Source organism: Henckelia pumila, chromosome 1, assembly GCF_033568475.1.
Source record: "Henckelia pumila isolate YLH828 chromosome 1, ASM3356847v2, whole genome shotgun sequence".
NCBI lineage: Eukaryota > Viridiplantae > Streptophyta > Magnoliopsida > Lamiales > Gesneriaceae > Henckelia > Henckelia pumila.
In genome coordinates, this window is record NC_133120.1 from 73885365 (window position 1) to 73957253 (window position 71889).

The 71889-nt window shown below is 32.3% G+C and overlaps 7 protein-coding genes and 1 long non-coding RNA gene across 8 annotated transcripts; 4 read left to right on the forward strand and 4 right to left on the reverse strand.

Annotated features, from left to right (window-relative positions):
* The first annotated feature begins 1186 nt into the window (after positions 1–1186).
* On the forward strand, positions 1187–2203 carry LOC140874793 (ATP synthase delta chain, chloroplastic). Its single transcript, XM_073278193.1, has one exon. The coding sequence runs from the start codon at positions 1288–1290 to the stop codon at positions 2032–2034; it is 747 nt and encodes a 248-aa protein (XP_073134294.1). The 5' UTR covers positions 1187–1287; the 3' UTR covers positions 2035–2203.
* Positions 2204–3496: 1293 nt separating this feature from the next.
* LOC140875553 (uncharacterized) lies at positions 3497–6261 on the reverse strand. The gene is made up of 5 exons (XM_073279269.1): positions 5835–6261; positions 5017–5091; positions 4535–4674; positions 4059–4196; positions 3497–3893 (listed from the first exon to the last, which is right to left on the reverse strand). The coding sequence occupies exons 1-5, from the start codon at positions 6100–6102 to the stop codon at positions 3678–3680; spliced, it is 837 nt and encodes a 278-aa protein (XP_073135370.1). The 5' UTR covers positions 6103–6261; the 3' UTR covers positions 3497–3677.
* Positions 6262–8020: 1759 nt separating this feature from the next.
* LOC140875644 (transcription factor TGA4-like) lies at positions 8021–10099 on the reverse strand. The gene is made up of 7 exons (XM_073279377.1): positions 9713–10099; positions 9542–9616; positions 9390–9449; positions 9225–9302; positions 9066–9123; positions 8711–8982; positions 8021–8609 (listed from the first exon to the last, which is right to left on the reverse strand). The coding sequence occupies exons 1-7, from the start codon at positions 9839–9841 to the stop codon at positions 8202–8204; spliced, it is 1080 nt and encodes a 359-aa protein (XP_073135478.1). The 5' UTR covers positions 9842–10099; the 3' UTR covers positions 8021–8201.
* An 8524-nt stretch (positions 10100–18623) lies between these two features.
* Positions 18624–19760, forward strand: LOC140865190 (ABSCISIC ACID-INSENSITIVE 5-like protein 2). The gene is made up of 3 exons (XM_073269746.1): positions 18624–19334; positions 19449–19520; positions 19659–19760. Exons 1-3 carry the CDS (start codon positions 18624–18626, stop codon positions 19758–19760), a joined length of 885 nt encoding a protein of 294 aa, XP_073125847.1.
* Positions 19761–22163: 2403 nt separating this feature from the next.
* LOC140883124 (uncharacterized) lies at positions 22164–29253 on the reverse strand. Its single transcript, XM_073289472.1, has 14 exons — positions 29057–29253; positions 28877–28964; positions 27506–27605; positions 27337–27410; positions 27157–27228; positions 26950–27027; positions 26272–26396; positions 25678–25750; positions 25014–25075; positions 24557–24934; positions 24171–24273; positions 23193–23418; positions 22940–23015; positions 22164–22458 (listed from the first exon to the last, which is right to left on the reverse strand). The coding sequence occupies exons 1-12, from the start codon at positions 29143–29145 to the stop codon at positions 23218–23220; spliced, it is 1443 nt and encodes a 480-aa protein (XP_073145573.1). The 5' UTR covers positions 29146–29253; the 3' UTR covers positions 22164–22458; positions 22940–23015; positions 23193–23217.
* Positions 29254–30306: 1053 nt separating this feature from the next.
* LOC140875238 (uncharacterized protein At4g37920) lies at positions 30307–34614 on the reverse strand. Its single transcript, XM_073278873.1, has 6 exons — positions 34365–34614; positions 32834–33249; positions 32267–32435; positions 31353–31597; positions 30842–31029; positions 30307–30699 (listed from the first exon to the last, which is right to left on the reverse strand). The coding sequence occupies exons 1-6, from the start codon at positions 34504–34506 to the stop codon at positions 30540–30542; spliced, it is 1320 nt and encodes a 439-aa protein (XP_073134974.1). The 5' UTR covers positions 34507–34614; the 3' UTR covers positions 30307–30539.
* A 19710-nt stretch (positions 34615–54324) lies between these two features.
* Positions 54325–55819, forward strand: LOC140876393 (uncharacterized). Its single transcript, XR_012148779.1, has 3 exons — positions 54325–54458; positions 54847–54909; positions 55626–55819. It is a non-coding gene; the product is annotated as an uncharacterized lncRNA (long non-coding RNA).
* Positions 55820–61312: 5493 nt separating this feature from the next.
* On the forward strand, positions 61313–64643 carry LOC140865197 (uncharacterized). Its single transcript, XM_073269757.1, has 6 exons — positions 61313–61873; positions 62507–62560; positions 62676–62819; positions 62913–63056; positions 63108–63562; positions 64103–64643. The coding sequence occupies exons 1-6, from the start codon at positions 61313–61315 to the stop codon at positions 64641–64643; spliced, it is 1899 nt and encodes a 632-aa protein (XP_073125858.1).
* Positions 64644–71889: the final 7246 nt, after the last annotated feature.

Genomic DNA, 71889 nt, shown 5'->3' on the forward strand with positions numbered 1-71889 from the left:
ATAATAGTTATCCAAACGTATATTTATTTTTTTATTTTTTTTAAAAAAAATATTTTTATAAAAATATTTTTCTAAAGGAAGCCTTACTTATCAACATGTGAAATTCACGAATAATCATGATAATCACAACTTCAAAATATGGTACTTAATTAGCAGAATTTAGTATATATTGTTTATCACCCCCACCAAATATTGCTCGATAAAAGTTTCAAAATTATGGGTAGGGGTGGGTTTTCGGTATACCGTATCTAAAATATTGGTATGAAAAAAATTCATATTGATACCGATATCAAAATTTCGAAATTTTGGTATGGAAAAAATTCAGATACCGTATAGATACCGAAAAAAAAATTCAATATACCAAAAAAATGTCTATATATCGAAAAAATTTCGGTACGATATCCCGAAAAATTGATATCTTGGTTCGGTATCTCAGCCCTAATTATGGGCATTGGGCACACACCAGTCGAGTCGAACTCGAGTATCGATTTAAAATTTGTGGGTTCAAGCTCTTTCGAACTCAACCGAGTTTCAATTTGATACTCGAGATCGACTGGTGAAAATACGAGTTACTCGAACTCGTGCCAAAAAAGATTGAGAACGTTTGAAGCATAATTTGATGGTTTAAATTTTATATTATATGAACAAAAATAAACTTAAATTATGTATTATTGAAAAGTTTAATATGCAGTAACTCGAGTAGCTCACGATCTACTCAAGTAGAAACAATTAAAACTCAAAATCGACTCAAATGAAAGTCGAATTTCTGAGTTCGATCAAATCAAGCTTGAATCAAGATTTTATCGAGACATTCAAGAGCTACTAACGAGTAACTTGACTTGCTTGCAAATCTAATCATAAAACACAGAAATTTTGGAGAATGGAATGGACCTACTATTTTTCTAGAAAACAATTTTCTTGACTTTAACTTTCAAATTAAAATAGTGTTTGAGAGAGCTTTTAAGAAACATTTTTCAAAAAAAAATTTAACAAACACCACCTAAGTGTTCCCGTGCGAGATAGGCGAATCGAGTCGGGTCGCTAACGATGGAATGCTAGATCGATTACGGTCGAACTCAAATGGTTCAAAGACTTTGTTTAACATGGGCATATGGTGACCTCATAATTGTCCATCATTTCTTATCTTTTCCAGATAAGATTTTCCATCCTTCACCACATTTCCATCATCCACACTTAAATCAAACAAACAAACAATCCCATATCTCTTTCCAAATCCCCCCATTTTTTGTAATTCCCTCCTTCCTTTTTCTCACCACCACACCTACAATGGCCGCCGCCCTCCAGCAAACTCCAATCGCTTTCCAGTCTCGTTCGCTGCCGTCTTCACAGCTGCAATCCACGCGGAAAATCAAGCTCTCCCTCTCAACCCTACTCCTCCCCAAGCTCACCCTGAAATCGCGCCAATCCCGCCGCCGCACGGGTGGAGGAGGTTCCTCGGGCGCTAGAATGGCCGACTCCGTCGCCGGAAGCTACGCCAACGCCCTGGCCGAAGTGGCGAAATCCAACAACACGCTCGAGCAAACCAGCTCCGACCTCGAGGCGATCGACAAGGTCTTCTCCGACGAAGCGGTGGTGAATTTCTTCATAAACCCCACGATTACGGAGGAGGACAAGGGCAAAATCGTGGACGAGATAGCGAAGAAGTCGAAGATGCAGCCGCACGTGGCGAATTTCATAAACATCCTGGTGGACATGAAGAGGGTGGACATAATCAGAGACATAATCAAGGAATTCGATGTGGTTTACAACAAACTGACGGAGACGGAGCTGGCGGTGGTGAGCTCGGTGGTGGATCTGGAGTCGCAGCATCTGGCGCAAATCGCCAAGAGCGTGCAGAAACTGACTGGGGCGAGGAACGTGAGGATCAAAACCAAGATCGACCCGACTCTGGTTGCCGGGTTCACGATCCGGTACGGGGATTCGGGTTCCAAATTGATCGACATGAGCGTCAAGAAGCAGCTCGAGGAGATTGCAGTGCAGCTAGATCTTGGAGACATTCAACTAGCTGTGTAATTTCATCTTTCTTCTTCTTTTTTTTCTCCATTTTTTTTTTGGGAAGGATAAATATATATATAACCTGTAAGGATTTGATTATTTTGGAGAACATATATTTATATATTATATGTAATATATGAGTGTTTGTTCTACAATTGTGAATTAGCAATGAACTGGGTTGCTAGGATAGGATTGGGGGTGGATTGATGATTTATCCAACGTTTCATTACATTTTGATAATTTAATTTCAATATTAGGGTCGAGTTTGGTGTCGATAAAAGGATCATCGATTGTTAACCACACGTTTAATCCGTATATATCATAGCTTTATATAATTATCGATCATATAAATTACTTATTTCTATATATATATATTATCGTTCGTGTAAGATAATAACCTCGTGAGCTTGGTCTTATTTTGACGTTGATAATGAAAGGAGAAATGAACAAAGTTGTATCTTTTTCCCCATGAAAAGGAGGCCACACTTTTGACCGCTGCTACCTTGTTATGACTTCAGTCTTTGTCACTAAATTGGCTCCACGTTGTAGGATCAACTCTCGTAATTATAATTGAACTCCAAAAGAAGAGAAAAAAAGCAGAATAATCGCAATGTACGATACGTCATCCACAATCATCTCGCTAATCGCTATATTATTATAATAAAATCTGTTTAATTAAGTATTTTCCAATTTATTGATAAAACCTGACATGAATTTATTATTACATCTTACTTTAAGCTTAGTTTGGGAGTTGAGATTCGAATAAAAAGAAAAGAAAGTGAAGGAAATTTAAAAAAAGAGGGTTATTCTGGAAATTTTATGAAGGGAAGAGAGGAAAATTTGTCAAAGATTTGGGAGGAAATGAAAGGAAAACCAAAAATTTTTCTTTCCTTTCTTCTCATTTCTTTTCTTTTATTTTCTTTTCTTTTCTTTTCTCTTGCAACTTCCAAATTAAACATTAAATTCTTAAAAAAATCCAAATTATTGGACAATTAATCATTTTATATGACATTCTCTCTTTTGTTTAACCATTTGATGGTTTTCTTATTACCACAATGATACTAACTTTGTGCCTTTGATTTACCAAAATATCACTCTTTTTTTTTTTTTTTTGTAAAATAGATGTATCTATTCCAATTTATTATCTATTTGTTTAGCAACATTTTTTTTTCCATTTTTTATTTTACCATTTTTTTCTCTCTCTTTTTTCGTGAAAAAACGCGACTGCACAAGCACGAAACGCATGCACCGAAGCACTAGTTTATACTAAACTATAATCAATCATGATAACCAACTTCTAATCCAATTCACCAAATCACAAGAATAAAGCTACCCCACCCCTCCAAAATAACAGCATCAAAACTCCCTTCGCGAACTTGAAATGTTGCGGCACGCAGACGAGAAATATGAACCGTGAACTTGGACTTGCTTTAGGGTAAATGTGTTGCACGTATCTGCAGTTCCGATTTACTGTGATCCGACAGGTAAATTGAGAATCTATATACAACATAACTTATACTTCACTGTAGCTTTAGATTAGTAGGAAGATTATATACATGTAATTTCCCTTCAATGACTTTACACAATAAATCGATGTATTCCTTGAACAAACATATGATTAAATAATTACAGATATCGAAATGAATTATGAGTATATTGACCTACAAATTGTCACATTCATCCAGACCATGTTCAAGTTCAAGACCCTCTGCTGCTAGAAGCTGGCCGATGATCTTCTTCTTCTCCTCTGCTGCCTTTCTCTGCATTAGATCCCTTTTTCGAAGAACGAGGGTATGCCGTCTTAGAGTGCTGTTGAAGTTCTCTAAGGATGCCTTTTTCTCTTTCACCAGTATCTTCCTTTCTTCTTCAGGGTCAATCTGAAATTTCATCAACAAATATATGCTGTTTTACAAGTTTGTCATCACAAAGTTACAAAAATGGACAATCCCTTGCCACATTCACCATCCAATCAAACCCTCTTTCATCAAGTACCCAGAGGCCGAAGTTTTTGGGTTCCTAGTTATTAAAAAAAATGACTTTACCTTCGATCGAGCAAGACGGCGTGCTCGTAGATTCAATTCCAGCTGCTGTTGCTCAGCCCAAGCAGCAATGGCCATATCTCCTCTCTGGTCGAATGCTTTTCTCTTCTTCATAAGCCACTCCATCCATGCTTGAGATGCCTGATAAATAACGAATCTCGGTGAAGTTAGATGCATCACAAGACATGCAGAATTAGAAATTCCAATTACAACTAAAACACAGCATCGTATGAAAACTAAATGACATTTTCATAAGAACAAAAACGTTTCAACTATGACCACTTAAATAAAAGATAATCTAGACCCCAAAATGCATCAGTTTCTTTAAATTTGTAACGCATTTGGAATCAAGCTTATTGAAAAACCAGACAGACGCTTACTTTTCATCATTCCTAAACACATTCACACGGTATATGAAAAAAGTTGATGCATTTGGTATGTAAGCATACATCGATAAGTATTAGAGAGAAAATTTTCACCTTCATTGGGTTCACACGGTTATCAGTATCATATTGCCTCCTTTTCTCATCATCGACAAGAAGCTCATAAGCAGCCTGAATCTTTATAAATCGTGCTTCAGCCGTTTCCCCTTCTTCCAAAGTTCCTCTACCATCATACACTAGAAAGATAAAAGTGGCACATTAGCAAGGCCATAAACTAGAAAGATAAAAGTGGCATATTAGCAAGGCCAGTGCAAAAAAATTTCAAGAGAAATTGAAAATTATAGCTCCATGTTCTGTACAGAAATGTTGGAAGAGCAAACTTAAGTACCTAACAGGGAAGGGAACTTTAAATTCACCTCAAATTATTAAAAATCATTCAATATAAAAAAATTTCACTTTGGACAATCCATATATGGGATTTAAGAACATGCATACAAATATACACGTCTTCGTATTACAAGAGAAAGAAATAAATTGCAGACGCACCACATATAGAGGATTGAAGATAATGGACTAACCATCAGGATGATAGAATTTGGCTAGACGCCTATATGCTATCTTTATTTGCTCCTCATCTGCATCCCTTTCCAATTCTGGATTCAGAAAGTTGAGCATAAGTCACCACACCCAAGAACAGTAAAAACAGAAAGATAATCGGTCACCGGATAAAAACGAAAAAAATATACATAATCCATAGATAATTAATAAACTAAAGAAAACACTTTAAGCACCGAAAAGAACGAAAAAATCAGCTGGATACATCAGTTTTCAATCCCGAGATTACAAATCCATTTCATAAGTTGCAGTAGTTCATACATGAAATTTAATATATTTAACATACGTGAAATATTTGATGTTTACTGGTAGTAAATGAAACCCAAGCTTAACTTCTACCTCACTGCTATCATGTACTGTTGATCCTTGCTTGCTATAAGGTCACTCTCAAATTACGAAAAAAAAATAAAAATTTGCAGCTTAAACTTGCATTATATCGCAAACTTTCTAGCATTTTATGAGGTTATACATCACTCTTACTGATACAAATTCCGGTGTTTACTTTGTCTCATGCTCCAGCCAAGAATGTGAAACACAGTAACAATCTGTGTCGCATCATGCATGAAATGTATGTTTGAAATGAGCCGACTCATCAGACGAGTATGGTATCAGTAGCTGCTGTTCGATTTGTTTTAAGCATGCTACATGATTTAACACAAACATGATTCTAGCAGACACAAAAGTGACGCATAATAATTTGATAAACACAAGAACACACTCGATAAAGTAACAAAAGACTGGAACTCAAAGCAACAAAAACAAAGCTAAAAAGTTGAACTACCAAGAGTTTCGTATGGGGATTTATCGTCGGTCCAATTAGAAGCTCTGGTAGCCGCCATCCTCCTATGCTGATTTAATCTCACCCTCGGCCCATTCTTTCTCTGCTGCCCCAATCTATCAAACCAAACAGCGAACACAGGTGAATACGAGCGAACCCTGAAACTGTTGCTAGGGCTTTCAATCGACGGAACCCTAGGAATCGATCTGCAGCAACAAGTCATCGAAGAGAACACAACCTGGGGTCTACATATCGATCTCAAATTGCTCATGTTCCTCGATTCCCGGTAACAAAAGCTATGATTTTTTATGGAATTGAGCAGATTCTAGCCGTGAAGGAAGCGAATTGGAAGGGGGAAGTGTGCCAATTTGGATTGTAGTTTTGTTTTATGCGAAATCTTTCAGCTTCTGTTTGGCCTGCGTGGAATCCGATTATCACACACATGCTTTCAATTCAATATTTTCCTTTTTTCTTTTTCTTTTTTTTACAAAAATTATAATTTGAATTTTCCAATGGATGTGATTCAAATATTAGTTGACACTTGGCCAAAGAAACAGGATGAAACCAGAATATTAGACCTGCCCACGGGCCGGGTCAAACCCGGACCCGACCTAAAACCGGCCCGTGGTCAACTGGCCGGTTAACCGGGTCAAATCCTATTGGCCGATCCGATCACGGTTTTTTTATGAAACCCGTCAACCCGGCGGTTTTGACCCGGGTCCAAACCGGCGGGTTAGCCCGGGTCAACCCGACGGGTCGGCCTATTTTTAAATAATATATTTATTATTTTGTTAAAATTTTAAATAATATATTTAAAACCTACACATGTTGGATTTGAACCAAATGGTATTGAGACATCACTCTTGTCACTAGGCCAATAAATCATTTGAATTGAAAATAATTAAATGTAATAAATTTTTTATACAAGATGTTTAAATTGAAATGTAATAGATTTTTTATTGAGATATATATAGTTTTTAATATAAGATGTTGAAAGTTGAAATATAATATAATTTTTATTGAATAAATGTAATAAATTTTTATTGAAATATATATAATTTTTAATATAAGAAATGTAATATATTTTTTATTTAACAAATATAATATATTTTTTTATTGAAATAAATATAGTTTTTAATATAAAATATTGAAAGCTGAAATGTCATATATTTTTTATTGAATAAATATAATATTAGAAGATGTTAAAAGTTTAAATGTATATATTTTTATTTAATAAATTTATATATTTTTTATTGCGATAATGAAATATTTGATAGAGTTTTTAAAAGTTTAATTGTAAAAGTTTTTTTAAAAAAAAAATTATTTTTTTAAAAAAAACAAGGGTGGACCCGGAACCGGCGGCTAATCGAACCCGGACCGAAACCGCCGATTCACCAACTCAGATCGAAACCGGCCAAGGGCGGGCCGGTTAAGGGTTGGTAAAATACCAACCCGGACCCGGCGATTCCGACCCAAAACCGGCCCGTGGCCAAGACTGCAGAATTTGTTAATAGGACCCTCAACTCGCATAAATAATAGAAAAATTATTCATTTCTCCATATATATATATATATATATATTAATATAGAAAAATGTTATATCTACATGTCTGATTACACACTCGGTTATAGGTTGGTAAGTTACAAAATTATCTTTTGAAGAGATTTCTTCGTTAACGTATATGAGATAATTTTATAATTTTAAAGATGACGTGTAACCATATGTGTAATCAAAGGTATATATGTAGCATATAACTCTAATATATATTGAGCTAGATAGCAACGAGTTTGTTGTACTCGAATTTAGATTATTGTCTAAAACATATATACTTCCCAGTTCCCTCGTGGATTATCAGAATTTAACTTTATTTCCAAGTTTATGGAGTAAATATATAATGTTGGATTCAATTTTGAAAAAGAAGAAAGAAAGAAACATAATAAAAAACACTTACTTAAAAATATAAAAATCACACCATATCCCTACATCATCAATCATATATATATCTCTTAGTAAAAAAGCACTAACCAAAAAATTATTTGCAAGTACAGTCGATATACTTAGACGAGATTACAAATCCTTCAAGAACCCCGAGTTCTCGGGTGCAAAATCTTGAGGATACAAGCCATATAAACATCTAAAGACCATATTCCTTAATCTTACAAACTTTTGAAATTTTCTCCAATCTTGCGTACATTTACATATCTACAATATGTCAAACTCCCAGTCACTTGCTTGCACAGGCTTGTTTAGAAATGAGAACCATAACTAAAATTGCTAAATAAACCTACACACACACACAAAAGGCCATGAGAACTAAGTGAAATACAACTACAAATAATGTACATGAGCTCTGAACTACCAAGTAACTAGCTATTCTATGTCATAATGGGGAAAATAGGAAGGCTGTTGGGGCTTGAGGCGACCGCACCATAGAGAGTTGAGAGCCCGAAGACGTTGAAAATACTCTCCGAATATAAGCAAGGCTTTCGCTGCTTGGTGTGTCGTCAATATACGAGACATTCGGTCTAGAGTTTGCTCTCGGAGGTGGTCCGCCTGTAGCACGAAACTTTCGAGGGATTCCAACTTTTCGAGTGATGAAAGCATCTCAGCACCATAATTTCCAGCTCCGGCAGCAATGTATGTGAAGCCCTGTGCCAGAGTTTGCTGAAGCTTCTCCACTCCTAGTGATAGGGCGTCCTCGGCTTGCACGCACGAATGTCTCAACGTGCGAACCTTAACGACTTGCTGCTCGTCCAGCCCGAGTTGAGGCATCACAACCTGATCAATATAGAGTACCAAAGACTCAAAAATAAGTTACCAAAGACTAGATGAAATAAATATGTTGAATGGAATAGCTAATATGGTAGTCTGCATGTTACATTTATAAGAGTAGATGGTCTGAACCCTCCGATCCAAAGGAAGAACCGCTCCACCGAGGTCTTCCACGCTCCGTGCACCAAGTAGAACGCATCGGTCCTGGCCACGTCTCGTTTCATACGAAAGAGGTTTCGATAATGGCTTAGTACATTCTGTACCATCATTCCCAGCTCTGGTTCACTAACTGGTAATTGTAGTACATTTCTAAGTTCGGAAATTTTTCGATCTTGCTCATCAATCCAGTTCCCGTATTCCACCTCAAACGCTGCGATTCCTTCACATTCATAAGTATCATACCATTAAGACGAAGCACGAAAAAAGTATAACGCAATTTTATTTATAAAAAAAACCAAATACCTGAGTTCATAGGTCCATATATTTCGAAGCTTGCCGTTGATCTACAAGTTAACAGTCCCTACAATGAAAATGTAGACCAGATTTATGTTGTGTAATATAAGCTTTTTGAGATATATATAGGGACAAAAACATTACATTGCACCTGATTATAATATATACCTGCAGCCTAGCTTGCTCCAGTTCAAGTTGAAGCCGCGCCAGCTTCAAACGACTCGTTTCAAGTTTCTGCACATATGCCTGTCAACATAAGAGGATGTTACAACGAGCACATTAAACTAGATAATTTCAGAAAGAACTAATAGGATGGATGCAATGTCTCTAAACCTTCTTACGGAGACGACTTTTCCTTGCTGCCTCGCGATTTTGAGCCAAACGTCGTTGTATCTGTTATTTGTTCATAACATGTATATATATATATATTCAGCCATTACACAAGAAAAATTGTTGTATATGTCAAGAGTTTTTGGTCTCATTACCTTCTCTGAATTATCCTTTGATGCTTGATTACCTTCAGAGTTATCCTCAAGAGATTTATCAGATGTATTTTCAGACTAAAAAGACATATGAAAAATGTTATAACTACATATGAACTAAGCAAGTAATCATCTTGAAAATGTAAATAACTTGCATCATCAATCCTTCTTCACCTTGTTATTCAGTATTGTTTCCGCCTCTGCTGCGACCATGATATGGCCTTCAAACGCGTCGTCCCATGGACTAATATGGTATATCCCCATGGTGCTCGGGGGAGCGAATCGTGCAGTGGGAGTGGTCATGCTTGTTAGGCCGGAAAACTAGAAATTAAGATGAATCTTGCCACAGAAACACGATGATCTTACGCGGGATGCAACGCAATGACAGCAGATCATCAGCAACCCGAAAATAGATATCTTTTTCTCCCCGAATCAAAGTATGGCTCGTTAGCTCGACTGGCTGATCTCGGGTTCAAGGAAAGTGATAGGCATCAACAAGAAAAGCATGCAGCATATGAGTTGATGAACAGATTCTTTAATTTGATCTAGTAATGGAGAGCAGTTTTTGATTTGTTCACAGAATATATATAAAGTGGTTGATTTGTATGTTACTAAGATGCTCATATATAATGTGGTAATGTTATTGTATATCTCTTCAATCAGCTGCCATTAGCTTGGGTCTCAATCAGGCAAAGGTAAGGCAGCTGATAATTATATGATGAGACATCAAAAACTTTTTTACTTTGAATAAAACAATGGTAAAGAATTGAACATTTTTCTCATAAATAAAGAACAATATTTTTATTTTCTGATATACTTTTATTTAACTATTTATTATAAAAATTATGCTATATTGATTAAACACAAAATCTAAAGAACATTTGCGATATACCGTATACTGAGATGTTGACACCGATGTTATACAGTTCATATAAAAAAACAATACCTTAGTTTATAAAGTAAAAATAACGGCTAGAATGTGACTACGGGTTTTCCACGTCATAAAATAATTATAAAAAAAAAAAAAAAGACGGCTAGAGTGGTTTCGATATTTGGGAAAACAATTTTTTTAAAAAAAAATTCAGTTTGAATCTTTGACCTTAAATTTCTTATTTATTTATTTATAATTTCATTACTTAAAATAATTTCGATATTTTCCGACCTCTATCGACATATATGGTAATTTATTTTTTTCATATATTTAATTAATTATTCAAATTAAATATTAATATGTAAAATAAAATAGAAAAAAAGAGATAATTATAGAGAAAGCAGATCAGATGATAACAATCTATTTATGACACAATAACCCCCCCAAAAAAATTCTAATTTGATTGATGATTGTAGAAATTCTCAGATAAGAACCAAATTATATATATAATTCTAAATAAGAATTTGGTTTTTCATATCCTTTTACATAGTCAAAATGAATATACCCTGTGTAGTATTAGTAATATTATTTATTATTTTTCTTTAGCAGATAGAGTCAAACGGTCACTATTCTTTCGTGCATATCAAACTAATAAAATAGCTTACAAACTACGCTAATCAGACATACATATTATATGCTAAAAAGTTTGGTAATAAACCATAATCATTAAACAAATGGATGTCACTCACAAACTTACTATGGTTTTTTTATTCAATTAAGTGAAAAGTTATTAATTATCATAAAATGAATGGATACCTACCTATAAAAAATGGAAACCTCAAGTGGTGGAGACGACGATAAGAAATTAAAAGAAGCAATATATATATCAAGTGTGAATATATTGTACATATAATATGCTTGCAAAATACTTTACCTGTATTTGAATCTAGTCTTTCAGAATTAATACGGACTTTAAATACATTTTTAGTTTTTTTGGTTAATCAAAAATATTTTGATACATGTCCAATCAATTTATAATGTACGTTATAATTTTGTACACAAACACAACATTATTATATGCTTGTGTGTGAATCGATGGATTGAGATTATTGTTTCTGATTATTTGACTCGATTAAATCGAAAAAATTCAAGATTTCAAATCGCTCAATTTAAAGTTATCAATGATTGTGTTTGACAGTTTGAATTGCCGAGTGATATTTGAAATTCATTTATCAAATCCTTCTCAAATCAAATCTCTCCTTCCAAATAAATTTCATTAATCCAAACACAACTTATTGGTAATTCTAGGAGTAAAATCTCGAATAAAACCTTATAATTTTATTGAAAAACTCATAAGTATGATAAAATTAGGGGTGAAAAAAAATACCGAAATACCGGAAAACCGTACCAAAAAAAATCGGTATACCGAAAATTTCGGTACGGTATCATATTGTACCGAAATTTTTGGTATCGATATCGGCATGGTAATTTTTTTTCGGTATACCGGTATATACCAAAATACCAAAAAATAATTTTTTTAAAAATATATATATATGAAAATTTTCGGTATACCGACTTTTTTGCCGGTATACCGAATTTTTTTCGGTATACCGACAATTTTTCGGTATACCGATTTTTTTTGAATTCGGTATCGGTACACGGTATAGATTTTCGTCATACCGAAAGTTCGGTATACCGAAAATTCGGTATATTCGATATACGGTACGATATCGGTATAAAAAATTCCATATCGATTTTTTCAGTACGGTATACGGTATTCGATTTTCGGTACGATATACCGTACCGACCCACCCCTGTGATAAATTGTTCCACGCAGTGTTATTAAAACCGGACCGGACCGGCCGGTTCGACCGGGAACCGGTCGCCGGTCCGGTCCGGTTCTCTCCTAAGAACCGAAAAATCGGTCCAACAGGTCAGAACCGGTCAAAACCGGTCAAGAACCGGTTGGACCGGTCAATAACCGGAAAATCGATTGAACCGGTTGAACCGGTTTTTCGAATTTTTTTTATTTTTTTTTTTGAAAATTTAAATTTTTATTTTTAAAACTTTAAATTTAATTTTTTTTTATGTATATACATTATTATTTAAAATTTTTACTTCATTAAAAAAATTTATTTTAATAGTTATTGTTTTTTTTAAAATTAAATATTTTATTATTTAAATAATTTATAACTATAATTGATATTTTTAATATATTTACATCTTTATTTAACTTTCAAATTATGACAAATATATATTTTTTTGTCTATTTAAATATATTTTTGAGTTTTTAAAATTCAAAATATATTATTTATTATATTATATTATATAAACGGTTTTCCGATTGGACCGTCCGGTTAAAACGGTCCGACCGGTTGGACCGTTTTTTTTAAGTAGACCGGTTCGATCACCGGTCCGATTATGAAAACACTGTTTCCACGGATAGTTTTTAAATCTTTTTGTGTGTACACCAATAAGTGCTTCCACCTTTCCCCAAAACTTTTGGGCACAACTTATTAATTAATTCCACCACCACCAAACCTTTTGTGGTTGGGCATTTTGATAAAAAAAAAAAAAAAAAAAAAAAAAAAAAAAAGTAACTTGGCTATGTATTTATATTCTTAGCTGTGAAGAAATTAAGTTGACACAAAATGGAGAACTTTATGGTCATTAATCAAATGTAACTAAATATTACAAGATGCCACTCTTCTTGTTAGGTGAAAGTAACATGAATTATTGACCAAAAGAACATTAATATTTTAAATTATATGAATATTATGGACTTCAATTAGTACACAAAAACTTATATGAAACTGTTTAATGAGATAATTTTGTGTTTATGTCAAAAAATATTATTTTTTACTGCATGTATGGACCGAATCGATCCATACATGTACTAATACTACTGGCTCAGACTCAATAGGGCACGAGCTTGATCTTTTACCTAAATTCGACATACTTGGTTCGGGTTTAATTGATACTAACTTTGAAAGGTCAGGATCTCCTTGCCCTAAACTGATTAATGGTCAAGTCCTTGGACGTATCATTTTGAGAAGTGAGTTGTCGACCGCTCTTTGTTTAGGGTTTATTTTTTCTTTTGGGAAACATTAGTCTTTTGAACTAAAGAGAGAAAAAGAGAGATCGGTGTTATTGCAATTGCACTATGAAAAGGACATCACAAGTAAATGAAACTCAACCGTTGATGATTCTCTTTTGAAAGGCTTACATATATTAATGAATTAAAGGAAGCAAAACGTATGACATTTTTGCTCCCCACAACCTATCAAAAAGTGACCAACCACACAAATAAACAATGCAATAACCTAATTATAAACACAAATCGATCGCGATGATGAAAAGTACTTGCAAGAGAAATAGAATCATATGAAAATTGGAGCACGATTTTTATTAATCGTAGCAAAACTTCATCGAGAAACTTAATTAGATGCTGTCGGAGTAAAAGATGGTAAAAAAAATGATCGAAAATATTAATTGGTAATCATGATACTTCACACGTTTGTATTTGTATATAATATAATATATATATATATATATATATATATATATATATATATATATATATATATATATATATATGTTACCAACGAAATTCAGAATCTTAGAGGCTAAGTTTTTCCCCAAGTTTTGAAATAACTATATATCGACAGTTTCCACCACAATGGTGGTGCCACTAGAAGTATGATAAAAAGATTTGTGCATCAGATTAGCATATTCTATGAAAAATATATAAAGAGATAAAATAAAAAAAGATTGATGGAACAAAAGGGGAAACTTTAGGTTGTCCTTTGGCTACAATATTCTATATTATATTGGGTCCCCGATCTTTTATTTATTTATTTATTTATTTTTTTAAAAATTAAGTTTTCCACACACACAAATTTTCTATGCATCCTTTCAAAGTAGTGTTTTGATTACTCGGTTAGATTTTTTTTTCATGATGCATGTGATAACTACTTGACATCACAATTTTTCGGTTTATATTAGGTAAAATTACCTTCATGTTAATATAGTACTCTGCTAACCCTATTAGTCAGGTAAATCACAATGGATAAGTCATTTGCAACAAGATATTCGAGAAAAGTGTTGGCATGCAAGGGCATTCGAACACTGACCATCGGACGTGAAGAACTTACATATTTTTCACTAACAAAAAAAAAACTCAAATGAGATAGTCACACGTTCAATTTTGTGATAAAAATATCTTATTCGACTCAAACAATATAAATCTTAAAAGAAAAAGGCAAAAGTTCGCATGAATTGAATTGACTCGTCTTATTGATATAAATTTGTTAGACTATATATCTTTTAAACAGCTACCCTTACGTAGATACTTAAAACATAGGCATTATGCAGATACTTAAAGCATAGTCAAATCCCTTTCAACGGTAAATGAAAAACGATATTTAATAATATGGATTTTATTCTTGAATTTGGAGTTGATATGGAACATTGATAGGCTCGGGGAAGTGACCACTAGTTTTTTCAATCGAAGAAAAATTTGACCCTCATAGATCTCGGGTGACGATTGAACAAACTGATTCGCCAATATCACATCGTTCATGAAATAATTTAAAAAGGAAAATTCATTTTTAGGTGTTGGAAGTTAATATTTTTCAAATTTCAGTTTTAATAATTACTAATATTTAAAAAATTAAAAGATAAATAAGAAAAACTAAAATTTGATAATACAAAGGCATATACATAAATAAGAAAAACTAAAATTTGCTTTCTTCCTAACATGTCCAACATGTGAAGAAGACATACGATGAAGCGCGTCTTTTTGGCCCAGAGGGGCAAGGACCAGCTCATCCTCGGGGTGGCAAAAATTCTCGAAATCCCGACCCTTCCCGAATCCCATCTCATTCCCGTCCCGAAAAAATCCCAACCCGAAATTTTTCCGACCCGAACTTTCGGGATTTTTTCCATCCCGATTAATATCGGAAGCGGGATCGGGAATAAATCCTTATCCCGACGGGATTCCCGACCCGTCCCGAAATAATATAATTATATATTTTATTAATAACTTTATTAATATAATAAGCTAAATATTATTAGGTTTCAACTCATATAACACTTAATTGTGGACTTAATTCGCATAATTTTTATTGTTGGGACGATCAAATTGTAAAATCACGAAATTCAATTTTATTTTTGTGTATTTTTTAAAAATTTAATTAATAATTTAATTAATTAATATTTATAATGATCTAATTAGAACAAATATGTAGAACAATACTCAAGAGATTAATTTGACAATCTATTTAACAAAATTTATTTAGTAATTGTATCCGAACATTTTATTAATAATTATTCGATACATTTTTTCTCTTAACAAAACTTTGAAACATTATCCGGAATATTTTAATATTATATGTTTTAAGTTGAATATTTATTTTTATTTATAAATATAAGTTTCAAAATAGTATATTTAATAAAATTATCACATTATCCGAAACCCGAAATGTTTCGGGTACGGGATCGGAGAAAAAAAAAATTTCCGATTCTTTTTGGGACGGAAGTTGGGTAGGGGGTTTAGGGGACGAGTCCCCACCCTATTCCACCCCTAGCTCATCCGCATACGAGGATATGAGCGTGAAGACTACAGTGTAGTGACACCACTCTGTTTTATTTTTCAAAATCAAAAATTTAAGGCTGAGACGTCTGGTCATTTGAAATCAACGGTCAAATTTTTTCAGCTATTATCTAATGTTTTAAAAATAAATTTTTATTGAAAAAATTCAAATAAATTATAAAAATTCAAAAAAATAATAATAAATAAATAAAATAAAAAGTGTTATTTTGTTTTTTTAAAAAAACTATGTGCATTTTCAATCATGTGTCATTTTTAATTATTGTGTCATTTTTATACATGAGGATGAATAGTAGAATTCATCCACTTTTTAATAACGCGTCATTTTATGTGTATTTTTATTTTTGTATAATTATATTTTGTTTTTAAAATTACGTGCCAGTTTTAAAATTTAATTATGTGTACTTGTAATTTTAAAAAAATATGTGCATTTTCATTCTATTTTTAAATATAATAAAAAATTAATATTTCAACATCATCATTGCTACATCGATCATCTCACCCTTGATGGAACATGAAATAAAATTATCAACATTAATGTCTGCGTGAGATGAAGTTGGTTATATTGGTGTCAACGTAGATAACTTCATCTCATATTTTTGTAATTGTTAGATATAATTACGAAGATGACGTTGAAATATAAATTTTTATTTTTTTAATTAAATTTGTATTTAAAAAATAAATAATAAAATAAAATAAAATAATAGTATAATTAACATAATTAAATTTTAATACACAATTAAAAATTGCACATAATTAAAAAATTACACCTTAAATTCCACTATGCATCCCCAAGTAAATTTCAAATATATTTGATCAAGTATTTTTTTATAATTTTTTTTATATTTTTCTAATTTATTATTAATATTTTGCATTATTTAACAATTTTTTTATTTTTAAATTTAAAATCGTCTTTTAAGGTTTATTACAAATTAATAACAGCTGGCCGTTAATCTCGGCCAAAGAATCCAAATTTTTTTTTTTTCCAAAAAAAAAATTGAAAAAAAATTGTGGGCACTTCATCGAACGGAGTGGGCCCACAATCTTGAATTCATGATACTCATACAATCAATGACAACTTCTCCTTAGTACCAAGAAGAGTTTACGTTATACCACTATGAAAATTAAATAAAATAGTAATGATGATCAAGATTCAAGAAGATTTTGAATCTCAATGTGGCATGTTTTGATCTTATTATCTTATATGATGATGTTGTTTGTTTGATCTCAATTCCGTGTGTGTCGAGATAAAATTAATGCATATTGATATTTGTTTGATCTCTCAATTACATTCCCTGTGTAATTTATTCATAGTATCAAAGTCAAAGTTACGTACATTTATTTGCACAAATTGCAAGTAATTGGTGTAATTTTGTATTGGGAATTGGAAGCAAAAACAATTCTCGACCAACACATCGATTGGTGGAAATGTTATGTATGTATTATGGTATTAGTAAATATTTGAACCTAACTTTCGGAAATTGACGAATGCTCTGATGTTACGTAGTAATTGGACTATAAAAAATGTTAGTGTATCAAAATTAAAATTTGAAAACTAAGTGACAAAAACCTAAAATTGGACAAGTTAGTGGACAAAAAATTATTTTCCAAAATTTATTGTAATGAACTTTAAAAAATGCATGTAAAATGGTTTCCTCGCACCTCAATATTGCACGTTAAATAAATTTGTTGGTTTATGTTTGATTTTCTTCAATATTGAAATATGAATTATGTGGCATTATATAATGTTCTTTTTGAAAAAAAAATGGGGAAACAAGTGTGGCATTATAATTTTGATTCAATAATAATTTTGTAAATATAAAGTGGATTATTCTATGCTACACCTGGAGTACTTCTCCCCCCATGATGTGGTCAAATGTCAACAATTGGATCATCAACACACATGTCAATTTTCATAAAATTATAAGGGTCTCACATTATCTAATGATATTGAAATAGGGGGACAAACACTCTCGGTGTAGCATAGACTAACCCATATAAAGTTGGGCCAAGAAACATTATAATATTTCTAGAAAATAATAAATTTGACATAATATTTAACTACAATGTCAAAATCACATCTATCTTATGAAATGTAATAAAATAGCATAATTATAGTAAAAAGTTAGTTTTATAAAATCCATTTCACAGATAATGATCAGAGATTTATGGATCTGAGTTTTATAGGTTGGTTATGATATAATTTGGTCTCTCTATATCTCAACAACCATACCTGATTTCTCGCTGAATTAATTATGGGATGAACGACTATAGGACATCGGATGTTCGAAATTACTACTATTGCATTATATATAATCTTATTTCATAACTATATTGTACAAATAGCTGAAAATTTAGTATGTTTTTTTAAAAGTAAATTTTAAAGATTAACATATCACTCATTTCAATTAAATTGAGGCAAATACATAACTAAGATCAAAATGGAGTTATACAATGGAATATGAATGGTTTTACCTTCTTTTTTCTTCTTTTTTTCTCCAAATTTCACATCATGAGAAAAAATACTCAAAACATATAAATGTGTCATATATATATATCATTTGCCTCTAAAACACTCTTTCTTTTCAACTTGATCTCATCTAATGGAGTTGCCAAAGAAGATGGGAAGGCTTCAATATCCATTCTTAGTGAGGCAACATCACTCTCTTATTTACAAGAATGATGAGATCCATACAAACCAATACCAACTCATGAAAAACCCTCCATCATCACATTCTTCTTCCTCCTCTTCTTCGCCTCCAATATTCCAACAAAATCTTGAAATCCCGAAATCTTTCGACGATGTTTGGAGTGACATAAACCATGTGGATGCAATGAAAAGTACTACTTATCCTATCCCTCCACAAACGAATACTAATGGAGATATAACCTTGGAAGAATTTCTGATTCGCTCCGGTGCCATAAATCCTAGGGAAAATCATGATCAGGAGGGTTTTGTTGATGATCCGGCGCCATTGATGATGGCTAGTGGAGATGATCATCCCATGTTGGTCAGCTCGTGGCAGCAGGAACGTGACGTGCATGTTCCGTTGCTAGTGCAAGACGTCGCGGGATCGAATTTTCGGGGTTCAGAGGATTATTTCGAGGAGAAGATAATGGATCTTGATATGAAAATGCCTGTCCCGATCATCAAAGAAATGGGCGGGGAAAACTTTTCAGATCTTTTGCAGGGTGAAGGTGATACAAGGAAGAGGTTTTGTACAGATGAAATGGCGAAGAAAAGCATCGAAAGAAGGCAGAGAAGGATGATCAAGAACCGGGAGTCGGCTGCCCGATCAAGGGCTAGAAAACAGGTCACCATGGCATGTTATAAATTCATGATTTGGATTGATGTATTTGAAGATGCATGGATAGAGTCTGTCTAATTGCTTACCTAAATGCTGAATTTCGATCAACATTAATTGCAGGAACACACAAATCGATTGCTGCAAAATAAGAAGAAACTTGAAACTACAATCTTCTTGCTCAAAAGAAGAAAGGTTAACATATTCACTTTTCATTGCTAATATTACTATTTTGTTAATAGTAAAACATTCATTTTGTGACAATATTGGCCTACATTGCTTAAAAATATCATATCACATGGATGTTCCAGTTGATTTATTGTTTGTTTACAGGAAGCAGAAAAAACGTTAAATTCAATGCCAACACCTACACCAAGATACCAACTCAGAAGAACCAGTTCAGATACATCAAAACATCTCCTTCTTCCAATCTAGCAACCCAAATGAGACGATAAAAAGTTGTCCATTCAATTTTTTTCCCCCCAATTTTGATACATAATTCTTTTCATATATCCGTGACATATTGAATTTCGAGTTGAATTTTTTGGCCTTGTCTCCTCTTTTTTCATTTGGTTTTCATAAAGATCATAACATTTGCTCTGGATATGGCCTCCGGATATGCAAGTTGGAGTAAACATAAATCATGCATTTTGACTTTTTACTAGTTGTTTGAATGCCATTTTGCAATAATAATAATTATAAAAATAATAATAAATGGAAAAAAGATTTGACCAAAATTATGTATCAAAGGATCAAACTACCTGACAATTTGTTGGATAGTGAGAGAAAAAACTCCGGAGTTATTTCCTGTACAAGGTAATCGGAGGTAATCGGCCGATCGTTTCACTTGAAAACAAAAGAAATATTGATCGTCTTATTTGGCTTTCACATGTTTGTTTTTATGTAAGATGACCGTCTTGTTTTATTTGGCCTTTACATGTTTGTTTTCAAGTAAGATGATCGATCGATCATCCCATACACATGTACCGAGAGTTTTTCTCCTGACAAAATTTACAATCTTCCCAACCGGATGATCTTCTACAAATATTTGCTCTGAATTCTTACAACCGCTTCTTATAACAGATATTATACATATACTTTGTTGCAGCGGGAGGGTTGCTTCGAAGAAACAATAAAGCTGAACTCAATTGTGAGAAAATATTATGAGTCTTCCATATATTAATGCGAAGCCCCTGGATGTAAGTATACAGACTTATATAGAATACCAATCCTATTCCTAATTTAGTACAAGCCACCATGACACATGTCCCGTAAATATATAATTTGGTAAAGACTCCAATTTGATAAAGGTGTCCGGAGGAAATTTGAGTTTGACAGAGAAAAAATGGAAGAGGGGAAATGAGGTTAGAGGGAAAACCGATTAGAAAGTGGGAGAAAAATGGGACACGGAGAGAGTTTTTGTCAGTGTGGGGTGTGGAAACACCAAAAGCAGTTTTTATAACTCATGCACACTTAATAATATAGTATAGATTCTATAAAATAAAATTCGTAATATAATTATAAAATATTAGTCCTAATGCAATTGAAATAATAAGGGCATGATTGATACTTTGAAATGGAATAAAATAGGGAACAAAATCAACTGGAATGAAATAAGGAAGAGAATTGAATGATAGTTTTATTGTATTTCAATGATTGATATCAAAAAATGGTAAATAATATTATTTTTTATTAATTTTATTATAAATAATAATAAAATGTAAACAATAGTACTAATAATTATTAATAAAAAATATTAAATAAATAGTATTGTTATTATATAAAAATAATAAATATTTATTATTTTAAATATAATATCAACAAACTATTATTATTATGATTATTATCATTATGATCATTATATTTGGTTTAGATTAGTTGAAGTAAATAAGAAAAGATTCTTCTAAATAAGAAAAGATTCTTGTGATCACAAGAATGAGAAGTGAGAATTTTCTGGATGAAATGATCATTCCCTTGCATATGATAATAGTCATTCAATTCCTCAAAAGAAAAAAAAAATTGATAATAGTCATTCACATTTCACTCTCTCGTTCAAATCTCATACAACCAACGGACATAAAGAATGAGAGGATAACGTCATTTTCATGCCCAATTCATTCTCTTTGTACCAAATTTGCCTATCCATATGTGAGATGAGTTCATACTGCCCTTCGGGTATGAGAGGAGAACGGCATTTTCATGCCCAATTCATTCTTTTTGTACCAAATTTGCCTATCCTAATGTTGGATAAGTTCATCCTGCCCTTCGGGTAATTGGACGGTGGCAGATCAATTGATTTGATCTACAAATTGATCTGACATCATTGATGCTATACTCATACCCTAATGTGAAAAATACTATGACATAAGTAGAGTACTGATACTATATATATATATATATATATATATATATATAATCCTAATAAAATATCAATATTTGCCATGCATCAATATCTCTCCCTCCTGGAGAAAAAAATAAACAGAAAAAGAAAAGAAAGAAGACGAAAACTCATTCTTTGAGTTTACTGGTCAAGTGGAAAGTACTGGAGAATATCAAAATCGTTCAAAATATTGGAGATATTCTTGTAGATCAATTTCATCACAAGTCTTCATAACTTCGACAGGACCAATTTTATTGTACTTGAGGTCCAAATTTCCCTTGTTAAAATTCTTTTAGGCTTGGTCTCATCAAAGTAAGCCGAACCTATTTTGTTGGTAAAATTTCGGGCTATGAAAATTAGTTATTCACGTCACAGAAAAAATAAATAAATAAATAATGCAGCAGCAACTATAATATTCGTTAGGCAACTGTAAAACAAACATACGGAAATAATCCACACACTCTTTTATTGATTAGAGAAATATTATACGAAAGTGAACACCACCATCAAAATCACTTCTTTATATACAGTTATATACAAAAGAACCCATTTACAAGAACATTGCACTGAATTTTCAATCTGCAATGTGTAGTGGCTTTCTACGGATTGATTAGTATGAAATGGATAAAGTTTACATTGTTATTATCATAGAAAAACTAAGTGCATCTACAAGCAATGAATACTAAATCACTTTTAAGAACTTCACAAATCACAATATCGTCCTATCACACGGCCTCGTCCGTAAATCAATATCTGCATCTCAAACACACAGAGTGTGTCACAGAAGTCAGATATTTGGTTCAGATCAAACTCAATCGAACACGGTGAGCATCAATAATCCAACTATTTTGTTTGTGCCCACTCGAAAACAAACTATAGAATCACATTCGTCGTTAAAAACAGCATTAAACTAACTGCAATATGTTTCATTAGAATAACGATGGACCAATATGTTTTGCAGCAAAGAAAATAGAGATGTTTACTTGAAACGATCACTAATCATTTTGCAAGTCCACAATTATCTTGAGTACCCACATTTCTGATGGGGAGAAAATAGATTGTTTTGTATATAATGAAATTATATGGTAACGTGAAAGCAGAGAAATTTCAAAAACCATTTGGTTTCGAGGGAAAAAAGAACTGAAAACAAACCATAAGAAAATTCGAGAAAGTCATTACTTTTATTTCTAAAACTTCATTTAGAAGATATACAGCAGAGGTCAGTTAAACTCACACATCTGGGGACCGGTGATTTCTGCAAAGAGGGATTGAGCTTCTGCAGATTGATAGAACTCCAGAATTTTCTATTCCTGAAATTGTGAAAGATAAGAGATGACCAAGTTATCTCTCGTACACAACAGTTTCTTAAATAGGGAGTTGAATTGATGAAAGGGATTTCAAGATAAAGCAAATTTGTGGAAAACCCAAAAAAACCAGAAAATCAAATTATATGGTGTTATTCGCAATTTTAAGAATAAATCACTTACAAAATAAGGTTGAACAAAATTCAAATCATCTCTTTGTTGCATCAATAAACATAGCTCTAGTCCAGTGTTCCACATCTTCATTTTGTGATGGAGGAGGAGGAAAAGTCGGGTGTTCAATGATATCCCATCCTTCAATTAAGTTTTCGCTCTTTCCCATATCAAAAAACTCATTAGCATAAAGAAAGCTGGCAGCAGAGCTTGGAAGATAATTCTCATATGCAGTTCTCTGCAACAACGAAATCAATTTCATGTATAAATTGCAATGCACACAAACAATATGAGACTCTTCCAAATAATCATTTTCATGGAAATGAAGACAGCATAACTTCTTTCATTCAGTAAGCATCGACTGCAAAGAGAAAAATGTCACAAATATCAAACCCAATCATTTCATTCTCTACATTTACGACACAAATATATATATCCTAAGGATAGAGATTTTGACAAAAGAAGCATAAGAAGATATGCAGTACTAGACTACTAGTACAACCTTGATTTTTGCTCAACTACGTATTTGAAGAAGAAGTTGAACCCACAGACAGTCAAAAAACCAGATGATGTGCATGACCACTTATATGACCCTAAATACATTTTTCTAGAGTTCCTTGACCAAAAAATAAGCTGCAAAGGAAGCAAACACTAAACGCACCCAACTTTTAACATATTAATGAAACTAGCTATAGCAACTCCTCTTTTGTTGGGGAGAGAACTTGTGGCAAGAAAAGAAAAACCCTATATTCTTCTCGGCTAAATAACAAAAACAGAAAAGGGAGATCAAAGAGCAAGGGTTAAGAGCAAGGGTTAACAAAGAAGCATGGAATACAACATGAAGAAAAACTCATGGCAACCCATATCACATATCCTACAATCTGCATGATGTTGCAGCTATAGATCATATCTACACACTCTTCCCATTGCCATATTGATCAGAATAAGTGGAAACATCTGGAAAAAACCAATTGGTGCTTAAACACATACTGCTACAGGCAACCCGTGGGAACTTTCTATTAACGTGCTTGCTGAAACAGCTGACTCCACATTCCAGACAGACTTGTTCAGTTGTTGCCCTTGCTTGGGTGATCTGCACATTGAATTAAAGAAATACAAACATAACGCAACATTTTACAATGACATTCGCTGCAACAAAATAAGGATCGTCTAAACAAAATTCCGTTGTGACAACATGATTCTGCCAAGTTCAAATTCACATAGATAAGTTTTAGGCGTAAATTCTAAATGAAGAGGTTTCACAGGCTAATATAGATCAGAACATTGAGAGAAATGACAGATGAATTGAACTTTTCTTCTGTTTTCTATGCAAGGGTAGATAAACTGATAACTGAGAGGAAAGTGCCATTTTTTACCTTGATGATGCTGTTCTCAAAGATAAAACAGCTCGAACCTCCTTGGAAGAAGAGAGTGTGGCCAGTAACCTTGCAAATGCCTCAAAAGTAGACACTTCCTGGGGAACTTCTAAAGACAATGAATTGTAACAGTATGCAGTTATGCATGCCACACTTTTCTTGAGGAGTGATATGCCTTTCTGTAAATCCTTGTGTGTTTCAACTGAATGAGGAGAACCAGATGAATATTTGAAACTACTACTGCCAGAGGAATCTAAACGAGGTCTCCTCTCTGACTCCATTGAAGCTACACCAAAACTACTTGAGCTTTTCTCAGACCATGAAGTGTCACCGGCAGTAGAGCAAAAGTTTTGGCGTGGAATAAAAAGAGGATATTCACTGCATAATAGAAAAAAATTGAGTGGACGATAGCAGTTATCATTTTATTTATTTTATTATACAAACACAGAGCTAATACCATCTGGATGATGGACGGGCGTCCCAATAAGAGTCCCGCTGCCATATTCGAGAACATGAACCCTGACATAATAGTCAATATTCAATAACCAAACGTCAATCTCAAGTTTCCCGCCAAAACATATAAATAAGCCACCCTCCAAATAAATGAGGTAGGGAAAAAAAAGGAACTCCAAGATTACAAATAATAAGTGCACCCCGTAGCTTTCAGAAGAAAACTACAAGAATATTATAAAAAATAAAAAAAAAAAAGTTCAAGCACCATTTTTAAATCTCAGATTTGATCGAGCACCAATTTTCATATCTCAGGTCTGATCAAGCACCATTTATCTCCATGTTCACAAAATCTGAACAGTAAAATATTGGCCATGCAAAATCACGCCACGTTCAGTAGTTTTACATGCTTTATCAGTCATTAACACCCTAAAATTTTTCCAAGCACATTATTGACTCTATGATCGTTGTGATAGGTCTTCATAAATTTTGAAATTTTCCTATACACTGTTTCACTGATGAGCACAATTCAATTTAAATATCCTTGAATGATCAGAGTGCAGACAAATAAAATTTGAACTTTCCTATACACTGTTTCACTACTGATGAGCACACTTTAATTTAAATATCCTTAAAAGATCAGAGCGCAGAGAAAGTACTTATGAACATACCGCAAATCCTGAGTTATGGAGCGCGGGGACACAGATGCAGTGAACAAGAAGATTTATAAGATGCACCATGTATCTGTGTCATCAAACATTGAGCAAAACAAATTTGTAAATCACAAAAAGTTAAGAAATAATAGTGCCATTTTCACTTCAGAATATTTTCCATTTCCTGCAGATATTGAGCCATACAATTATTCTTTTTTTCCCCAAACAAGCATCCATAAACAGTAGGAAACATAAAAGCCTTATTCTGATTTGATCTAAAAAAAAAAAAACTAATTCCGAATAAGCTCAGAACCTAGTTTGTATAAACGTTGTGAATACGAGCAAAAAACTAATCTGACCACCAAGTGATAAAATTGCAGTCCATTGTTTCATATTTGAGAGGTCCTCCAATGGTTTGACATGGCTCCTATGACCCATGGAACAGAAGCTTAGGGTATCAAAAATAGAGAAAGAGACAGAGAGAGAAGCTAGAAATATCAACACGTATAGAAATCTAAAAACGGAAACAGAATCTACTTTGTAGATATAACTTTCACTGTAATTATTTCGGTAAAATATACATGGATGCATTACTTAGAGTGAAAAATTTACCCCAAAGAAGCAGCAAGCTCTGCAGATGAAACTGAATGAGGATCTAAGCCTCTTGGCAAGCGTGCATTGCAAATAGAATCATAATCTCCCTTGTGCCCATCTTTTCTCTCCTCTTCTATATTCACCTGATATAAATATATGACATATAATGGTTAAAAATACCAATTTTATGAAGAAAACTCAGATAGAACTGCTGCAATCGTTGGGCTAATATTGACAACTACTGCATATATTTAGTCACTGACACAGATGCAAAAGAAAATGCAGCATGACAAAACAAAAAACTTTATAGGTAACATTGCTGCTGAGTGTTTGATTAGTAGAATCTGAAAAGGTAGGACAACTAACAAGAATTCAAGAGTTCATATAAATTATACAAACCTATAAAGTCGAACAATAACAAGTCCATATGCTATATATGCTTATAATTCATAGAATTTAGGAGAAAATCACACATAAAATTACAGTTTGAATCCAGTAAAAAGGACCATCGGTGCATTGCCATTCTAGAAAAGTCATTTTAAAATGTCGATAGGCATTTGGATGTTAATTATTGAAATCAGTAAATAAAATTCCTAATATATGCTGATGATTGCCACCACCAAATGAAAGGCCTAGTCACTCATAAGAAAAGCATAACAATGTAGGCATGTAGCGTAAATAAACTTGTTGAAGTACCCGGCGTTGAGGGAACAACTTGCATATCTGTTTTATGATGACAGATTGCTTATGAAGTCGCTCTGATGTAATCGCCATCTGAAATTCAGACATCTGGAGCATTAATCTTAGTTGATATACAGCATGTCAGCTAGAAAATTTGGATAGCAATCAAAAGAAGAATGGATCGTGAAATATTAATTGAAACCAATTTCGACTGAGTCTTACATGCCCCAATTTCTGGGTGCAGATAAGATTAGGGTAATATTTTTCAAGTTGTTCCACCTTATTCTTTTCCAACTGCAATTACATGTGAAACAAAATTCACTTAATTAATATAGTAAGTAAAAAAGGATGTATGAGCTAAAACAGCCATCAAAAGTAAAGGAAGTTGTAATGCTGTCATACCGTATTCTTTGCTGATTCAAGTAATTCATATTTGACTTTAAGATCATGAGATATCTTCTCCATCTTAGCCTTTCCTATACATAATCAGTTACTCTAACTGTAACATGACAGAAATTCAAAAGCATATGCAACTGACGTTGCATGTTAAAAAAATTGAGGGATAATGGACCTGTTGAAACTTGTTCTTTACGAAGTCGAAGATTCTCTCTCAACCTTGTCAAGTTCTCATTCTGAAGGACCCTCCACCTGTGTTGATCATCAGCCTTGCCCTGAAAAATGTTTTATTTCAGTTAAAATTTGCATAGCAATATGAAGTGTCGCAAGAGTTGCTAGACTGGTTAAAATTCGACAAACATCACAAAAAAACATAGAATATGTAATGACTTTAACTTCTAAGATTTAAGACCAATGAAAGCGGTCATCTCAAAAGAACTAAGTTTTAGGCATGTGAATTTCTTGAACTTATATTTTTAAAATCACCCCACCTCTCCAGAAGCCAACAGCAGTGTGTTGTTCTGGACTGTTTTCACTCAAGTGCTCAACTACAAATATTAGGCGCATACACCTTAATTCATTTTGTAATGTGAATACCAAAACAGTTATAAAACAGATCTAATTGTAACTCTTTGCAGTAGTCTCTTCTGTTGCATCGGGTTCCAACAATTGATTTAAGGATAAACCTTAAGCCCAAAAAGGGAGGCTCTCAAACTTAAGTAACACAATATAATTTTTTATAGAGTCAATGTGGAATGATGGGTTAACATGGCACAAGACATGAAACATAAACATACAAAATGAAATAACATCAAGCTGCAGTTATATAAGTATGAAAAATTCCTTATACAAGCATTTTAGATTAGTTGTATCCCACCATGTTCTCCACTGATGAACCTCAGTCTTACAGTTTTTGCCAAGAATTAAAATAACAATTGTAGCTTCTCATCTACACATTCAGTTTTCAATTATTCGACATGTGTTTGTTGATACCTAATCATCGATGCACAGGACCAAATCCTTTCATTGCCACAAACCTCTTGGTCTAGTGGCACCAACTCTCCCAAATATGGTAGAGGTCTGAAGTGCAAGACCCATAGTCCCATATATCCCACCCAAAGCTCAAAAGAAGAAGAAGATCAAATTCATTCGCAGATATCGGTTTGAACACAGTCATATCACTGATAAGGATCAGAAAACCATATCGAAGGAAATAAAACAACAATGATCAAGCCCGTGAACAAAGCTAATAAAGAAGGGGAAAAAAAATTATATGATCGTGTAACGCAATTGGACATAATTACATTCCAAGTTAGACATTTGAAAGGGATTTTTCAGTAGAACCTTTCTCACTTCATCTAAGGATATAATCACGTGGATTTGATCTTACATTTCCACAAACATATATTTTTAAAAAAAAAAATCCAAAACTAAACTGTACTTTCCATAAAAAGTAAAGCTGGGCACAAGTATGTTAATTCACATCCGTCAATCCTCAGTCAAAACTATTTCGTGCATGCCCACCCAGTAAGGGTCAAAAAAATACCTTGGCCACGAGAACTTGAGTCAATTTCGTATACAGAGCGTCCCTCTTGCTCTTCAACAATCTCAGATGACAATTATACTCATTCAATCTGTACATAATCGCACCGAAAACCAATCGAATCCGGGAACAAAAACTAAACGTAACACCACAAATGAAACAACAATTTTTTTTTGTTTTTACCGGTAATTAACGCAAATAGGGCAAATAGAAGCGAGATTGGGGTTCTCGCAGAGAGCACAGCAACTCGATTTCCTCGTCGCCTTCATCATCTGAAGGTTACGTAAGGTTGAAGGTAAGCGAAGCTAATCTTCGTCACTTGCCAGACCTAAATGCACAAGTTCACATACACATATATACATCATGCATATACTGATATAAGGTACCAAAGAGACTACAGAATTATATAATTTTAAGCTTCAAAAAGAAAAAATTATGTAATTTTAAAGTTTTTAAACAAAAAAAGTTGTTTTTATTTATTTATTTTTTTTGAAGCCACCAAAATTTTTTTCTTTTTTGAAAATACAATTTTTCGCTTTTAGTTCCCAGGAAAAAAAAGCATTTCATTGAACATACATAGTCTTATGAAATATTTTTTAAAAAAAAAAACCATATAACATTAAACATATACATTACACAATTTTATAAAATGTCTTGAGAAAGCAAATATAACATTCTTATTTTATCCTATTTTCGGTCGAGTTTTACAATAATTGAAATTATTTATCATTCTTTTATCTGTTTGTCAATTTATTATATTATGCACAACTCATCGCACAAATTTAACGGTTGTACTCGTCAATATTCGTCCATATAATTTAAAATATCAAAAAAATTATTTGTACGATTATACATAGAATAGTAATGGTTAAATTTTGGATGAATTAAATTCATTTGCGCAGATAATTCTAATTAAAATAAACTAATAAATTGCTTGTGATACATAAATATTTAGGTGTATATTATATGTGAATGTATTTATATGAACGTATATTAAAATCACACTAGAATAATAAGTAAAATACAATAAATAGCATAATAATAACTATTCTGCGAAGATATTACGATCTTTATGATTTTTATCTTACTGATGAAACTGAAAATGAAATCAGTGTTGGGAGCTACGCTTGAGAAGGCAGAGGAACAGAGAAAATACATATGTAGTGAACTCAGAGTCGCATTGTACTTGTTATAATATTTGATTTGATTAATAGATTATAATTTATTTGATTGATTAAATTTTATTTAAAAAACAAAATTATCATTTTGTTTTTTTAGCAAGAAATAAAATATGAATAATAATATTTATAAGAGGTAATATAATAATTTAAAATGATTTGATTGATGTAAGATAAATTATTAATGATTTGATTGATGTAAATTACTAATTAATAAATGGATAAATGATAAGAAGAGAAAAACGCGAGATTGGATGAGATAAGTTATACATAGATTAATAATACGTACAACCAAACGGTGCCATAGAGTATTGAAGATATCATGTGTCCTGGTTCAACATCGTATCAAGATTCCAAAAAACAACCGTACATCCAGTGAACTCTTCATGATAAAAGACGTAATGGCTCGACGTTTAATCCCACGAGTTCATGAAGCATATTTGGTGATCCAGGATTCTACGAGAAACTTCAGCTCAGGTAAATGGAACTCACATGAAATTATCTTGGACAGTCTTCGTCAACTCTTCCATCTTTTGTACAATCTTCGGGTTCATCAAATCCTTAGCTTCCCTAATAAGAGTGCCTTCTCTGCTGAAATGATATGCATCCACCACAGATCTTATCCAGGTGTGAAGTTGCTCTGGAGTCCTGTTAGCAACATGAAGCAGAAGTAAAGGACTTGACAAAGCAATTGATCTTAAATCTTGCAATGTTCAGGTAGTAGTAATTCAGGTTGTTTGCTTCCTGCCATTGGGCTTAAAAATTAAGTAAAATGGTTGAGAATACATACGTGTAAAGGGAGTCCACGTCATTCCCCTCAAGTTCCTCTCCGGGGGTAAAAGCATCTTTTAAAGCACTCATGCGCTCCTCTGGGTTTTCAATGGTAAGCAGATACTTCAGTATCCTTATTTCCTTCGGCATAAGCCTTTGAAGATTGCCTCTTGCTGTTTTATATAAATGATACAATACATCTTTCGCCTGAGAATGGAGGAAGAAAATACATATAATATGTACAAACAGACAGTAACGCCAAATACTTGTATATTCCTCCAGAGAATAGCTGAAGGCCTGAAGTAAAATAAATCCACCAATAAAGTTCACCACCGTGGCTACATATTTAAATCAGATAAAAAAATTTTAAGCCCCCTTATTTAACTCATTACCGGAAAGAAAAGAACATTTGCTAGGGGTTTGAGACCCAACTTTTAATGGTTTTTCTCTAAAACTATTTACGCTCATAATTCAACCTCAAAATTAAGGGAAAAGGGATGAGGCATCTGTGAGGTGAAAAATGCTTGTACCTCATCTTTCATCATGTTCGACTCTTTGGCAGCCGACCAAGCTTTTGTAATCATAAGAACCAATGTAGAATCAAGTTGATTTTTCTCAGCCAAATTATCTATCTTCCGGCAAGCAGCATCTAAAGTTGGAGAATTAATTATATCCTCAAATTTCGTTTCTGCAGCAGCCAATGCTTCTAAACTTTCAGTTGCCGTGTCATAAGCTTGCACAGCAGCTAAGCACGTATCAGCAATCTTCACTATAGCTAGACACCCAGAAAGAAAAATGAAAAATCTAATTACGTGATCTATGAAAGATAAAATATAAGTAAGAAAAAAAATAAAACACGGTTCAAGAGATATATTCTGCGAAAAATATGCACATGCCATGGGATACTAAACGATACCTATCAGCTTTCATTAATTTTGGCGCAATCAACAAACCTTGTGGCTGAAGAAAGATTCAAATCATATCACAATACTGAAAAGGCAAAATCTGATGAAGATATTTGGCTACAAAACCACCAGCTAATAGATCGCAGCTTTCATATATATCTCGAGTATTGATTTATGAACTAAATTTTTTCTATGAGAACACAACCCCACCCTCATCCTGGTAAATAAAAGCCATGAAATCTTTTAACCAAAACCTAAGCGAGATCAAAAGAGAGAATAAAATAAATTAATTACTGGGTTCTGATATATGAAGCAATTGTCAATTTCTGCACTCCATGATATACTTATTGAAACCAATTTCTTATAATTATAGCCATTCGAGGTCAAAGATATTCAAAAAGGATATATCATAAATACTGGACGTGCTCCCTCAATCTTGTTATTGATATTTATTTTGATAGGTTCCATTACAGAAATTCAGTGTCATATTGATGCCATATAATTAAAACAGGAGAGTATTCACAGCAACATGGTCTCACCCTCTCGTTCTGCCGGATTATCGTAAAATGATTCTGACACAGTATGTATATGAAGAAAAAATTCTTTTGTGAAGTCTTTCCGACGCCTGGCTACAATGTCACCAACATCAGATGACGACTTTCTGATTTCATCAAGAAGCTCGTTATGCCTGGTGACATCTTCATCAATCTGAAAACATGATCGGAAGTTAATCTACAGAAACAAAAATTTTCATGAAAAGAATGAAAAATAGCAAAAGCATAAATCATAGTCTTCCTGATTGCAAATACATGCATGTGAAATCTTAATGATTTGATTTATTAAAACATGAGTAAAGGGTCTTCGTGATTATTTTTAGCCAAGGAAGGATTGGAATATTGGTCAACACTGGTAATGAAGAAGGATTCGTAACATATCCTAAGCAATTATAAGAAGCTAAATTGGTCAGACTATATTGCTGAATGCACACATACGCACCCTATCGTCAGCAACCACTAGAGGTGTGCAATATTCACTAAACAGTGTTCATGGAACTAGTACTAGTCATCAACTCGCTCTAGAATAGAAAGGAAAAAAGAGTTCAATACCTCTCTCAACTTTCTTGCAAGACGCAGCAGCTTGTGCTTCATTTCAGGATTATTTTCTCTATCAGCTTGATCCTGACATTGCTTATAGAAGTAAGGTCTTATATTGCTCCATTCTTTGCTAAAAATTAGCAATCTTCTCCAATCAGTAGGAGTTGGCTTGTCAACCATAAAAACTCCAATTAGTTTATCACAAATGCGCACCATTTTATGTTCACCCAATCCTTCACTAGCAACATTCATACTGATCAATTCTTCATTGTTTTCCTCCACGACATCATCCTTAGTTTTAGGATTGGGTACTCTATTAACTAGGATATCTTCTTCGGCAGATTCAATTGTCACAGCATTTGTATCACCAACACCAGCTGGGAAAGAAGAAGTGTGCCGCCCGATGGTCCCAGGTGATGGGAGGAGACCTGCATTTATATCCAGTGATTTTGTAAATTTTCAAATAATAGATAATTAAATCACAATAAATTAGCAAAAGTATAGTAAATCATACAAAATAGGAATCAATACTTAAAAATATCAGGCAAAAGTACCTCAATAAGCAGTTGTTGTAAGTACCACGAGTAAAAAAGAGAAAAATAGACGACTACAGCAACATCAACTTTAGGTAACTGAAATTTTCAACATGGATGAGAAGAAGGAATAGGTGGGTAGAACATTTCAAGGATCCAATTTAACACACAAATATATCGATGTCATAATAAGAAAACCACAGCAAAACATTGTCTCAATAGTCCAGAAACTGTATGCGGTAGGCACAACTTATTTAATCTGTGTGATAGCCAATCGGTACGCTAATTGCTTGGTTGTTTGTGCCGCCATACAAGGTGGACATAAAATTTTATTCTCACTAATTTGCAACTCACTGTAAATTGGGCATGGAACACCTTGACTCTAATCTTAATCATAATATCGACAAGTATCGGTGCAATTCAAATCTTTAAATCTTATGGCAGCCCAAGATCCAACCCTAATGACTACAGGGTGCATGAGGAGCTATTACTGTGCCCCAACACTAATTCAACTTGATGGCAATACAGAACAAACAATCTCACAAATCACAATCTTTCATTTATCTATTGCAACAGAAATTCCATTTCTAAGGACTTTCAATTCATCTCGCGACACAAGTAATGGTATTCCATACAAGAATCCCATTTATAGCCTTGTGTTTTACAATCGACACAGGAACGAAGTTCCGAAACTCTGGCCCAACGAAGAAAGTATGTATTTTCACATCCCCAAGTTAAAATTATAGCTCATTCGATAACAAATCGAAAACGTTGGCACAGAGATAAAAAGAAGCAAAACTAAGTTCTCAAAAGATAAACAACGTGTAGACTCTTGTCCCCGCTATTTCAGCTGTACTGTAAAGAATTATACAAAATACAAAATTTGCATATCATAAGCGGTGTTATCACAGCAACGGAATATCAAATATAATAAACACAGAAGATATCCCAGTAATTACAAAGAAAAAAGGGAAAAAAATTGTAAACCAACCGACTGAACTCGAACATACCTGTGGCTTTAGAAGCCAAAATGGGAGAAGACAATCTCAGAATTGAAGTTCTGTAAAGACACGGGCAGAAATTTTTGAAAGCAATAGCGGGAGGTCGCGGTGAAAGGGGTATCTTAAGAGGAAAAGAAGAAGAAGCGGCCATTACAGTGCACACTTGGATATATACAGATTGAGGCGGTGGTAGCTTGGCCGTGGGCGATGTGGTCGGAGAAAATGGGAGCGGCGGTTTCAGTGGTGGCTGAATAGAATTTTTTTTTAAAACAAAAATAAAGTTGGTATTTTAAAATTATTGATCATAATGAAGATAAATCTACATTTTTACTATGAATTCGATAAAATAGATGATGATAAAAAAAATATTTAAATATTTTTAAAAAAATTGGAAGTAGATCTTATATTAGTATATATCTTATAAGACGATGTTATGAATTTATATTTGTGTGATAGTTTGACTCGATTTATATTTATCATGAGAAGTTGCACTTTTGGCATAAAAATTGCAATTCCTCATAGGTTGGGTTATATTGGAAATTCTTCTTATAAAATTGATAAGTGATCATAAGAATTTTTGTGATGTTATATTTCTTTTTTTTTTGGTTATATTTTTTATGAAATCAAAATATAGACGAGGGTAAAGAAATAATTTAGTAATTTGAAAATCGATCAAATATTGTAGTTGAACAAATTTACTAAATATTTTTTTGGTATTTTCGTTATAATGAAAATTTTGTATTTTGGTGGTTCCAAAAGGAATTATTTAAGTAAATAACCTTTATTTGACCATGATTTTGAAATATAATCTTTTCAATTTTTTTTAATTTTTGTTTAGACTTTCTATTTCTTTTGTATTTGAAGGTCATTTTACAAAAAAAAAAATTCAAAAAAGGTTATAAATCAAAAAATTTACTTGACCAAGGTCATTTTTCAAATGAAAATGATACTTTTTTGTAAAATCGAATTGGTAAATACTCCATTTGTCCCATATATATTATCATATTTTATTTTTTACACAGATTAAGAAAAAATTATTGGAAAAGTAAATTTTATATAGACTTCTTATTTTATCCCTATTTAATGTAATAAAAAATGATTGCACAATTTTCAAGGTGTAGTTAATAGGGGTATATTAGTAAATAAGTGTAAAAAAATATTACTAAATATGGTATGGACAAAAAAAACGTAGACAATATAATTGGAACGGATGGAGTAGTATAATAGATATGCGGACAATTTTACATGATTTTAAAATTAGCTATTAATTTTCTTTCAAAAAAAGGAGTAATTATTTTAAAATCCCTAAACCTAAACATAAATTTCTCCTAACTCCCTACATTCAAATTTATTAGTTTGCAATCTCTGGTGGTCCCAATTTTGATTTAAAAATTATTTAACTAATCTTTTGTACTTGGTATTGTTTTACTTATCGAACTAGTTCATGTTATGAAGAACTATTGGTTGCGTAAGGTTTCCAGCCGATATACTTTAGATTAGGGTCCAACATGCTTCCGTAAAGTGAATCAAATTTAAATACCACTTTGACCATAATGTCGTCGTGTCATACCTGCCGAGTTTTACGAAGTGCTCCTCACACTCCAACCACGCAATCGCAACAGATGGTTTCTGCACAAGCTCCTTCAACGACACCCAGCACAGTCTTAATTCATTTTCTACCTTAAGGCGTATGATATATAAATTTAATTATAAAATATGAGCATGAAAGAACAAGAGACTTTAGAAAATTTATTCAAACATAATATTATTACATAAATCAACTCCTTTGAAAAGGAGAAGACGACTTATTTAGCTACTCATAGTAGTCTTGTTCTTGAAATACATAAAAGGAAAATTTAATACAATAGAGAGAGAAATATTACAACAATTTATTTGTAAGAAAACTGAAGGGAATGATCGATATCTTCAGCTTCCTTGAACGCTTGTATTTATAGCTGAGGTTCCACTCGTTTCACCGAAAAACTTCAGGGAATCTTACAGCTATTTTGTCTTGTCCTTCTATGTCATTATTAATGGCATCTTTAGCTAGTGGATGAGTCACCCGTTATCCACCTTGTCCTGTTATGCCATTATTTATGGCATCGTTTGGTGGAGGAGTCACATGTCATCTTTTTTCTTTTGGCTCTATCCTCCTCACATGCCTTCTTTATTGTTGTCGGGACATCTTATGCTTTTGCAGTGATTTTCTTGGAAAACGCATCTTTGGTGGTCCCTGTCCACCTTTGCTTGTCTCGGAAAAATCTTTTCGATCCGTTCGGGGTCTGAAGTTTTTTCCGAATTCTGGCTCCTTCTGGTTTGGACAATCTGGGCAGGTGTTCTTTGACCATCTTCCGATATGAGTCATGTTACAAAATTTTCATCGAGTCTCTTTACACCCCGGCAGCTTGTTGTTCCACAAAAAGTTTCTCTTCTTTTCGAAGAGTTCTTCCGCAAAAGCCGTAGTTTTTTCTGTCATCGTGTTTAACAGGAATGATCCGTTCACAGAATTTTGATAAAATTTGGACGAAAACTTGACTTTGTCCATCTCGGTGAGACAAACCCAAATACCCCATGCCCTTTTGGTTAAAATTTCATTTTCTCAAAAAGTGGATACTAATGGTATTTCTTCAGATATTGGATCCTTGATGAATCTTTGATTATTCATGTCAGGTCTCCTTAGCTTGATGAAATGAAAGTGCTCGTGTGATCCTTTCCCTGTTGGTTCTGGAGCTGCACAAAAGAAATATAATTCAAGCACATCTCCTCTGGACAAATGGTCGTTATTTGCCCATGTTTCTTGGACTGCTTCCTGAATCCATTTCGGTAACTGTGATATCTCCGGGAAGCTTGGTGACGTTGTATAAACTGAGACCAAAGCCCCAAATTCATACCAGAGCTTTACATCCTTAGGATTGACATTGTTTTTTAGCCAAACTCTTGGATATATCCCTGCAACATCAACCCTGCAAGTGTTAGAGTTAATTTCACTTCTTGTACTTAATTTATTCCACCTCTGTTGATAAACCTGAAATGGAAAAATAATAGCTGGGTTAGTATCGATCTTATATTTGCCCTTGTCTGTGTTGGGCCTAAGATTGATCTCTTCCTTTTTTACCCCAGAGGCGGAGGGTTGACTTGATGAGTTATCTTCATCAATTGTTGTTTCATCTAGATCATCAAAGACTGATGATAGATTAGCACTTGTTTCTTGAGTTTTAGATTCCTCAACATCTTGTTTCACAACCGGTGGTTGTATTTCTTGTTTTTGTAAAACCAATGGTTTTAGTATATCTTGTTTATGAGAAACCAATGGTTTCTCTATATCCTTCACGATTGGTCCTTGAATAGCAGCCCATAGTTGTGTTTGAGCTTGCATGCATCATGTAATTCGATTAGATACTTTGATCCGATCAGCTTGTTGTAACATACCGGCCATTTCAGCATTAATGGCTAACTGGTTGAACTCGATTTGAAGCAACCCAAGGTGTTCCCTGAGATGCCTCTGCATTTTCATGATGAAATCTACATCACCTGCAAGAATATTTTCATGAGATTTAATAACAACAATATCAAAAATATAATTTTGACATAATGCTTGTCATCTTAATAACCTAGCTTTCTCAGGTTTAGATTCAATCTTCTTTTTAGGAAAGCTTTTACCTGGGTGTTATCAACCTTCAGCGTGAATTTTTTAGCAAGTAAAAATAATGGCCATTTTTCGAAAGCCCTTTTAACTGCATAAAATTCCTTTTCGTTGATATGTCATCTGATGGCCTCTGATTTTGAAAAAAGACCGCTACAGTATCTGCATGGTATTTCTACATCTGAAGTGATCTTGGTAAGGACTGCTGCCCACCAATCGTCACTGGCATCCGTAAATAATACCAGATCATCTTCATCTACGGGTATAGCCATTTTTGGAAGATTCTTACATATCTCCTTTAATTGGTTTACCCCTTTAGTATGGTCATCGGTTCATATAAACCTAGCATCCTTTTTTAACAAAGGACTGAACACCTTTCTGTACATTGCTAGGTTGTTAATGAACATCCCTGCAAAATTAACTACTCCAAGAAAACTCTGGAGTTGTTTTACGTCTTTGAGTTTATCTGAAAAATTCTTTACCTTTTTAACAATATGGGGTTGTAGAATTATTCCAGTTTCATCAATTTCAATACCAATGAATTCAATTTTCCTTGTTGTTATGACTTCTTTCTTTTCAGAAAAGACCAGTCCCTCTTGTTTACAAATTTTTGAGAAAATCTTTAAGTGTTTAACGTGTTCGTCTATGTTTTTTGATACTATAAGAATATCATCAATATAAACAAACATAAAGTTGAAATAATCTTAAAAAGGTTATCCATCTTTCTTTAAAATATCTAGGGTGCATTAGCCAATCCCATAGGCATAACTTTCCAAATATAGTGTCCTTGTGGAGTAGAGAAGGCTGTGAATTTCTTACTGTCTTCTTCCATTCGAATTTGGTAAAATCCAGACTTACAATCAAATTTTGAGAACACTCTAGCATTTCGTACACAGCTAATTAGGTATTCTCTACTCGGTATGAAGTACCCATCAAACTCCAGGATTTTATTAATACCTTGGTAGTTAATAACTAACCTGGGTTTCCCTCTTTTTATGTCACCATGATTTCTGACCAGAAAACCTAGGCTGCTATATGGTGAAACTCCTTTTTTGATTAGACCAAGGTTCAAATGTTTCTTGATAATCATTCTCATATCCCTTTGATTTGTTATGTTAATCGGGATAGACTTATATCTGAAGAATTCATACTCTTTGCCTTACTTTATAGTAAGACTGGATTTGAGTTGATTTCTATCCCACCATGCCAAAGGATGCTCGTTGTAACTTTCTTTGAGCCTCTTTTTGACATCTTCAAGGGATACCTTATTTTCTAACTCTATATCTCTGTGATTTAGAGTTACCTTGAGAAGCTTCATATCCTCTATTTGGAGTTCTTGTTCTGTTATTATTTTCAACATGGTTTCTCCAAACCTTCTTGGATCTTTCATTTTTGGGTGAAAAAGTTGTCCTTTATCACCACGCTGACTGCGAAATATTATCGGAAATTGTCGATAAAAAGCAACCTTGAGTCTTTGAACGGTAATTTTATAATCACAAATTGTAGTTAACATAAGTCTTCTTGACTCATTGTCTTGTGTGTATTTCTTAAACATTTGTAAGAAATTATTTTCTAACAGGATATCAGCTCATGTATCATGGAAATAGATTGGTGGTGTCTTTACCTTGTACCAAGGTGTTTGACATGCTCCTCCCATAAGGATCTCTGCTTGTTTTATTCCTTTGCAAAGAATTAAAATTATTTGAGAGAAATCTCGTCCAGCAATTTTTGGCAATTTTTTTTTCACATTCTTCAGGGAAGACTCCTCTTTTTGTTGTACAAATTCCTGCTCCCGAGTCAATATAAGCTGCAAAGTATTCAGCCTTATATTGTTCATACAACATCCCTATCGAAATGTATATGAAGAAATGACTTGTTGTCATTTTTTAAAGGGATTACTAAATGGCCCCGCCATTTTTAACAGACTGTGTTGTAACTCAGTAATCCGATTAAAACTATTCACCTTTAGTTTTCCTAAGGCCTCAGAAGGTAGAGTATGATTACTCATTTCTACTTCTTAAATGCGTTCTAGTAAATCATGTTCATGACTTACTAATTTCAACAGTTGCTTCTTCCTCTGTTTGTAAACAGAGTTTTTGAATCTGATTAAGGGTTTGTCCCTTATCCAATTCTCTTGGTTTTTCATCTCGTAGAATTTTTATTGAATCCTCCAAGTATTTTTTTTTTGCCATGAACTCTATTCCTTTTTCAAGGCGTTTTCATGTTTTATGGTCCTCCAGAAACTCTAGGCCAAGAATAAGCTGATCCACTTTTTTTCCTGGAATTCCACAGATTTGAACTTCCAATTCTCCAATATTTATCACTCCTTAGTAAGTTCATTTTTCCTGTTGTTCCAAATAGTAAATCGAGTTATAAGAAAACTGGTTCCGTTGACTTGTAATTTCGAATACTATTTTCACTTCTTTCCATCCTTCTGGAGATCTAAGTTTTTCTATTATAGAAAACTCCTTTTCTTCTGGTGGAATTTCTTGAATAGGAGATTTGTCTCATCTCCTACTTGTCATTCGGTCTCCTTGGAAAGATAACCTTCGGGGTTCTATTTTAAGGTCTCTGTATAGAACCGGTCTGTCTTGAATTTGAATGACTGTTTCTTGAATTAAAGGAAACTCGATCATTTCCGGGTATATTGCTTGAGAAACTTTCCCAAAGATCTCTGGAATTTCAATGAACTCATTTCTAATAAATAATTCAGAATGGTGAGTATTAGAAAAAAACATATGAAATTTGATACGTAATAGAATATGGCATATTACCTTCCTTCATTAATCTTTTTTCCTTGAAGTTTTGATGCAACGTCAAGGCTCGACTAAAATCTCTATCAGCTAAATTGTAGGCTATTCTTGGATAAATAACTCCCACAATTTTTTCTGTACACAAATTTTTCGAGATAGTTCCTAGAACCACATCTTGTATATTCCCCATTCTTTTATCGCATACCACGATATCTATGGGTGAATCTATTCCCTCTTTAAAAGTAGCTTTGATCATAATCTGGATTGCTCCAATATGAATCCAAGACATTGTCTTTGCTACTTCTGCTTTTAATTTATGTAATTTCTCTCGAATTTCTTCAAAGGGAATTAATTGCATCTCAATTTGATTACTGGTTAATTTCATAGGGATTGCCATTTCCCTTCTGGATACCTTATAAATCAAATTATGTCTTCTTTATCTTAGCCCTAGGTTTCCTAAAACTCTTTCAACTTGTCCTGCCGAAAATCCTTGGTACTTCTGTAATGTTGGATTTTCTCTCATAATCCTTTGGACCATATTATGAGATATCGTGGTTTGGCTAAAGAACCCAGCCAAACTTTCATGTGTTTCATGCCGAAACACTTCCTCTTTACTCTGATTCTGATTCATCCTCAGAAACTTCTTGACTAAACAATATCTCTTCTTCGTATATGCTTTCATCTGAGGGGATATCTTCAAATTGATATACTTGGACTAGATCTTGAAAGAAGAGCGCATCATCCATATCTGGTGTTGCTTCAAAGATTTTAACTCTTTTTTTCTCGTTTTCTGGACAATTTGTAGATATATGTCCTCTTGCTCCACATGTCCAGCAGTTGCAATGCTTGAAACTTTCACTTGCTCTTGTATGAGTTCTTCTGAAAGTTCTTCTTGATGGTGTTCTTCCCCTGCTTTGTGATGAGCCTGTTGCTGGGGATGTTATTGTAGGTCCACTTCTTCTACCCGATCTATGGGATCTGGTCATTTGTTTGGACCAAAATATTCTTGGTTTCCAAGAACTTTTCATTCTTTTATTATAGAGTTTATTTCTGAATTTCTTCCTTTTAAATCCCTGTGATATGTTTCCAATGATCGTTGGAAGATCATTTTCTTTACAACATAAAGGTGTACGTTTATCTATACCCCTTATTTTCTTGTAGTTCTTCTGTAATGCTGCCATATGTCACCATTCTGCCAATTTTTCTTTAAAAAAAGGAGGCGTGTCTTGCCAATGTATCAAGATTACCTGGAACGTATTCTTTAATCAGCATTTCTCTGCAGGGACTTGCCATTTTTGCGAAAAATAGCTGAATAGCTACATTTTTCTCGACTTTCGAATTTCATCTGTATTTAGTGAATAACATAATGTATTCATCAACTAAACAGATATCATCTAACTCGAGGCTATATAAAGCTTGAGTATATCTTCTCTTTTTCTTTATATCTTGATTATTGAAATAGTCCTATGAATTGTGCTTTAAATAGGGTGGTCATTCTTCCTCCAATCTCGCTGAGGGATTCTCCTGCTAAGATTGATTCCTTAGTTTCTGGCATAGTCATCTCCCAAGCGATCTTGACAGATCCCATTAGACTCATTTCTAGAAGTTTAATGAATCCTTCTTTATTGAGATCTAATGTTCCTGTTGTTATTCTCATAGCTGATGTCCAATCATCTATGAGATCTTCTCTGTTTTTGAAGTTCAGAACATCAAGGTTTAACATAACCCCATAAGGATGTATCGGGTCTAAAACAGTTTTTCCATAAGGAGTTTGATGTAGTGGTATCTTACTCCTTCTTGATCTGGTTCCTGCTTGACGTGAATTTTCTCCAACATGGAACTCACTATGTGGTTCTTCTGTTTTAACCACATATCTTGGAGGATTCTCTATGGGTTGTTCACCCTCAGGGAAATTCATTTTTAAATCTACTACTTTGAGATTCGCAAAAGAATCCGTAAGATCTTGTAGATCCTTGAGATTTAATCTTTCTAAGGTAGTCATCAGATAGTGTTTTTCTCTGATACTTCTTTTATAAGATTAATCATCATTTCATCATCAGTTAAAGGTTTTTGAACCATTTTGGTTTTACCTTTCTGATGTAACAAAGGTTCGGTACCAAACAAAAGTGGTAACCTTCCTCCTGTATTTCCTTTTCTAGAACTAGAAGTGTGTTATAGATTTATGATTTTATTTTGAAGATCCTTTAGAGTTCCAAGAATTTCTTCTTGTTTCTTAAGGATTTCTTCAATTTGCCGAGGTATTTCATACAGCTGATTGCTGTAATATTGTACCGTCTTTTGAATTTCTCTAAGATCTCCGGAGAGTTTAGAAGAATCTGGGGTAATCTCTAAAAATTGAGAGTTAGAAATCATCTTTCTTTATCCCTTCAAAATTGAGAGCATTAATCACAACCTATTGTAAGTAATCTATTGTGAATAGATTAACTGTTTATAGGATTTCATATTAATAAAATCCTCTTGATTCAAACCTAAGTTTGAAGTCATCTTTTGTAAAAAAATCTTCTCCTCAACAAAGAAAAGTATGAATTAACGAATAATATAAAGTCTAAATAATTAACCTAAATCTCTGATACCATTTTTACACATTTTACACATAATTCTTTGTACCGAAATTAAGCATTAAAACATGAGATATAAGCACAAAGATCCTTAGATCTAAGTATAAAACCTTCAGATCTTAGCACAAAATAACGGAAAAAGTATACTTTTGGTCCTCTAATTTGTACATTTTTTATTTTTGGTCCTGTTAAAAGTAAATTTGCAATTTTAGTCCTGTAACTTGCATTATTTTTTTATTTTTGGTCCTATTAACATTGAATTCACATTTTTAATCATGTAACTTTCATGAATTTTCATTTTAATTCTTGTTAACACCGAATTTATAATTTTAGTCCTGTAACTTGCATTCTTTTTCATTTTTAGTCCAGTTTACATATAATTTTCATTTTTTTTATCTTTTAACTTCCATATATTTTTATTTTTAGTTATATTATCGATTAATTTATATTTTTAATTCAATAAATTTATATTTTTTATATTTTTATTCATAATATATTATGATTTACATATTTTAAAACTTTTAAAATTTAAATGAATAAAAAAAAATTGAACTAAAAATTATTCGAAAGTTTTTTACACTAAATATCATCTTATAAAATACAAAATATAAATAAAAATATTAATTTAATATGAATCATTTTTTCGGTTTAGTTTTTATGTATATAATATGAAATCGAACCATATAATTTTATTTTATTTTTAATCATATTAAAGGGAAATTCAATGGTCTTGTTAACACTTAATTTTTATTTTTAGTCATATTAAAGGCGAATTTTTTTTATACCATGTAATTTGTAATTTTTTTCATTTTTTATTTATATTTTTATCAAAAATTGTTTGTGACAACAAGCATAGATTACGTGAGTACTTAAGCTTTGGTTAAAACAAAAAGGACCATAAATCCAAACTCAAAAAACAAAATACAAAACGAAAATCAAATTTTGGTCGGATATAAAATTTAAATTAAAAAATTTTGATTTCATATTATATATCAAAACTAAACCCAAAAAAAGATGATTCACATTATATTAATACGTTTATTTATATTATGTATTTTATAAGATGATATTTAGTGTAAAATTGTTTTGAATAATTTTAGTTGAATTTTTGTTATTTAATTCATTTAAATTTTAAAATCTTTAAAATATGTAAACCATAATATATTATAAATAAAAATATAAAAAATTATGAAATTTAAGGAATTAAAAATATAAATTTATCGATAATATGACTAAGAAAAAATATATAGAAGTTACAAGACAAAAAAGTGAAAATTCAATGCAAAAAGGACTAAAAATGAAAAAAATGCAAGTTACAGGACTAAAATTGTAAATTCAATGTTAATAGGACTTAAAGTGAAAAATTAATGAAAGTTACAAGACTAAAAATGCGAATTAATGTTAATAGGACCAAAAATGAAAAAAAAAATGCAATTTACAGGACTAAAATTACAAAATTATTTTTAACAGGACCAAAAATGAAAAATATGCAAATTATAAGACCAAAATTGTAATTCTCCCCAAAATAACCCATATTGAGTACAAGAATTAATTATTAAAATAATCAAGTTTGGTGGTCCTAGGGAGTGCAAAGAAAGAATCTTAAAGGGAGGGAGTTGGGAGTAAGAAAAGTTTGGGTTCCTCTGATTTATTCACAATTCACTCCAAAAAAAAATAGCTATTAATTTTAAATTTAATCCATCCTGGAAGATTCACACGCATATACCCAACAAAAAGTAGAAAACGATCCATGCAGTTTCCACCCTGATAAACCAAAATTAACTATTGGTGTCTCAAAATGGCTTATGGTTAACATGTATTATTTTTTTATGGTTTATGAATAAAACAAATACAGTCGTTGAATTTGGGACATCACGATTTATCTCAAAATTCCTCCTGAACATTCTCAAAGCAATATATTCACAAATTAATTTCAAAATTGTACAAGAAATAAAACCCCGCATGGTTAGTAATCTAAATCTCGACCCATATAAAATTAAGAGTAGTATCCGGTGAGACAGACGGCTCAATTATATATATTATATTTATAATAAAAAATAATATTTTTTTGGTATAGAAATAATATTTGTTATGGGTAACTCAAATAGAAGACTTGTCTCATAAAATTAACCCGTGAGACCGTCTCACAGACTTTTGTGTAAAATTAAACCTAATTTTTTGTAGAATATGTCTCTTGTGAGACAAATGATATGCTTATATTCACAATAAAAAAAATGATATTTTCATCTTAAAAATGCTAGTTTTTCATGAATAATCTAAATAAAAAATCCATATCACAAAACTGACTCGTGAGTTTTTGTGATTTTTGCAATATATTTTCTTTGGTAACACACCTAAAAAACTATTTCCAAACAACTTATCAACCAAGATATAAATCTCCAAAAGTTGTTAAAAACACGAGCTAATTATCAAGAATACACAATTAGAAAAATACTTTGAATAGTTGATTAATCGTGAAAGATGGCTTAGAAGTACTACTAATAGTTCATTATATATCTAAAAATACCCATTACAAGTTGTTCCACTATGCAAAACATTCAACAAAATGAGGGCCAATTCCTTTTCAATCCCACTATTATTTTCTTCCTCATTTTGCCTTCTTTGGTACTCTGCTAAAACCACCTCAGGCACCACCAAACCCCTGCATAATGGGCACGAGGCCTTGCAGTACCCTCTAAGCCATTCCTCCAAGCAATGCTTATGAAATGCATGCTTGCAATCTACTATTTCCCTGCCCTCTTCCTCTTCTTCGAATTCCGAAAGACAAATGCGGCATTCGACTAAATCCGGCTTCGTCTGTCTCGTGTAGAAGAACTCGGAGCTTTTTCTGTTGATGGCTAACGTGTATTTGTAGTTCGAGGCCGCGTGCTTGTAGTGTTTGCGCAAGACGCAGATGGATAACACCGTGAAACGGAGAATTTCGGGAAGAAGTCTAAAGAAGAAAGTGGAAATGGTTTTATCAAAGGTTGGGAAGAATCTTGCTGAAGTTCCTCCCATTTGGCGTGTGAGGTTTTGGTACAAGAATTGTTGTCAAGGCATGCTATATATATAGTTTTGATATGGTGAGTATTCTGAGTATTGTTGAGGTGACGTCTTATACACGTACAATTTCTTGCGGGTACGTGACTTTAGTTGGAGAGAATTGACTCATTTTTTGTGGAAAGAAACTTTAGTGAGTATTAAAGGAGAGAATGGACTCTTTTTTGTGGAAAAGATAACTTATTTAAATGTGAGGATATATATTATATATACACGCCAGATTTGAGATTTATTTTTTCAGAAATGAAATTTTAATTTCATGTATGAAGTTTTATATTAACTAGTCGCCGTGGCACACGTGATGAGTGTGTAAAACATGAAAATGACGAAAATTTGATATTTAAAATTATTTATATATTTAATTCAGAAATTATACAAAACAGAAATAAAAATAAATTCAAAAATAAATATTGTAAATAGTGGATAGGAAATTCGGAGGATGGAGGTTGTTGGAAGTAGTGAGAAGTGGGAAGAATTTGGAAGTACACTTTTGGAAGTAGTGAGAAGTGGGAAGAATTTGGAAGTACACTTTTGGTCCTGTAAGTTGCACATTTTCTATTTTTTGTCCTGTTAAAAGTAAATTTGCAATTTTAGTCATGTAACTTGCATTCTTTTTCTATTTTTGGTCCTTTTAACATTAAATTCGCATTTTTAGTCCTGTAACTTTCATGAATTTTCATTTTAAGTCTTGTTAAAACTGAATTTACAATTTTAGTCCTATAACTTGAATTCTTTTTCATTTTTAGTCCAGTTTACATATAATTTTAATTTTTTTATCTTGTAACTTTCATATATATTTATTTTTAGTCATATTATCGATAAATTTATATTTTTAATTCAATAAATTTCATATTTTTTTATATTTTTATTCATAATATATTATGATTTACATATTTTAAAACTTTTAAAATTTAAATAAATCAACAAAAATTCAACTAAAAATTATTCGAAATTTTTTTACACTAAATATCATCTTATAAAATACATAATATAAATAAAACTATTAATCTAATATGAATCATTTTTTCGGTTCAGTTTTTATATATATAATCTGAAATCCAACCATATAATTTTATTTTATTTTTAATCATATTAAATGGGAATTCAATGGTCTTGTTAACACTTAATTTTTATTTTTAGTCATATTAAAGGCGAATATTTTATTTTTATACCATGTAATTTGTAATTTTTTTTATTTTTTATTTATATTTCTACCAAAAATTATTTGTGATAAGCATAGATGACGTGAATACTTAAGATTTGGTTAAAACAAAAATGACCATAAATCCAAACTCAAGAAACAAAATACCAAAACGAAAATAAAATTTTGGTCGGATATAAAATTTAAAATAAAAAATTATATGGTTCGATTTCATATTATATATCAAAACTAAACCCAAAAAAATATGATTCACATTAGATTAATAGTTTTATTTATATTATGTATTTTATAAGATGATATTTAGCGTAAAATTATTTTGAATAATTTTAGTTGAATTTTTTTTTATTTAATTCATTTAAATTTTAAAAGCTTTAAAATATGTAAATCATAATATATTATAAATAAAAATATAAAAAAGTATGAAATTTATGGAATTTAAAATATAAATTCATTGATAATATGACTAAGAAAAAATATATAGAAGTTACAAGACAAAAAATGAAAATTCAATGCAAATAGAACTAAAAATAAAAAAAAATGCAAGTTACAGGACTAAAATTTTAAATTCAATGTTAACAGGACTTAAAGTGAAAAAAACATAAAAGTTACAGGACTAAAAATGCAAATTAATGTTAATAGGACCAAAAATAAAAAAAAGATGCAAGTTACAGGACTAAAATTACAAAATTATTTTTAACAGGATCAAAAATGAAAAATGTGCAAATTATAGGACCAAAATTGTAATTCTTCCAGTTGAGAGAGAGAGAGAGAGAGAGAGAGAGAGAGAGAGAGAGAGAGAGAGAGAGAGAGAGAGAGAGAGAGAGAGAGAGTGATGAGGGGTATAAAAGGAATAAATTGGTGAAAATTCACCATGACACCAAAATCAGTTAGTATAGGGTGCTTAGACTTAATAATATATACTAGCGACGAAGCACACGCATTGCGTGTGTAAAATATTATCTACAAATATAATGTATTGTATATTGAATAATTTTTTAATTTAAAAGTATTTTTTTATCCTTTCTTTTAAATCTAAAAAAAATTAACTATGAATGAAATTCACTTTTAAATTGATGAAAATAGTGATGATAAAAAAGAATAAATGATGCTGAAAGTAAAATGTAGGATGAGTGAGTTGGAGAGATAGTGTAGGGGTATAAAAGGAAAAAAAAAGAAGAAAATTCACCATGACACCAAAAGTGGTTAGTTAAGAGTACGCACACTTAATAAAATAGTAAATATAGTAAAGATAATATATATATATATATATATATATATATATATATATATATATATATATATATTAAGACATAGTAAGAGATGATGATATTATATATAGCCAACATCCCAAGTGATGTACTAGTATATAATAACGTGACGTGTCACGTTGTTCAAATTCACATGAAAATATACAACCCAAAAAAAAGACCTAAACAACATAAATGATTTTCTGCACTCTAGGGTGCAGGAAATTTGTAAGCGACCACTAAAAGTGGTTTTTTTTTTTTTGCATCACTAAAACCCACTACCGGGTTTTAGTGGTCGCTCACAGATTCGCTGCACCCTAGGGTGCAGGGGATCAAAAATATATATATATATATATATAAAGTTTTTTTCAAGTGCCCACCTATCATGCCCACTACCATGCCGACCAATGACGTGACACTATTCTATTGGACCACATCTTTATCACATCTAATAGAATAGTGTCACATCATTAGTGGGTATGGTAGTGGGCATGATAGGTGGAAACTTAAAAGAAACTCTATATATATATATATATATATATATAATATAAAATATGTCTCTCTTTTAGGTTTTGGTGATTTGATTATAGACAAGATAAAATATGTCTCTCTTTTAGGTTTTGGTGATTTGATTTTGACAAAACAAATATATAAATATAAATAAATTTTATATATATATATATATATATATATATATATATATATATATAGAAGATAAAATATGTCTCTCTACTTTGTCTGCTTTTAGGTTTTGGTGATTTAATTTTGACAAAACCTAAAAATAAATAAATCGAAACGAATTAATTAATCGTTCTTTTGAGAAAGTAGTAATAATTGATATATATAGCATATCATCAAAAGTAATTCGGCTCAGTCGATTAAAATTTAATTCGTTTACGGGATATAATATAGTATTTCCATCGGACAACTTAATTATTGTTAATATTAATATGAAAAAAAGGGAAAAATTTTATTGAATTTTAATTTTAATGTGTTCGTTGGAAGGTTCAAATTGATTTGCAAATGGACTAGGAATAATTCCTACCAACCCACTTGATGAAGAAATTTGGATCATTTGAACTTGTAAGAAATATTAATATAGTTGGTATGCCCATTTCACAAGTTTTATATATTCAAACAATCAATTACTATCCTTTTATAATTACTATCCTTTCTAATTTTGCATTTTTTTTTTTAAATATACATATTCTATTTGATTAATTCTATAAATTTAGAAAAACGTACGGTACATGTGATTCGGTTTGTCTTTTCTCTTTTGCCATTCTATTTGACAATCACTTCTCACTTAATTCTCATGTACATTTTATAATTTTTACATTAATAAAAAATGTAAGTGTCGAATGCATAAAACCTAGCTAGAGGATGTGAATAGTACAAATATTATATCTTTAAATTTTATGTCTTAGTCTGATAACTTTGATAATTTTTTTTTTTACTTTTTCGTTTATTAAGCCGGAGTAATTCATTTCAACATGCAATATTATTACGTATTACGTAAGCATTACAACGAAAATAATTAAAATAAAAAATGTATAATTTATTGAATTGTGACAGAACTTTGTCAATTTATAGGATCGAAAACCAAAACAAAACAAATTAAATGTTGATTTTCTCCTCTCCCTTTCTGCTCAGTGAGTCACCCACATTAAAGTAAATTTGATTAGGTGATAATTAATAATCTAATTAAACTTTGGTGGAGTGGAGTGGAGTGGTTCTCAGGTGGTTCGTTTTCAGCACAATGAGTGCTAAAGGCCCATAGATAAAGAATTAGTTCAACCAATATTGACATCTCATTTACTTTATTTATTTTTAACTCGAAGGAATGTGTACGAATCCTTGACTCGTTTTCTAAAGAGACATAACTCACACTTTAGAGATAACGTTTGGTTCGAAAGATAAGATTAATTATATATATGACTAAAACCTAAAACATGTCAATTTATAGGACTAAAATCAATGTTCTTAATTAAAAATTTGATTATTAAGTCTAGTTTAAACTTGAAGATTTCTCAAAACGCTTCGATTTGGCCAAGAGTGGTTAAAAAAGACGGTCAACCATATAGGTTGACCATATTAAGCACCATTATATATGTTGAAGTACAACTTTCTTAAAAAATTAATTGATGAAAATAAAAAAGAGATATATAACACAAATTAGTAATTTTATTAGTAAGTGATGCTAGCAATTCACAATCATATTAACAATTAAGTGTGGCTTTTTATGAAAGCAAGATTGATGAGCGAAAAGAAAAGAAAAGAAAAGAAAAGAAACATGAATTAGAAAATTCACTAGCAAGTGATGTTAGTAGTGTATCTTGGGACTTGGATATATAGTTAAATATAGTGATAATTATGAATGTATATGCAGTAGATATATATTGACACTTTATAAAATATAAGAGATATTAATGCTAACGTTTTAAAGTAATATAATTAAATTGAGTCTGTTTTTCAGTATTTGATTACACAATGGATAGAATGAATGATAAAATATATTGAATTAGGATTTGAAAATAAAAATTAATGTATTTACACTCAAATTTATTATATTTATGCAATATTATTTATTCCATCAATCTCAATCATAATATCGACAATTATCGGTCAACATTTCAAGAGAAGAGTATGCGAGTAATGCATGACCTAGCTAGAAGGTATTTATTCACGCTACTCTATAGGTAATATCTAACCTTTAATCCAACGTATAAAGAGGCTATAATTAATTTTTTTTTCTATGTTATGCAATATTTGGACTCATGTGAGGGAAAAAAAAAAACAAGCACTATGATAATATTTTTAGAACTCGTTAACTGTAAATGAGTATTTAAAGAAAAATTTCATGCTATCCTTGTCGCATTGACAATAGTACACTAATTCGTGGTTGAACAAGATTATTGAAAACCTCGTAGAATTACATATATTGATAGATATTATTTTTTTTAAATATAATGTTTGGACAATACCCTAATTAAGGATATCATCTTGTTATGAGCACTTGAGACCGTGATCAGAACTAACTAATTAAAATTCAATACATTTGAAATCATGATCTAACTTTAGTCACACCCAAAAGTGATTTCTTTGCGACTAAATTTTGAGTGAATTTTATTTTACCCATTTCAGACTTTTAAGCATAAGGATTTCTTTAAGATTGGGTTTAGGAAACATTTTTGGTTTTCGGTAGGTTTCAATTAATAAATTCACAATGAAAGCGACGACTTAGTAGACACATTTTGAAACATTAGAAATTAACAAAGAAAATAATATTAAAAATTGTTACCCACGTAATATATAGACTTAAATTTAAAGAAAGCTCATATCTATCTTTTTGACATGCTGAGAACATTTTGCTGAACATTTTATTAGTTAAATCTGAAGTAAAGTTTCATAAGATGTTCGTGCAAACATACATCTAATGAAACCTGCAATTGTTCCATCTAGTAAAATCAGATAAAATAACTCTATATATATATATATATAATTGTTACATTGTTTTTGTTTAATTTCTTAGTATTTTTGCGTATAAATTAAGTACTCGATACAACCAAATGATACTCGATGGTTCATCCATCCATCGAACCATCCCCCCAATTATACCTCTAGCCATGCTCCATTAAATGATTGGAGTGGAACATTAAAATTTTAAATTTTCGTTTAAAATGTGTTCTTCTTTATATATATTTTTTATATTTTTTATTAGATGTATTATAATGTAGACAAAATAAATTTGAAAATGAACGCAATATAAAAAATAAAAATAAAACAAACCACTTGCTGCTCCATATTTAATTGATTATAAATTATGGGTCGGCAAAGTAATTTTTCAAAGTTCAAGGCTTCAGTTATGATTACGATGATTTTTTGAAAATAAGTGCAAAACCACAGAAAATAGCTTTCAACGATTTAATTCATCTTCACAAACGTCGTCTTAGCTAATTATTCTCCTTCGTGTTTTTAAACCTTGGTATCGGATGAACCATGACCAGAACAAGCTAGCTAATCTCTCGCCTTTTCGGTCATGAACAAGTCCAAAAAGATGATGTTACGAAGCCCGATCAACAAGGCTTTGTTCGCACTCAGTCTCTCTCGTTGGGAAGTGTTGGTGTGTTTAGTTTGTCCCATATTGGTTGGATGAATTGCCTGGGAGTTTAATATATAGGCTTGGACAAACTTCTCCTCTTGAGCTAGCTTTTGAGGTGAGTTAGGTCCAAGTTTCATTTTTAACATGGTATCAAAGTCCGAGTTCCATCGTTATGTGTTGGACGGCCCATAGTTGGCCTCACCCATCCCATAATTGGGCCACCCATTTAATTTGATCTCCACGTTCCAGTTAATTCATTCCTGAACGTGCGAATGGTGTGTTGGTGTGTTTAGTTTGTCCCACATTGGTTGGATGAATTGCCTGGTAGTTTAATATATAGGCTTGGACAAACCTCCCCTCTTAAGCTAGCTTTTGAAGTGAGTTAGGTATAAGTCTCATTTCTAACCGGAAGCAAAATGAATTTCACCAATTACATTATTAGGGAAAGATCCATCCACAAAAAGCTTTCCAAGAATCCTCAACATCATTTTATTGGAGTGTTTGAGACGGCTATATATAGAAATCACTTCTACTTTTGAATGCTTGTGATCTATACCAAATGTAATTTTTAACCAAAAGTTATAAACAAGATTGAGATTTTTTTTACTTATAATTTGACATTGAGTCCTTAAAAACTTATCATATTCTATAATTACCCTCAATTGTTTTTAAGAGTTTCGAATGCAGTTTATAAAATTTCAATCATATTTTAATTTATTAAAAGCATTTATATTTAAAAAAAATATTTTGCATATTTTATAATTTTAATTTCTACATTTTATGTATTTTTTTTTACATTTATATATATTTTTGTCACCTGTCTTTTTTTATTTTTATTAATCTTAAAAATCTTCAAGCATTCATGTCATAAAAAGATAAATCAATTTTTTTGATACACAATATTCAAGGTGAATAGTAATTAATCATATAAATACATTGTTGATGGTGTAAGTATCAAAATTTAGATAATTAAAAGATATAAATATTACGTAGGTTAAGGATATTATAATCACTTTACTAAAAATAAAGCTTGAAAACGATTTTTCTCTAAACACTTGAACTTTAGCTTGTTTAAACTTCAGACTTTATTATTTTCAAATACCATTACTTTTGCTTTTCATTCACCCACTTCTTTAAAATCTCAAAACATATCACTTCAAAATAAGTAAATTAATGTAAGATCCGAGATTATTTAATTTTAATCGAGAATATTTAATTTGATAATTTTTGAAGTTTAAATTTAAATTTTAATATTCTTAAATTATTTAGGATTGAAATTGAATTAAAAAGATTGACCAAGAACTGATTTATAAATATGAAGATTTCTAGGGGCTAGAATGAAATTTCCTTACCTTGGTGGATTACACATGGCTTGGGAATATGTATTCACGTGTAAATGTAATTACATCAAATTTTCAGATTACTCAGCAGTATCAATCGAGAACCTCATCTTCTTCTTGTAATTTGATCTTCAAACTTTGATTTCTCAAGATCCGGCATCCGATTTCAAAATCGGACATAGTTTTGCAATCCTTGTTGCAAGAGCTTCGAAGTAACGTAAGTTTTCTTATGTTTCAGCTGGTTTCGAAATTGTGATGTTGGGGAAATCAGAATTTGAGTATGTTTATGTGTCCTTGAGGTTATATGCATTGTATATCGAAGTCGGATCGAAGAACGAGTACCGTATGAATTTATTATGAATTTTCAGAAGCTTGTTCGAAACCTATGCCTACTGATTTTGCTGGTTTTTGATGATATTCAGCTTTTATGAAGTGTATATGTAATGTATATGATTGATAGATTTGATAGAGTTGAGTTTCGGTTACCGATTTTGTATCGTTATGCCGCCAATTCAAGATGTGCTAAAATTTGAATCTATATGATTGAACTGTGATTGAAGTGAGTTGAGTTATGATGTTCCTAGATATGTTTGTTGTGTTTTCAGATTTAAAACAAGGGACGTCAACTCGAGCACTTCGACTTCGAAACCGATAGAAAAAAGAACAAGGTTTGTGACTTCTAGTTTTGAGGATTGAGAAGAGATTGAGTAGATTTTGATAGATAGTGTATTGTGCAGATTGTGAAATATTTTAAGAGCCTTTGAAACCAAGAAAAAGAAGTATATGACAACACCTTTTGTTGGGGATTGAACACTCAAGATTGACTTACTTGGGTGCCCCTTTGAAAGGACATACTTACTTGTGATTTGCTTGTGTTGTTAGTGAATTTATTGCTTGCTTGATCTAGCTTGCTTATAGTTGGTTTGATAATGCTACTAGACTTTGTTGCATTCATATTGAGACAACTCTTTATTGAGATTTTGATGGCTGAGTTTCCAAGATAAGATAGGATGTTTGGACTTATATTGAGGAGCCTAGGTGATTGACTTATCCCTATTGCAAGAAATATAGTGGGCCAAAGTTTGGGAATAAGAACCCAACACCACCTCGAATGGGAGTGTTGGTGGGAGACTTGTTGTGTTCTTCTTTTTCGGGATCCCAAAAGAACCGATATCGAGTTTAGAAACCGATTTTGAATTCATGCATTGCCTTAGTTTGATAGTAGAGTTGTTATTGATTGATTAAGATTGATATGAATTCTTGTTGTTGTTTACAACATGTTTTGCCTTGAGTATATGCATGATTATGTTGTTTTATACTGGGAATAAATTTTCATCGGAGTTATCCGATTATTGCTATGTTTTGTATGTGTGCATGACAATAGGTGGGGCAGAAACGAGTCAGAGGCAACCGTGAAAGAACAAGACCGAGTTAGATGTGGTGACTTCGGGTTTGAGATGTAGAGATTGCTGTCAATCACCTGTATTACTAGTTTAGTTGCAAATATAACTTGAGATTGGTTATGAACTTTTGTTGTTGTCAATGAAAATTGAGATGTATGAACTTGAAAATCATGTTTTTTACATATGATCTTCTTTGAGTTTCTTGTCAACAAGCATGTTAGACCCTTATTAATTAGCCTAGCATTGATTTGATTTGTTAGGATGTATCTATACAGATTTATATCAAGAACCATCAATTTGATTGCAAAAGAAGGATTTTCATAAGTTCGGGCAGAGTTCCTCTCGCTCGAGCGAGCCATATTGTGGCTTGAACCTGAGGGGCGCTCGCTCGAGCGAGGCATGCTCGGGTAAATTTTTTTTAAATTTTTTTTTGGTTCTTGATTGATCCTTGTTCATTATATCAGATTGATATTAACTGTTTTGTTATAAATAAGAATAACACTCGAGGTCCCTACAATTAAGCTCTTCAAAACACTTCTTGAGTTAAAGATAATTAAGTGGATTTCAAATTAAAACAAAAAATATATACTCGACATTCACTAGAGATTCAAATCATGTATTCTAATTTTGAGCCGAATAGATACAATGGATTTGATACATGAATTTGAAATCGAGTGATTCTTGGTAAAAGATGGTATTTTTTGCTACAATCAAATAACTGTAAAGTATCTTTATATATCCTAGTATTGTTACACGTATTTAAATGATATAAATAATAAGTGTTTGTAACTTTGTTGCTAAACTCTTAATGGCTAATCACGTAAATGAGAGGTATTTCAAGGATAGATAGCCTCCTAAAAATCGTAGAGATCATAAAAAAGAGCAACAAGTTGAATAAGAAATAAAAAAAAGAAGTCTAGACTTCTCCCAACATACAGAAATAGAAAAGAGGTTTATGTGCTTCTATTTTAAAGTCGATGGTCGTTGTATCTTGAGAATTATATTGCTAATAGGCGTAAGCATCAGGGTGGGGCAATAACGTTTTAAGAAAAAAGATCCAAAATCTTGCCTCAACTATTTTTCCATAACCATTTTTGTCCATCCGCATATAGTCCATTTATCTTAAGATCAATATTTTACCCAACAATTTTATGCTTTTAAATTTAGATTAAGTGTGATGACTTATCAAATTTAAACTTGAACTCTTGTGTTTCATTCACAACATGAATTTTAAGCGCAAAAACTTATAAAATTTGATTCAAGATTTTAATTCTTGTAAATATAAGTTTTGAGCGTACAAAGCTTACAAAATTCACTTTGAATGAAACAACAAGTATCACAACAACGTTTCACAATAATATAACATTCTTTATATAGTTGACACATCATTTCACTTGGTTATCCAACAAGTTTTCATCATAATTCATCAATAATAAATTGTATCCTAGTCTGTCTCATGACATGTTGCTATATTGATATGCAATAGTCATGTTAACTTGATTTCGTTTGCCTTTCTTTGGACGTCTACAGTCCTTGGCCATGTGATTTGGTTATCACAATTATAATAGTTCAATTCGAACCTTTTGACATTGTTTTTGTCAGAATACTATATCCCTTTGCTAGCATTTGGTTTAACCAAATTAGCCCTTGCATCCATAGATAATTTCACATTTGGTTCAGATTGTTTGCGATTGTCCTCTTCAATGCGCAGTCTAATAATCAGACACTCAAGACTCATTTCTTTTCATTTATGCCTTAAAATAAATTTTGAAATTCATCCACGAAGGCGAAAGTTTTTCAATTATTGAAGCAACTTGAAATGGTTCACTTATTTGCATACCTTCTTCATGCAATAACAATTGTAATTTCTGCACTTGTCTTATAATCGATTTGAAATCAACCACAAAGGGGAATTGGTTTATATATAAATATTATATTATATTATATATATATATATATTTATTATATAATAATATAATATTTATGTATAAGCTAAATTTTCATAGAAAATCGCTATGATTTCATGCATCAAGGGCAGCCCTCTTTCGAGGATCTTGTTCTCCTTCATCAATAGCAGACGGATCTTCTTTAAGAAAGCTTTCAGCTGGTGGTAATCAAGTAGAAAAGCATATTTTGTTGCCACCGCTTGAAATCAGACCCATTGAATTTTTCGTTTTTTTCTCCATGATGGACAATAGGGGTCGTTGCACTTGTAGAGGCCATTTTGGTTCAAATAGCATTTTAAGATTGTTGGGTAAAATACTGATCTTGGGATAAATGGACTATATGCGGGTAAACAAAAATGTCTATGAAAAAAATATAGTCGAGACAAGAGTTTGACAAAACATTATTGCCCCGCCCTGGTTCTTACGCCTATTGGCAATATGATCCTCAATATCGACTTTAAAATAGTAGCACTAAAAATTTTAAAGTCACACAAACTTTGAAATGCTTGAATCACTATGAATTCGAATTTTAACCGTTCAACTTAAAAATCAAAATCCAATATTTTATGTCTTGAAAAATTTGGATATAAGTGTTTTGCTTAAAACTTGAAAAAACTCTCGAATTTAATTTTAAAAATCGAATTTAAGCGGAAAAAACTTAGAAAATCTGAACCCAGATTTCATGTCTTGTAATTCAAATTTCAAGCTCTAAAAACTTAAAAATTCGCAGAAGAATTAAACAAGATAGAAGAAAGAATGAGAAAATAAAATTGGTGTGTTAAATGCAAATGAGAGGTATCTTATTTCAACATGATAAAAATCGAACTAATTAATTTCTCATTCATCCTATTTGATAATAGAGTAATAACTTTCTACTCGCGATATAGAATTTGTTCCTTACACAACTTGTTCGAATTATTTATCGAATCTAAATTAGTACACAACTCATTTTTTCAATACAAACTTTGGTTAAAACTGAAAACCGTAAATCCAAATCGAGAAATTAAACACCGAACCAAACCGAAAATCAAATTTGTATTGTTTGGTTTCGAATTACATATGTCAAAACCAAACCGATTGAAAAATCGAAATTTCATTAAATCAATAATTTTACTTGTATTTTATTTAGAATATATTTTATTTGATGATATTTAGTAATTTAGAATCATTTTGAATAATTTAGTTTATTTAATTGTTATATTTAAAAGTTTTACTAAAATATTGTCTAAAATAAAATATATTATATTTTAAATATATTTTTAAATTTAAACAATTTTCAATAAAGTGAATCAAAATAATCGAACAATTTTGATAGAAAATCAAACCCAACAGAAGAAAAATATTTCAAATATTAGATTACATGAGAATTTGAACATCACGATGATTGGGATTTTGAAGATAGATGTTGTCGAATTTGCATGGAGATATCAGATAATGGTGATTTTTCTTGAATCTTTATGCATTCGATTGGATTCTTGGGATTTGTTAGAAGATAAATATATTCTCGCCCAAAGTGGTTTTCTTTAATTTAGTATGGGTAAAGAGTGTATTCAATCCAAAAATTTAATGGTTTGATTTTTAATGACTTTTTAAAATAATTGATTCTTGTGTATTCATTAAATTTTTAAAAGTATTATTGTTATACATGTAAATTTTGAAATAATCCTTTTATAAAGTATTTTACTTATAAATAATTATCTAAATTCATTGCAATATTTTCATGTTATCTAGATTTACAAAAAAAAAATTGTAGCTCAAAAGTTTAGATAAATTTTAGAATACGAGTCCAAGTATAATTAAAATATATAATTTAAGTATCGGGACGATTAGAATTCAATTAAATTTAGGGATGTATCAATAAATTTCAATTAGAATTCAAATACATGCGTTCCTTCTTAATTTCAACAAATATCAACAAATTCGATGAACAATGAATCACTTTGATTCTTTTGTTGATTCCGGATCATGCTACAACAAAATAATTTTATGATTCGGAAGTGATCGTAGACATCTATAAAAACACGGACCAGCTCCTTTTATCGTGTCTCAGTATTGATCCTTAAATGTTCAACAAAATTACGTAATACACAAATAGACAAGAAACACGGTTATGAATTAAGGAGTTCGGTGCCCTAGCGTGTGACTCTATTCAACAAAATACAAGTTCTCTTGTGAATATATTGCTGACATGAAAAGTTTGTATTAGATTACGTTTTAGGAATATGAGTTGTCCAACCGTGTCCTAGCGTGATAATCTACTCAACAAAATACAAGTTCTCTTGTGAATGGATTGCTGGCATGACAAGTTCGTGTTAAGGTCTTTGGGATATGACTTGTCCAACCTACGACATGATACTTCATGGAGAGATTTATATAAGTTGTGCGATGTAGAGCCAAGTTGAGGTGCAAGGTCAGCTATTCCTTCAACATAAATATTGATGCAACGGGCCCCATTGATATGAGCCTTTAATATTGCATTATTTTAGTTTCCTAATGACATTAAATTTATATTTTTATTGTGATTTGGTTGTAACAGTTTCCTTTTTGTTTTTGAATTAGGTAATGTTTTGTTTATAGGGAGGTTTTATTATTTTGGAAGACAGTTTTTGTAATTTTATATCAGAAAACGAGAGTTTCTCTCAAACCCTAGCCTCTTTTGGGTTTTAGTTTACATCAGTTGGTATCACAGCCAGCTTTTCTGCGGCACAAATTTTTTTTTTTGGCTCAACCATGCCTCCCCGTCATCGTGTCTTGAACAACAACGATCTCCTTGCCACTCTTGTCGAAGAGATGACTCTTCTTCGCCAGGAAGTGTCTGACCTGCGAGACTCCAAGGATGACTCTGATCGGCCTTCAGAGCATGGTGATGAGAATCGGTTCGCTCAACCATAGGGTTGCCGGCGCATGCATCACGAAGCCGCCGCCCCACCTGGACCTGATGATCGTCGATGGGAATCTGCTTTTAAAGTGGATATTTTTGAATTTCATGGCTCGCTATGGTCTGAAGAGTTGCTAGATTGGTTGGCTACGGTGGATGAAATTTTGTCGTTCAAAGAGGTCTCGACATAGCAGCGTTGATCGCCACGAGATTTCGGGGTCGGGCAGTTGCTTGGTGGCAACAACTCAAATTTTCTCGCTCGCGTGAAGATAAAGCGCCGATTCAATCTTGGGTTAAACTTCAGAAACACCTCTGTCACATGTTTTAACCCTACAACTATGAGCGCACTCTCTACCAACAGTTGCAAAATTTGCGCCAAGGCTTTCGTTCAGTGGATGAATATGCTATCGACTTTTTCTTATTGCTCACACATACTGCGCTCACCGAAACTGAGGATCAACTTGTGTCTCATTTTATTGGTGGTCTGCGCCAATAATTTTGCGACGTTCTTAATCTCTTTTATCCTCTCACTGTTTTGGAGTGTCACCGTCGTGCCCTTACTCTTGAAGCCCAACTTAGGCACAATACGTCTTGGTCGTTTACTGGCTCTACGGCTGCTTGCGGCACACCTACTTTGTTGAAACCGTCTGCATGAACACTCATTGGCCAGTCTACTATCCCTGCTCCAGATTCTTCTACTGTTGCTCCGCTAACTCCACGCGGCTCTCTTCTGCTCTGACCATGCGCCAGTCTCCCATGGGGCCAGGGCTTCGTTGTTTTTTTTTTCGAAAAAGTCGGCCATCGTTCTTCTGCATGCCCACGTGCTGACCGCCACGGGCTCTTGATGAATACTTGCCCGCTTATTGTCGACGATCGTGATCCTCTTGATGGCTTGGACCAGCCTTGTGCCGACATTCTCGTCAAAAGTGATGTGGGGCAGTCTCTCCTGTTGCATCGTGCCTGCTTCTCTCCCCGGCAGGTGAGTGATAGTTGGTATCGCATCGATTTATTTCATTCCACTTGCACTATTGGGGGCCGTGTTTGTCAGTTTATCATTGATTCCGGTAGCTGTGAGAATGTGGTTTCTTCCGTGGTCATCGATAAATTATCTATTCCGTCGGAGCCTCATCCTAAGACGTATAAATTAGCTTGGCTTCAACAGGGTTCAGAAATTGATGTGCACCGTCGGGATTTGCTCTCTGTTTTGATTGGGCTACATTATGTGGATGATATTTTATGTGAAGTCATTCCGATGGACACATGCCAACTGTTACTTGGTCGCCCGTGGCAGTATGATCACCACACCACACACAATGGACGCACCAACACTTATACTTTTCACTTGAAGGAGGTTAATATCGTTTTGCTACCGTCTCGGGCAAGCGAGCCTCCTCCCAAACCTCCTGTTAGTTCCGCCATCACGTCCCCATCGTTCTTATCATGGGCGGTCTTCCAAGCGGATATGTGAGATACTGCCATTGTGCTTGCCCTTATTGCGAAACCGACGACTGCTTCTTCCATTTCTACACCTCTGGAGGTACCGCTATTGGCTCGCTAGTTACTCAAGGAGTTTGCCGATGTTTTTCCTCCGGATCTACCGTTCGAGCTTCCTCCTCTACGCAACATACAACATCGCATTGATCTTGTTCCGGGTGCTTCTTTACCTAATCGCTCGCATTATCGCATGAGTCCTATGGAGCATGAGGAATTGCGTTGCTAAGTCGAGGATCTCCTATCTAAGGGATTATTTTGGGCCAATTTGAGTCCATGCGTCGTCTCGGCCCTTTTTTTTCCCGAAGAAGAACGACACTTGGCGCATGTGTATTGATTGTCGTGCTATTAACAAGATCACTGTTAGGTATCGCTTCTCGATCCCTCGCCTTGACGACATCCTTGATCATCTTTGTGGTGCCACAGTGTTTAGCAAACTTGATCTGAAGAGTGGCTCTCAAAAAATCCGCATCCGCCTAGGTGACGAATGAAAAACAGCTTTCAAAACACGTGAGGGCCTCTTTGAGTGGCTCGTTATGCCTTTCAGCCTCTCCAATGCCCCGAGAATGTTTATGCATGTCTTGAACCAGGCCCTCCGCCGGTACATTGACAAATTTGTGGTGGTCTATTTCGACGATATTCTGATATTCAGTGCTTCGGTCGAGGACCATCTATCTCACCTTCGCTAAATTTTGACCATTCTCCAACGCGAACAGTTCTATGTCGCCCTCAACAAATGCTCTTTTATGACATCGTCAATTATCTTCTTGTGCTATGTGGTCTCTAGCGCCGGCCTTCAGGTTGACCACTCTAAGATATCAGTGATTCATGATTGGCCTTCCCCTCAGAGCCTAGCCGAGGTGCGTAGTTTTCATGGATTGACCTATTTTTATCGCTGCTTTATTCCACACTTCAGTTTTGTTATGGTGCCTATTACAGATTGCTTGCGTCAGGGTCAGTTCCTTTGGACCCTTTGGGCGGCTATGACCTTTGCGGATATCAAGGATCGCCTGACCTCTGCTTCTATTTTGGTCTTGATGGATTTTTCGCAACCCTTTGAGTTACATTGTGATGCTTCGAAACTGGTTATTGGATGTGTACTTAGCCAGTTGGGCCATCATATTGCTTATTTTAGCTAAAAGTTATAGGATCCTTGTGCACATTACAACACTTATGATATTGAATTTTATGCAATTGTTCAAGCTATACGTCATTGGCACCATTATCTTTTTCACCGAGAATTTATCCTCTATACGGACCATGATGCTTTGAAGCATCTTGGCAGCCAGAAGAAGGTGTCCTCGCGCCATGCCTCTTGGATCGCTTATCTTCAGCAATTCTCTTTTGTCATTAAGCATAAATTTGGTGTGCTTAATCGCGTGACCGATGCGCTCAGCCAAAGGCGCTCGCTCTTGTCTGACATGCATATTTTTGTTATTGGTTTTGATGTTCTTCCTGATGCTTATGTCGATGATCCGTTCTTCTCAAAAATAGTGCCCTCGGTCACCAATGGCTTGAGCTCGGAATATACGTTTCACGATGGATTTCCCTTTCGTGGTTTCCAGTTATGCATGCCTGATTGTAGTCTCCATCTCAAGTTACTGTAGGATCTTCACGGTGAAGGCCATGTGGGCATTGATCGTACCTTTAAGCTCTTGAGTGCATCTTATTTCTGGCCATATTTACGTCGTGATGTTGGACGTTATATTTCTCGATGTCGTGTTTGCCAAGTATCCAAAGGGGCGGCCTCAAATGTCGGGTTGTACATACCCTTGCCGATTCCTACCCGCCCTTGGTCCAACATTAGCATGGATTTTGTTGTTGGGTTGCCCCGGACTCAACGTAGTCATGAATTTGTTTGCGTCTTTGTTGATCGTTTCTCGAAGATGACCCACTTTATTCCTTGTTAGCGGTCTACGGACGTTGTCCATGTTGACCAACTTTTTTTCAAGGAAATATATATACCTTCTACATGGGCTGCCTTGCTCCATTGTGTTTGATCGCGATACTCGCTTCGTCAATCACTTCTGGAAAAGTCTTTGGCATATGGTTCAAACTAGTCTCGACTTTAGTTCGGCGTATCACCATCAGACGGATGGCCAAATGAGGTAGTCAATCGTTCTCTTGGCAATATCCTTCGTAGTTTGGTTGGTGATCATATCAAGGCATGGGATACTAAGCTTTCCTTGGCTGAATTCGCTCATAATCATGCCATTAATCGCACCACGGGGTTTAGTTCTTTTCATGTGGTCTATGGGTTCTCACCGAATTTTCCTGCTGATCTTGCTCCCGTTCCACAAACCCAACATCCGCATCGTGATGCTGAAGGTCTCATTACCGACCTGCGCATGGTTCACCAGCAAACATATGATCGTTTGGTCGCTTCGGCGTCCAAGTACAAGGCTTATGATAATAGGGAACGTCGTCATGTCATGTTTTTGGTTGGTGATTTGGTGTGGGTAATTTTGACCAAGGATCGTTATACTTCTCATGAATACAATAAACTTGTTGCTCGCAAGATTGGTACCATTGAGGTCGTTGCCAAGATAAATGATAATGCCTATCGTCCGCGCCTTCCACCTGGTTATCGCACTCCTGACGTGTTCATTGTCAAACACCTTGTTCCTTACGTGTGTGAAGTTGACGTGCCTTTTGATTCGTGGACGAATCATATCCACCCCTGAGTGGATGATGCAACGGGCCCCATTGATATGAGCCTTTAATATTGCATTATTTTAGTTTTTTAATGACATTAAATTTATATTTTTTATTATGATTTGGTTGTCATAGTTTCCTTTTTGTTTTTGAATTAGGTATTGGTTTATTTATAGGGAGGTTTTATTATTTTGGAAGACAGTTTTTGAAATTTTATATCAGAAAATGAGAGTATCTCTCAAACCCTAAACTCTTTTGTGTTTCGATTTACATCAAATATCTACTTGCATTCGATGGTGGCTGCCTCATCGGTGTTATTTGGTCTTGGGATTTTTACTCCTCCGACATTGAAACCTCTTTGCTCTTCCTCTGACTCATAATACTGAAACTTAGCTCCTTGTGTCACTTGCCCAAACGATCCCCTTGATAGCTTGGTATTCTTCTTGTGCACTTGATTACGCCACTTGTCATGACTAGTGCCTCATTTAAAGCCTTCATTTGCATGCACCACATCTCCTGAATTTACGTTCCTCTTCAAAATATGTCGCTCATTGAATAAAACCATAAATATTTGAATTTTGTCCCAATAATTTTATGTGAAATACAAAGTATTAGGATTATAGTTCTAACAAAAAAAACCAATTAATACTACCCAATCTATACAAATGATGTACGATTGCGCTAATGATATATCATTTATAATAATAATAATAATAATAATAATAATAATAGTGGTGGTGGGTAGTAGTAGTGGATTCAAAAAATCCACTGCAAAACATGTACGTGTTTCTTGATATGTTTAGATTTTAAGGGGTTAATAACCATTTTGGTCTCTCTTTTCCCAAAATAGTCTCTTGAATTTTCGGTCGACTGTCAAATTGATCCCTCATATTTAATAAGTTTTTTCAAATTCGATCCATTTTGTCTTCTGCCCGTTAAAAAATAACGGAGAAAAAGATATTCTTCCCCATATCTTCACATTTTCCCTGAATTAAAACCTAAGAAGTATGAACAATCACACCAAATCGAAGTGCACCAGTTCATAGATTTGAAGTATTGGTCTGTAAGGTTGTTGATTTCTTCTCATTTTTCTTCTTATGTTCTTGATTTTTATCCGTTGTTCCAGATTTATGCTTTCATGATATATTCATCTCATTTTTATTCTTCGTGTCATGTCATTAAATACATGATCAATCATAAAGAAAATTATACATGCAAATGTGTGGTGGCTAATAGTAATCCATAGATAAATAACAGAGAAAATGAGACAAAGACGAATTTAGGAATAAGACAAGACAATATTCACAAGAGTGTCGGGGACTGAATTTTGAGGGGCTCTCTCTCTAGTCAATATATACTGCTTCACTCTCAGTGGCAAAATGGTAACATCGATGCATCGAATTTTTATTGAATAAATAAATGAACCAATGTAACATTCTCTCACACGAACAAAAGTTGTCGCCAAGTCGTGGCATGTGGTGGTGAATGAAAGGTGATTTCACGATCTCTATGCTTCTTTTCATTTGAGTTGTGTCTACTTAGCGAGATTAATTATATATAAACAAGCTATCAATGCACACGCAATGCGTGTGTAAAATAATATATAAATGTTATAATGTATTGCTTAAACATTAATTAAGTAATTACAGAACATCAATATGATTTTGTCCCTCGTTAGAGTATAAATGCGACTTCCCAAGTAATTTAATTATAAAGTATTTGCAATGCATATATAACATTATATGCTTCTAAACTAAAAAAAACTAAAATAAAAGCAACAACATTATAATGCATATCAAAATAAAATAAGACAACCCAATTGCATATAAAAAAAATAAAGTTAAAAAACTATTTGTTTGAAATATGCTCGAATTATAATATACTTCAATGACATAACTTATACAGTTCTTTTTGCCATATCTATATATTAAATTTACAATCAATAAGTCAACATTAAATCGGAACAGTAAGTACGAGTCATATTCCCAAATTTGGAATGAAGATTTTACAAAATATAAGCATAAAAAATAATTGAAGTCTGAAATGAAGTAAAAATGATAAGAATAAGAACCATGAATACTATCCAAACCACAGCTGTCCCGATACACAACTAACACAATTAGAATAAAGAAAAGCACTAAATAAATCCAACCAACCCCATTTTTCTTTAGCTTCTTACCAAGTGTGAAAAACTTGATCGCGGTCAGATTTCTATCGATGCTTCTCCGAGCTTCGATATACTTAGAAATTACAACCGCTTGTCTGCTTCATTTGGAGAGAAGAGTGACCTCCAAATTGCATAGGCTGCGCTAGATAATCTTTTGATCTCGTCTTATTCCTTTTTCATTGGTGATATGTTGTTCGATGTTGAAGCCGTGCTACAAATCATAAAAAAAATTTCAGTGTGTTGCCATCCTTTTCATACCCATAAGAGAAATAAAGGGTAACTGGTCGACATAATCAGTTGAGTAAGAAGGGACAAACCTTCACGAAATGATATATCACTAAAATTTTTTTAATGTTCTGAGCATTCCAAGATAGTTGGAAAGTCAAAGCGGCGATGAGGTTGGAAGCTTCTAACCCTCTATCACCTATCATTTTTTTTTTTGAAACTTTTTTGGCTGGAATGAAATGTGAGAGCGTAACGACATAAAATAAACTTTAAAGATCCATCGTTAAAAATTGGTACAACAAATTCGACCAGGAAACATCAAGCATCGAGAAAATCATCACCTCAAGATTACAGTATCCATAATTGAAAAATGACATTGACAAACAACAAAGATCAAAAGATTTCATACTAGTTTTGACCTGAAAATATATTGGGATGAAAAGAGAAGAACATGCACGTGTTCGCAAACACCATTCCAAGATAGGTCAATCTTCAAGCGACATGTGTATTATTTTACTCTACATTTATTTTAGATAGTGGGATGAAGGTAGATAACGGTTTTAAGAGATAGAACTTTGATTTTGAAATTTGTAAAGGAAAGTTGAGGAAAAAATATTGGAAGATGAGCGGGAGAAAAGTTGATTGTGCAGACGTGGAGAAAGAAAACATGTGGTGTTTTATTTTTATTTTTTTTTCTAAATTTAAAATTTTTTCATACCAGCGTACCAAATAGTTATTATCACCTGCTCAGCCTTAATAGAATAGAAGAGATAAATAATTATAATACTGAGACTATTAAACTAGTTTTATAGGATGTTGAATAATGTTGGATAAACAATAACATGTTTACTTTGACTGATCAATTTTATGATTGAAAATTATGATCAAGTGACGAATTATAATTTTTTCCTATGCTTATAATATATAATTTTATTTTTAGTTTGTATTTGTAAAATTGATATTATGATTTGATTGAAGAATGTAAATTATTATATATTGAATCACACGTAAATTATTTCATTCATCAAAATTATTGAGTATAAATATTATTGATTTTTTAAACCAAAAATAAATTGAGTAAAAAAAATTTCCATGAATAGGATAAAATTTAATGAAATGTATTAATCAATATCTTAAATTATTTAATTTTTATTCATGTTTATAATTTTTAAATGAATTTTTCATTTGTTAAAATCAAATTAAATGTATTAAATATATCTTAAAGTTTTATATGTTTTATAATTTTTTGAACGAGTTTTTCATGATTATATTTCGGAAAGTTAAAGGATATTAATGTAATTTTTCTCAATTGGAAAGATAATTAGTTAAAAATGATTATTTATCACACATTTTATTTGTGATAAATTATCAAGTGTTAAAGTTTAAATTAGGTGAATATGAATGTAATTTATGAGTTAATACATGCCCTGAAAAACAAATAAACATAAGATTTATAAGATTATTAATATAACACTATGCTTATCAGCTATCATAGCAAGTAAATGTTGATTTACTTTGTCATAAGGTTTCCAGTTTGGAGGAAATGAGAAGGAGACAAAGAGAGATGTGTTTTTTCTCCATTTATTTAATATTACAAAATATTAGAGACTAATTTGACGGATCGAAAAGATGAGGGTGGATTTTGAAAAAAAAAAACGACAAACAAAGAAGACTAAAATGAATATTAACCCGATTTTAAGGGATTGGATTGGTGAAAACGGTAGATGAAATCCACATGAATATGTATGAAACGGAGGAAGTGGAGAATTGAATTTCTAAATAATTGATTGCTAAAAAGGAAAAACGTATTTACGATCACGATATTTACTTTATATAATTATATAAATAGTCAGAATACATTTTTTAACCCCCAATTAATCCACCACCAATATATTTATTAGTAGAATCGAAATCCACCATTTATCTAGAGGTGAAATGCTATTTGACCCCTCAACTATTCATAACTAGCTAAAGATTTGTGGAAAAAGGAATTATGTACATAAAAGACCATATGTTCTTAGAAATTCAAATTCGATGAGGAACATTGTAAAAACATGTTATTGTATATGATGTTGCATTCGATGCAAACCATGAAACTTCTTCCTTGGAACTCTAACTTTATAGTTTATCTGATATCAATATCTCAAATTCAAGATGAGATCTCGGATTCATGGTAAAAAAAAAAAAAAAAAAAATCTAACCAACTAACAAAACAACTACGTACAAACAGAAACAAAGGAAAAATAATTAACAAAAAACAACTACTTAAACCATAAACATTATGCCACAGACAGTACTGCAACCACATATTTTACTCGACACTTACTTCAATTAGACGAATGCTCCATAAACCTCCAGACATTTTAACCAAACCAAACACATATATGATACCAAAAAAATCCACCACGCATATCGTGATAAATCCCCACCAAATATAAAATAAAAAACACAACACGAGTAACTCGTAAATAACCGAATTAGACCTAACACGCTACACTAGGGATGCTGCTCTCACCAGTCACCATCCAGTGGCTTACGAATAGGGTTGAAATACCGAACCAAAATATCGATTTTTTAAGATATCGTACCGAATTTTTTTCGATATATAGACATTTGTTTGGTATATCGAATTTTTTTTCGGTATCTATACGGTATGAGTATGAATTTTTTCTATACAAAAATTTTGAAATTTCGATATCGATACCGATATGAATTTTTTTCATACCAATATTTTTTATACGGTATGCCGAAAACCCACCCCTACTTACGAACGCCCCTTAAGAACTCTCGAGATTCCACCTCCCGTCCCGCAAAGATGTTACTGTCACTCATCTCCCGCGATTTGGCTGAACTCAATGGTTTTTCATGAACAGCCTACAAGGCGTGTGTCGCCTTTGAAAATGTCGTTTTGGGAGCGGAGGAGCCATTGTTTTGCCTGGCCTCCAGCACACCCTTCAAAGTATAGGACAACAGGTGAAGTGCATGGACTCCGTCTTTATTTACTTTGCATGTTATACAATCCAAAGTTTCAGTAAAAGAAGTTGAATAATGCTTCAAGCCTATATATATAGGCCGGGAAAAATACACTTTTTGTCTTATAATTTGCACATTTTTCATTTTTGGCCCTGTTAAAAATAAATTTTCAACTTTAGTGATGTAACTTGCATTTTTTTTTCATTTTTGGTACTATTAACATTGAATTCGCATTTTTAGTCCTGTAACTTTCATGATTTTTCCACTTTAAGTCCTGTTAATATTGAATTTACAATTTTAGTCCGATAACTTGCATTCTTTTTCATTTTTAATCCCTTTCACATTGAATTTTCATTTTTTTAATATTGTAAATTTCATATATTTTATTTTTAGTTACATTATCGATGAATTTATATTTTTAATTCAATAAATTTCATACTTTTTATATTTTTAATCATAATATATTATTATTTAAATATTTTAAAACTTTTAAAATTTAAATGAATTAAATAAAAAATTCAACTAAAATTATTCAAAAAAACTTTACACTTATAAATATCATCATATAAAATACATAATATAAATAAAACTATTAATCTAATGTTAATCATGTTTTTTTGGGTTTAGTTTTGATATATAATATGAAATCGAAAACTAAACAAAAAAAATGATTCATTTAGATTAATAGTTTTATTTATATTATGCATTTTATAAGATGATATTTAGTGTAAAAAAATTTCGAATAAGTTTTAGTTGAATTTTTGTTGATTCATTTAAATTCTAAAAGTTTTAAAATATGTGAATAATAATATATTATGAATAAAATTATAAAAAAGTATGAAAATTTTTTGGTTTAGTTTTGATATATAACATGAAATCAAAAACTAAACAAAAAAAAATGATTCATTTAGATTAATAGTTTTATTTATATTATGTATTTTTATAAGATGATATTTAGTGTAAAAAAAATTTCGAATAATTTTTAGTTGAATTTTTGTTGATTCATTTAAATTCTAAAAGTTTTAAAATATGTGAATTATAATATATTATGAATAAAATATAAAAAAGTATGAAATTTATTAAATTAAAAATATAAATTCATTGACATTATAAATAAAAATAAAAATATAAGGAAGTTACAAGATTAAAAAAATGAAAATTCAATGTAAAAGAGACTAAAAATGAATAGAAATGCAAGTTATAACCGGACTAAAATTGTAAATTCAATGTTAACAGGACTTAAAGTGAAAAAATCATGAAAGTTACAGGACTAAAAATGCGAATTCAATGTTAATAGGACCAAAAATGAAAAAAAAAATTACAAGTTACATGACTAAAATTGCAAATTTACTTTTAACAGGATCAAAAATGAAAAATGTGCAAATTATAGAACCAAAAGTGTACTTTTCCCTTTATAGGCTCCACTCAAACTATCGAAATATTAAAATTAACACCTTAAAAATTTAACTAAAAAATCATTATAATTAATAAATTAATTTTTTGTATATATAAGTTTGATTTAATATATTCATATTGATTTTTTAAAATAAAAAGCTTATCTTAATAAAATTAGCTGAGTTTTAAAAATTAATTTTGCAATAGTTTAATTATAAATTAATTTAAAAATCAAATTAAAATGTATTATTGATAAAACAAATTAAACAAACAAAACAATGGTTTTACACTTTTACTAGAGGTTGATCAACAAAAAAGGTATTTAATCAAATACCTTTTCTATCATGAAAACTTGATCTCAAGAGTTCTTTGATTTTTCTTTTTTCTTTTTTATAAAGTTCCATATATGTTAATTATCCTAAATTATCTTTTTATACCCTATTTTTTATAAAAAAATTTAATATATCTCAATGACATTATATACGATGAGAATATAATAATTAAGCCTGTTTCAT

What these genes read in the sequence shown, in the direction of transcription:
- LOC140883124 (XM_073289472.1), bottom strand. Translation starts at nt 29,145, where the DNA reads ATGATGAAGGCGACGAGGAAATCGAGTTGCTGTGCTCTCTGCGAGAAC. An exon ending in CCTATTTGCGTTAATTACCG is followed by an intron (nt 28,965 to 29,056) that starts GTAAAAACAAAA and finishes GATTATGTACAG; the next exon opens with ATTGAATGAGTATAATTGTC. An exon ending in GCACCCAGAAATTGGGGCAT is followed by an intron (nt 27,028 to 27,156) that starts GTAAGACTCAGT and finishes TCTGAATTTCAG; the next exon opens with ATGGCGATTACATCAGAGCG.
- LOC140875644 (XM_073279377.1), bottom strand. Translation starts at nt 9,841, where the DNA reads ATGACCACTCCCACTGCACGATTCGCTCCCCCGAGCACCATGGGGATA. An exon ending in AAACAATACTGAATAACAAG is followed by an intron (nt 9,617 to 9,712) that starts GTGAAGAAGGAT and finishes ATGTCTTTTTAG; the next exon opens with TCTGAAAATACATCTGATAA. An exon ending in ATATGGACCTATGAACTCAG is followed by an intron (nt 8,983 to 9,065) that starts GTATTTGGTTTT and finishes ATGAATGTGAAG; the next exon opens with GAATCGCAGCGTTTGAGGTG.
- LOC140875553 (XM_073279269.1), bottom strand. Translation starts at nt 6,102, where the DNA reads ATGAGCAATTTGAGATCGATATGTAGACCCCAGGTTGTGTTCTCTTCG. An exon ending in ATCCCCATACGAAACTCTTG is followed by an intron (nt 5,092 to 5,834) that starts GTAGTTCAACTT and finishes TTCTGAATCCAG; the next exon opens with AATTGGAAAGGGATGCAGAT. An exon ending in ACCGTGTGAACCCAATGAAG is followed by an intron (nt 4,197 to 4,534) that starts GTGAAAATTTTC and finishes GTTATTTATCAG; the next exon opens with GCATCTCAAGCATGGATGGA.
- LOC140875238 (XM_073278873.1), bottom strand. Translation starts at nt 34,506, where the DNA reads ATGGCCGCTTCTTCTTCTTTTCCTCTTAAGATACCCCTTTCACCGCGA. An exon ending in TTGCAAGAAAGTTGAGAGAG is followed by an intron (nt 32,436 to 32,833) that starts GTATTGAACTCT and finishes TCATGTTTTCAG; the next exon opens with ATTGATGAAGATGTCACCAG. An exon ending in TAATCCGGCAGAACGAGAGG is followed by an intron (nt 31,598 to 32,266) that starts GTGAGACCATGT and finishes CTGGGTGTCTAG; the next exon opens with CTATAGTGAAGATTGCTGAT.
- LOC140865190 (XM_073269746.1), top strand. Translation starts at nt 18,624, where the DNA reads ATGGAGTTGCCAAAGAAGATGGGAAGGCTTCAATATCCATTCTTAGTG. An exon ending in GATCAAGGGCTAGAAAACAG is followed by an intron (nt 19,335 to 19,448) that starts GTCACCATGGCA and finishes CATTAATTGCAG; the next exon opens with GAACACACAAATCGATTGCT. An exon ending in TCTTGCTCAAAAGAAGAAAG is followed by an intron (nt 19,521 to 19,658) that starts GTTAACATATTC and finishes GTTTGTTTACAG; the next exon opens with GAAGCAGAAAAAACGTTAAA.
- LOC140865197 (XM_073269757.1), top strand. Translation starts at nt 61,313, where the DNA reads ATGAATACTTGCCCGCTTATTGTCGACGATCGTGATCCTCTTGATGGC. An exon ending in CGAAACTGGTTATTGGATGT is followed by an intron (nt 63,057 to 63,107) that starts GTACTTAGCCAG and finishes TAAAAGTTATAG; the next exon opens with GATCCTTGTGCACATTACAA. An exon ending in AGTCTCCATCTCAAGTTACT is followed by an intron (nt 63,563 to 64,102) that starts GTAGGATCTTCA and finishes TATCCTTCGTAG; the next exon opens with TTTGGTTGGTGATCATATCA.
- LOC140874793 (XM_073278193.1), top strand. Translation starts at nt 1,288, where the DNA reads ATGGCCGCCGCCCTCCAGCAAACTCCAATCGCTTTCCAGTCTCGTTCG.